Source organism: Prunus avium, chromosome 3 (assembly GCF_965620075.1).
Source record: "Prunus avium chromosome 3, drPruAviu1.hap1.1, whole genome shotgun sequence".
NCBI lineage: Eukaryota > Viridiplantae > Streptophyta > Magnoliopsida > Rosales > Rosaceae > Prunus > Prunus avium.
This window is the reverse complement of record NC_142286.1, coordinates 162,070-219,233: the sequence shown is the minus strand read 5'-3', so window position 1 is coordinate 219,233 and position 57,164 is coordinate 162,070. Positions and strand designations below refer to the sequence as shown.

Here is a 57,164-nt window from a genome sequence, read left to right as displayed (position 1 = left end):
TTTGAGCTGCAAGTGAGATTACCAACCTTATTGAGTCTTGTTTAGCCACGGGAGCAAACACTTCCTTGTAATCAATGCCATACTTTTGCTTGTATCCCTTTGCCACCAAACGAGCCTTGTGCTTGTCTATTTCTCCTTTTTCATTAACTTTGGTTCTGAAAACCCATTTGACACCAATAGTCTTGTGTCCCTTAGGCAAACTTGTCAGCTCCCATGTATTGTTCTTTTCAATAGACCTTATTTCACTTTCCATGGCATCTTTCCACTTCACCTCCTTTGAAGCTTCTTCAAATGTGATCGGATCACTGTCTACAAACAGTGCAAAATGAGCACTGTCATCATCTGAGCTTGTGTAGCTTGTATCGTAATCCATCATCCAAGCTGGCCTTTTTCTCGAATCTTCACCCCTTAGATTGTATCTATTTTCTTCAACCTGCTGTGGTGCTTCTTCAATTTGAGGTGAGACTTGAGCCGTGGTGTTTTCACCATTAAAGACCTCATCAACATCATCAACTTGTATCTGTTGCATGGTTGTTTTGTTGGTAGACCAACTCCATTTTGCATTCTCATCAAACACCACATCTCGACTAATAATGATCTTCTTAGTTTCAGGATTGTATAACCTGTAAGCTTTGGATACATCACTTACACCAAGAAACACACATTTTCCACTCTTGTCGTCCAGTTTCTTCCTTTTCTCATCTGGAATGTGTGCATATGCTATGCACCCAAACACCTTGAAATGCTCTACAGAAGGCTTTCTTCCATTCCAAGCTTCTTGGGGTGTCATATTTTTAACAGAAAATGTGGGACTTCTGTTAAGAACATGAACTGCCCAAAGAACTGCTTCAGGCCAGAACTGCTTTGGAACTTTTCCCTTTGCTAGAAGGGTTCGAACCATGTTGAGTATGGTTCTATTTTTCCTCTCTGAGACCCCATTTTGCTGTGGCGTGTAGGCTGCAGTAAGCTGCCTTTTAATTCCATTTTCATCACACAAAGCTTCAAATTCTTTTGAGCAGAACTCTCCTCCACGGTCAGTGCGCAAGCACTTGATTTTCTTCTCAGATTCATTTTCAACAAGAGCCTTGAACCTCTTGAATGCATCACACGCCTCTGACTTTTCATGCAAGAAGTAAACCCATGTTTTTCTACTGAAATCGTCAATAAATGAGATAAAATACCTTTTCCCTCCATTCGAACTTGGATTAATTGGTCCACATAGGTCCGAGTGAACCAATTCCAAAACCGAGTGAGCCCTTGTTGCTTTCCCACTTGGAAATGTTTCTCTTGGCTGCTTTGCTATGACACACTCCTCACAGACCTTAGTTTGGCTTGTGATTTTTGGCAAACCAGTCACCATCTTCTTCTCATAGAGTGTTCTTAGCCCATTGAAGTGCAAGTGACCAAACCTGTGATGCCACATCCAAGTTTCATCATTTTCTTTTGCAACCATACATGTGTTTACACTCTTAAGCTTCAACGGAAACAGCCTGTTTGGTGACATCTTTACCACTGCTATGGAGCCTCTCTTTGGATCATATATTTCACATTCTCCTTGAAATATGGTGATCCTATACCCTTTGTCTTGAAGCTGTCCAGCACTTAGAAGGTTTGTTTTCAAATCAGGAATGAAAAAGACATTTGAAATTGTCTCAATGAAATCATTTCTGGTCCTGATTTGAATCTCTCCTTTCCCATCACGTTCACTGTTGACTTGTCTCCAAAACTCACAGTTGTACGAAAGCTTTCATCCAAATTAACAAAGGATGGTTTACACCCACTCATGTGATTGCTGCAACCAGTATCCACATACCAAGTTTCCTGGTCATAATTTTCCATGACATGAAACGCCATCAGTAGTGTTTCTTCCTCCTTTTTCTCAATGAAATTTGACTTCTCTCCCTTCTCCTTAGGAAGCTTGGTGTAGCACTCATTTTTGTAGTGCCCATAGTTACCACATCTGTAACATTCAACCTGTGATTTGTCAAACTGCTCTTTGCCTTTGCCTTGACGATCATCATCTTTCTTGGAAACATAAGATGATTTGCTATCATCTCTATTTCCAAACCATCCACCATCTTGATTTCCTCGACCTCCTCTTCCACGACCACGCCCACCTCTTCCACGTCCTCTTCCTCCTCTTGAACTTGAAGATTCAGTGAAGGTGGAAGCCTTCAAAGCTTGCTCTTGGGAGCCTCCACGGTTGAGCTTCTGCTCATGAACTATCAGGGAGCTTTGTAGCTCATCAATTGACATATTCTCTATGTCATTTGACTCCTCAATGGAGCAAACCACATAGTCGAACTTGGGAGCCATTGATCTCAAGATTTTCTCCACGACTTCATTGTCTCCAATCTTGTGATCATGGATTCTCATCTTGTTAGCCATTGACATAGCTTTTCCAATATACTCATTCACAGATTCTCCATTCTTCATTTGAAGAGTTTCAAAGTCTCTTCTTATGGCTTGAAGCTGTGCTCGCTTCACTTTTTTTGATCCTTGGTACTTTTTCTTCATTGACTCCCATATTTGGTGGGAGGTATCCTTCTTGAGAACGGTTTCAAGAATGGATCTATCAATCGCCTGGAATAGGTAATTCTTTACCTTTAAATCTTTCAGTTTTAGGTCATCGACCTTCTTTTGTTGTGCCGCTGTCAAAATACCTTCAGGTATATCAATTTCCATTTCCACAAGGTCAAAGTACTCTTTGGACCTCAGGAAATTTTCCATCAACATGCTCCAATGGTCGTAATGACCATCAAACTTGGGAATGGCTGGCTGCACAAAGCTTTCAGTTGCCTTCTCACTTGACATTGTTTCTTGCTGAGATCCCTATCCAGCTCTGATACCAAATGTTGGTTTTAATAAACCCAGAACACTTTCAAGAAATAAAACCACTTGAAATATTGAACTGTTCTTCTTAATGAATTTCAAAGAAAGGTTACAGTTTTAAAGGGAAAGACTGAAAACAAATAACAATAACTCTCCCACGATCACCTACATGATTTTATGGAGAGTTCTCATCCCTAAGCAACGGAAACAAACCTAATCGTGGTGAACAACCTCATCCACGACTCCTAACAAACTAGGACTTGTGCTTGACTAAGTCCCTACATAATTAGTCAGCATTATTTAATTTAAAACTTAATTAAAACTTAACTAAAAAACTCTTAACATAGATGTCTTAAGGATACCTAAATGTTTATGCAGCAGATCCAGGAAGCCACATGGCACATTTAGGCTATTCTACCTTCTTGCATGTAAAGGAATAGCATTGTTTTGCTATCCCTAACTCAACCAATCAGATTCCACCATGTAGAGAAATTATCACACGTGGTGAAACATAATTGATTGGCGATGGTAAAACCGTGTTATCCTCGTGACGTGCAGGTTTTGTCTACCTTAGGCTATGTAAGGAAAAAAAACAAGGGGTTTTGCTTTGGTCATGTGAAAAAAGATCAAAAAAAGATCTTTTAAGAAAATATCACTTATTTTAACCACACCAATCCTTTAAGATTCAACGACTCGCCTGCCAAATCGACTTGTCGTGTCATACTTCGTGATCTATCATTTTCCTGTCCAACGTGCTGATGGGGTAAAATGTGACATGACAAATCGATTTGTGGTAATTTAGGAGACACTAGACTCGCGTAGAGTAAAGTCACGGTGTAAAGACCCAAATCAAAACACTCGAGGGAGATAAACCCAACAAAACAAACATAAATGATTTCAACCGAAAAAAAAAACATAAATGCTGGAAAGAGGTGGTAAGTTGGAATTGTCCTCCTTCCGTTTATTAAAATCCCGCGAGGAGACCAAAACCGGCTAACTGGCAGGCAGACGAGCGACGACATCGTTGATATTCGTTGGTTAGGTTTTGTTTTGAACCCGGTTCTGGAGAAGGAAGGAAGCAAGCAGTGAAAAAGATGGAAGAGAGTGAGAGAGTGAGGGAGGTGATAAGGAAACAAGTGGGAGATGATTGGGATGATGAAGTGATGAGCAGAGCCCGATTCAAGGCGTTGAGTGGCCAGAGATCCGACTGGGAACCCACTTACCTCTTCTGGAGAGATTTAATTCTCAGCGTTGCTCGCCAACTCGGCCTTTTCATCATCAAACCCTCTCACCTCAACAACCAATGGTTCAATCGAGGAGGCCTCACCCCATTATCCCTCGACCGTGTCTTGGTAATTTTTTTTTCCTCTTTTCATCATCATCCTTCACTCTTTTTCTTTTTGGTCAATAATATAAATTTCTTCATTCATTCCCTCTCTTATTTCAGTTTGAAATGTATAATGAAGGTGAGATTGTGCTGCCCAGCGTGGATCTTGTGGACCCCACTGCAGGGCGTCTCTCCCAGATTTTCACAAGACTTACAAACTCCATGATTAGGAGGAGCAGGACCAACACTCCTCAACTTCTTATGTCCCAGGATCGTCTCATTCTTACCTCACTTTTGAAGGTGGCATGTATTTTCCAAATAAAATGTGGAGTCTAATATCTTAGTTTCTGTGTGCCCCATGCTTATTCTTATTGGTTAATTTTGTTTTGCTATTTTCGTATGTGTAGGACAAAGCTGTTGAAGTTGTGAAACTTTTATCCGAATGTCATTGGACATCTTCGTGCATTGTCACCATGAAGAGGTTCCAGGACATATGTGGAGGAGCCTATGAAGCTTCTGCACTCTTGTCTCACTTGTCAGCACAAGGGAAGGCACGCTATCTCTCACTTTCCAAGGGAGACTTCATAGAGGTAGTACTACTTCTCTTATGCTTCAGTCACAATCATACACAATCGATTTGTTTTGTTCAATTTTGCAAATGAGGGATGCCTTCAACTGCCTGCCACACTTATGGATTGATTTGCCAACCAGAAGGACAAGTAACAAATTCATGAAATAAACTGCTCTAATAGAAAAGCAGCCTAGAAAGTTGCAAATAAACTACGTGAATCATTCTTCTGTAGTCATTTTTTCATATGATCACATAAGTTGAGATGTTGAGTGTACTAGTTACAGTATCCACGTGTCCCTGTTAATCTAAGATTTGTTTTGTTTGGTTATTTTTCGTTTTCAGGGTGTGAAAGTTTCCCTCTCAGCATCTTCCGTTCCTAGTATTTCAAGTCTAGATTGCGATGTTCTGCACCTGATTTGGACAACAGAAAAGCTTCAACAACAACTTAATGTGATTGACCAACGTTGTCAAACGTACCTATCTCTCACTCTCAATACTTCCTTATATGCATGCTGCACTTTCTTACTTTCTTGCTTGAGCATCAAAGACAATAGTTTCATAGATCCCAATCAACCTTGCTCACACCCAATTTTCAATCAATGGTAGTTCAGAGCACTAATAAGGAATTGGGCTTTGTGAATGGTTACTGCGATGAACTCTGCTGTTCCATGATGACTGTGATAGGGTGTGTTATCATGAAATTTAATTGTTGTCATTGCTTGACTTATTTGAGATATCTGGCTTGTGCCGGCTGGTTGAAGGTTTGGCCGGCACTGTTAAACATGGACAACCAGAAGGGATTGGTTAGTTGGTCACAGATATGTTGGGAGTAGAATCATTAGAAAGATACATTATAGTCTTCTATGCTCTCTTCATTTGGAGCTGTGTTCTTATGTGGATAAGGGATGCCTAGGTCTCCAAACAAGTGTGTATGTCCTCGGGAGTCGGGGTTGAGTATATTTCATGTGCAGGTCAAGAAAATCAGCTTTAGCTTGTTTGAATTCTGGAAACAAGAAAGTGGCGCTGAGGCATGTAAGGCAGTTAAAGTTGGCCAATGAGAGTAGAGAAAATTGTGCAACGCTCTTGAATAGAGTGGAGGAAATCCTCGATGTTATTGCAAGTGCTGAATCCACAAAGAAGGTAATTTTAGGAGTGAAGATAATCTTTTATATTAGCTTTTAAATAAATGAAGAAAAGAAAATTGAACTGTGGAAATCTTCAGTAAGCTGATCCAATTTGGCTTGTTGGCAGGTTTCTGAAGCCATCCAAATTGGAGCTCAAGCAATAAAGGAAAATAAGATGAGCGTGGAAGAAGTCCAACATTGCTTACAAGAAATTGAGGAGAGCATTGATACACAAAAGCAAATAGAAAATGCTTTAGGTAATTCCTATTCTTGAGTTAAATTGAATTAAGCTGTGTGAGTTGTTGTGGTGCAGGATTTATCATGCAGGCAATGCTTTTTGTTATCATATCCAATTTGATGTCTTTGGATTTTGCAGAATCAACTTCGTTGTACACAGTTGTTGAGGATGAAGAAAGTATTGAAGAGGAGTTCAAGAAATTAGAGCTGGACATTGAGGTTAACAGTGCAGGAGAAACAGAGGCTTCGAAATCCACTGAATCATTGATAGACTCCTTATCAAATCTCAAGCTTGTGGATGATGGTCTAGCAAGAACACCAGCAGTTCAGGGCACTGTCGAAACAATAAGAAACAACAAAACAGAAACTCCCGTGCTTGAAACTGCCTAACATTTCCCGGATCCCAGAATCATATTGTGATGATTTTGCTCAAGTGGTAAGTATAGTCAAATCACTAAACTAGTTCATTGTATAGTTTTCTATTTTCTGTATAAGTAAAAAAACGAGTTCCTTGTATAGTTTTCTGCATAAGTAAAACCCTTGTAACTGAACAAAAAACCTTGCATTGCAATAGCCATTTTCACAGACATCAAAATTAACCCTATGAATGACCAAGTAAATTTTGTAAATGGACGACTTCAGATCAGGGAAGAGTGGCATTTTCCCCTTAACTGGTGCTCAATATGGCACATAAAACTTCTCATCGGATTCTGTTGTCCTGTCCTGTTTGGGTTTGAGTGGATCCCCTCCTTATATGCCTTTGTATTTGTCTTTTTGTCTTCGGTTTAATAACTTCAGAGTAAATTGTTGACATGAAATTGAACAATTGGTCATACGCATGGTCCAATCCTGCGATACAACATAATCGTTTTGACTTAGTCATAGGGCCTTGGTAGGAAGACACTTCATGTGGTGTCGGCAGGTAAATTGGCTCATCTTTGATCCTCTCTTCTTCTTCTTCATTTTTTTTGGCCTCTCTTTCTTTTCGCTCTTTCTCTTTAAGAAGGCTCTCTATCTGGCTCCTCTAGGGTTTTGGAGGCTGCTACATGGTTTCTAAATCCAAATGTTGAACAAAAACCATGATATGCTTAGCTTTGATTGGATAAAGGTTTTCTAATATAGCTTGCATGTGACAACGCATGAAGAGTGTTTTTGTTTTTTCTCTCTTCTCAAGCTACCAGAAATTTCATTCGAATCATCGATAGTCTCTTTTGGCATTTGAGATTGAGTCTTTGGCCTCAAAACAAAAGTGACAAAATGCTTACTTCAGGAGCTTGTATCATATTATAAATGACGGAAACAGACACATGTCATCAAAATTGAATAAGCAAATTATTTTCTATACTAAAAAAGTGAACCCATTTGAGCAGAAAAACTTGTACGAAACGGGTATAACATTATTTTGCTATTCTTAACCAACAACAGACTACCACAAGGAAAAATTATCACGTGTGGCATATCGTAATTGTCTGGTGGTAGCAAAATAGTGCTATTCCCGTTTCATGGAAGTGTTTCTTTCATTTGAGGTTGCAATCAAGTTGACAAGAATTCTATAGGAAGGGCCTTATATATGGCCCTTAAGTGAAGCTCTATCTTTTAACCGTTGAATCAAATTGTTTGATCCAACAATTATAAGATAAAATTTCACCTAAAGCCATATATAATACCCTCACTATAGAATGACTCATCCAGTTGAATTGAATCTATGCCAATAAAATGGGGGCCCAGTAAATTATTATAGATAGCCATTGGCTCCATTGTTGAAGAAGGTGCGAGCCATCCAATCGCCACGAACTCTGTGAGGGCATCATCAACTCACGTCGTGTTTGGAGCCTTGTTATTATCATATCATATCATATCATGGGCAATGGGCCATCGGAGACCATGATCAGACACGTGTAAGAAATCCGATTGGGCATCAGAATGACCACACTGACACAACACAGCAGCTGTCGTTTGCCTGAGGTGGTTTCACAAACAGAAAGGTGACCGGTCAAATGAAGGGAAGAGATCAACGGTGGGTGAACGGCACTTAAACTAGAAGTCTACAAAGATGTTAATTAATAAAAACAAATTTGGTCGGATTTAATTGATTGATTAAATAGTTAATTAATAATTAATGTTAAGCTTAAGATAGAAAGCATTTCCAATTCCCCAGGGTTGGCAAAAGAAATGATAATGTAATGTTAATGAGGAGGAAAAGCAGTAGGTGTGAAGGTTGAATCGTCGTTGGGAAGTTGTGTGAGCAAATAGTTAGCTATAGTTAGGGATGAGGAAATTTGACCGTTTGAGGTTGGGGTCAGCCTCAGCACAGCACAAGTGTTGTGTTGGGGTTTTGGGATGAGTGCCATCTGGCTATGACTGGTGTCCATTCCCGCCCATATATCATCCCATGGGCCATGGGTGTTGGGTGCCATAAACATAATATGCTTTTCATTGGTTTGACTCCTTGCGGGGAAAGTGATTATTAGGAAAAAGGTTTTTTGGAATGAAAACGCGGACACCTGTCTCTCGTCCTTGTTAAACGCGGTTTGCATTACATCATAGGTTTGCAGTTGCACTGCAGTAGGAATCCATTATGCATATATCCCCACAATAAAATATGTTATCAAAAGAAGAACCCAAAAACCTTTCACTTTCTTAATAAATAAAAAAACAAAAGTTTCACTTTACACAAAGTTCAAAAGATATCCAAATTTTATACCCAAAGAAACAAAAAAAGAAAGAAAGGGCAAAAACAATGCAAATCATTCACACGTCCAAAAACAAAACAATATAATAGAATAATAGAATGGGGGTGGGTAATTGGATCAATTCTTGTACAAGAAGATGGAATTGATAATAGGAAGATGGGTTTTTAGAGTGAAATTGATAATATGAAAATAACGTGGTATTGAATACGTTGATTGCCTGCCTGTGGATGTGGTCCTATCCTATCCACCTAATCCTATGCTGCTTCTTGTTCCATCACAAATTCAAAAGGAAAGGTGTGGTTGATATATAACCAACCACGCCCTGAACCCTTTCTTTGTACTTTTGTACTAGAGAGTGAGTGAGTGAGTGAGTGAGTGGGTTAGACGATCATCTTCCCAAATACCAACAACAACCAACGTACCCTCCTTTCTTGCTAAAACCCATCAACCTAATTGTGCTGCTGCAATTCCGTGTGTGTTGGGATCGGTCAAGTGAACAAGGTGTCCTAAACCAATGAATATATTATATATTACGTACGGTTAGAAAAAAAAAGAAACCAATGCGAAGTTTCAAAGAGAAAAAAGACAAAGTCATATTCAATATCTTACACCCACCCGTGGGCGAAACTTGTATAAAACAGCAGAGGCAGATGACGCATAACAAATTACTATCAGGAATCAACTCAAATTACTGTAACTTCCCTGACTAGTGTCTAGTCATAACTTAGGCACAAAGACATGTCGACTTGGAACCCTATGAGGGAGGGCATTATAGGAATTAACTGAGCATGAGATAAGATATATATAAAAGAAGAGGGAGAAAATAAATAGGGTAGATGGATAGATGGATAGATGGATGAATTTGGATATATATCAGACCATAAATCTATCTGATTACCTTTACCTTATCATGAATTGAGCAAACGAATGATCCACAAAAGCCCAAACGACACACTCTCATCTTTGCACTCTGTTGCCTATAAATAACACCACCAGTCATTCTTCTTCACTCTGCTCTTCTTCTGATAACCAACAAAAACAACAAAACTTTGTTATTACTTAAATTATAACCCAATTGGCCGATTGCCCTGACTGCTGAGGGAGAGAGGGAGAGAGGGAGAGAGGGAGAGAGAGGGAGAAACAACGTCCTAATATGGCGTCAGATGAAAGTATGACCATCCGCTCTTGCATCTCCATGCAGGAAGACGAGTACGACGATGATACGACGGATGATGGATATGATCACCATCCCCATCTCCACAACTTGTCCAGGCTGTCTATGTGTACTAGTAGGAGTTCCACCTATGGTGCTCCTGATCAGGATGAAATTGATGATGATGTTGATGGTAACTACTTCTACCAAGGCCAACATCATGATCAAGATCATGATGCCCAAGAGCAGAGTGGCATGAGTATGTACATGTCACTCTTGTCCATGGAAAGCTTTGACGCGGATGTAGACGACGAGGAAACATTATCATCCAATGATAAACGAACCAAACAAGTACTACTGGAAGCTGGGCTGTCATCCGACTCCGACAAGGAACCCGGCTGCTGTTACTCGCTTCCAGCAACACCCCCAAGACCAAGGACTCAGGCTAGTGCTCCAGGTGGAATGTTCCATTATAAGCATCCCAATCCCATGTTGGTCAAAGAGTATGCCAGCGAGAACGAAGCTCAAACGCTGATGAGCGGCGATTCCAAGAAGAGGAGCAGGAGGAGAAGTAGGAGGAGAATCTCATCAGACAACAAGGAGAACATGAATATGATGATGAGGATGGGTAGTAATCAGCTTGACCATTGTCATAGCTTTAGTGGGGAGAGTGAGGGTGGCTCTGGTACAGGGCTGGTGGTGATAACAAGGCCCAAAGGAGGGAGGAGGTCCCTGTGCATGGACTTGGAGGAAGTCAAGGCTTGCAGAGATCTTGGATTTGAGTTGGAGCACCAGCACATGCTGCAGGAGATGCCCTCTCGTCTTTCTCTCTCCGCCCCAACCCCTACTCTCACTGTCGATACCAACACTACCTGCAGTAGCGGTGGCAATTCCCCCATCGCTAACTGGCGCATCTCCAGCCCTGGTATGCCTAAGCTGCCTGCCTTCCATCTTTTTTTACCTTCATCGTCTAATTTGAGTACTAAATATCTCTGCTTCAGGTGACGACCCACGGGATGTCAAGGCTCGCCTCAAGGTCTGGGCGCAGGCAGTGGCACTGGCATCCACATCAAGACAAGGCAGCGGAGCCGACTAATTCACAAAAGACCATCTATTCTATTCTCTCTGCATTTGGTTTTTTTTTTATGTACTTCTGACACGCGCATCGGATGTCGGGGAGAGTTCCAAGTGTGGGGATTGAACAGAGTATAGTAGCTTTTGCATTTTCGTTTCCACTACTAAGCACATTTTTCTTTCTTTTGTCTGGCTTTTGGGTAGATTTTGCCATTTACTTTTTCCCTAGGAGAGTTCGTATATCTGGTTGACGATCCATTATCTCTATTGAGTTAGACTATATTTCACCCGTACCTCCGCAGCTTCTCAACATTGTAAATATAACATAACCGATTATTTTTTTCATGATGATAGACTTACAATCACACTTCATTATGTTGATTATGTGTAAAGATTTTGAAGTTTCCATTTCGTATTTCAAGTTTGTGAGATGCTTCCCCATTGGATATTGGTTTGTTTGAGTATAATAGTATTGGGGTTGATATTGTATTAGTTATAAAACATATATCAAAACCTTTTTATTGACATTGTATTAGTTACAACACATATCTCAAAAGTTTTCTGTATTCTACTTAGTCCTATGTTGTCCCATATGGACTGCCCAAATTGATCGGAAGCTCTCTAACAAGATACTAAAGCGAGACAAAGGAAGAAAGAATGTCATACTTTACTTGGATGAAACCCTGTCGGGGCATGACACTAAACCAAGGCACTGTTTTTAGCCCCACTCTTTCTCTCAAAACTCATAAGTAATCTGTGTTTACCGTTAATGGCCGTAGTCAGGCCTAACATACATGCTGGAGGATTTATACCAGTGAACTAGTAAATTAAACCCTATCCACGATATGAAAAGCAAATAGAAGGCAAAAAATTCCAAAATCTCTGCACAAAGAGACAGAGATACCATCTGTTCTCACTTGACAGAATGAAACCGCATGATGCATCTGGAACATATTATGGGCACCATCAAGGCACTTAGCAGATTTAGCACAGTAAAAGACAGCCTTGTGGATTGAGAATATGTCATGGAACTGGAAGATAAATCTTCGCTGCAGAGTATAACAGTCATTTCAGTCTCTCACAATTGAAATGGAGAGAGGGAATTGGGAAAGGGTATAGAAAGCTGAGAAATTGAAAGGCATCTGCTAATTTGAATGCTGAATTTGCTCCTTGGTTACTAACAAGGTGAAAGCTCGTAAACCGAATTAACACACAAAGATACATTTATGGAAACCAACACTTTCCCAACCCAAGGATGGACATTCCAGATCTCCCAAGATACAGGAGTGACACCAGAGGCTTAGCTAGCACTTCCTTTTGAGCTCTTACACGACAAACCAAAGATTTTCAAGGCTAAAGCAGAACATAAAGGATATCCTTGTGATTATGTTTCCCCTACCTAAATTTCAATAGTAATTATTATGGGATTAGCATATGCCCGCCTTAGAAGGTAAATGGTCATTAATAGAATCCCCATGGTAAAGAACCTAGAAATTAAGTTGGGAAACCTCCCACTGGGGTATTCTGAGATTAAGAATGTCTACCAAGGAAATAGGCACCTGTTCAAAGCTCTTCATTTTCAATGGGCAGTGCCTCACCACAAGAAGCTCTTGGTCACTAGAAAGTCAGTGATTTGTGGTCCTATTGACTTTATGAAGAGAAAGAAAAAGAATCCACTACAAGTATCAGCTAACACAGTCATAAGCAGGCCACTAATTATGAACCATTAACTTTAAAAGCATGAAAAAGTTTCAAGTTATCTTGAGATAGACAACAGAATCTCTCAGGTGAGAGAAAAATGAGGATGACTCCAGCGATTACAAAAAGTTGCAAAAACAAGCACACATTTTATTTGAATGAATGAATTGTTACAATTTCCAGAAATGGTAATGGAGTAAAGGATAAATTCTCACTCACTTGAACATTAGATTGTGGCAGGTGTTATCACAGGGGTATGCACAGTCAATAGCTTTAACTGGCAGTCGATCAAAGTACCAGTCTCCAACAGACAATGCAATTGCCTGCAAAATAAAAATGTGACTTAACCGATGCCTTTCAAATCTAACGCCATTTCATTATAAATGACTTTACTGAAGCCAAACTATGTGTATCTTGAGATTTCGGTGCTAAATTTAATCATTTAATGAGATTTCTGTGCTACAATTCACTGCCTATCATATGGTATAAACAGAATGCTTCTGCCATTCTCACTTAACTAAATCAAATAGATAATTAAAGACACATATGCATGAGTTCAAGGCTCCCCCAGATGTCAATTCATAAAACAACCACCCTCCCAAGTTAAACTCTTACTATAACTTCCACAACCATTTGAAAAAGTAATAGATATTTAAATGGGGGCATACCCTGTTTCCAAGAACAGGAGAATCATCAGCAAACCATGTATCTTGTCTCTCAGATTGGCAGTGAGCAAAGCAGGAATTTATGAATAAACCATTTTTAGTGGACATTGAGAAATCTCTAACAGCATTGAGCATTTGATTCCTGAAGTCTGCTTCATATGAGGGAAAGGAGAACAGCATTAAGAAGGAATTCTGTAAGTGTGTGCTTGTGTCTGTATATGTTAAGATTACACTGGCACAATAATTAAATAAAATCAATAAAAGAGCGCTAAAAAACGAGAATTACCTTGGAAAAACTGGATCTGGGATGAATTACAAAGTGCATGGTTTGATTTGCATGCACTCCATAAGCCACGAGGATCGGCAGATGTAGGGGCTAAACTAGCTTGAACCTGAAGAAAACAAATAAAAAAGACTTGAGCAAAATTATATCAGGGCCATGAAATACCAGTACAAAAGCCAAAATCCTTGCCAAACAGATAAAAACTGAATACTGATTTCTGTCCTATCAGTCATATGGTAGGCTCATTGGCTGCCTAATTATGAAAAACTACAGCTTTTTAATATGCCTCTTAGAAGTAGAGCATTTAGGAATAAAGCATAAACAATGCACTGGCTTGACAATCGAGTAGTCGCACCATGAAGACAAGACTGTTTGAGGAGGTATAGGTAAATACTTTCAACCAACACCTACAGGCCCTCCAGTACAATACGGTACAAACTGTAAATTGTCTATATAATAAAAAGATAAAAAGAAGATGACCTGCCATGCATCATAGGCTGCATTGAGAAGAAACATGGGAGTCTTAACATTTGCAACCAAATTTTGAGGAAAGAAGCACTGAGAGAGAGAGAGAGTTAGATTTTTTTAATACACATTTAATTGCATAAAATCAATAAAATCTAGAGAATTACCGAAGTTGGGTCTAGGTGGTCGATACAAGTCTTTGGAAGATTTTTTTGCACTTCCTAAAATCATAACAAGTAGTCAATATCACACTTTAAACAGGCTAAGTGACTGGAGAATTATTTAAAGGAAACCTGTAATGTGACAATTTGAAGTGCATATCGTTGTTCTGTTACCAGTCAACATAGATTGCAAATGTCCCAAATCCGTGCCAATGAATATTAGAAAACTTCTTATCAAACGAGCTCAAACAGAAGTTGTGGAAAGGTAGCAGAACTTTTTTGTTAATTTTGTAGGCCAGAGAAATTGCTACTGTTGTTACAAGCTCACAAGCAATCTATGGAAGTGGTGAGACCAATTTAGAAATAAATTTACTATTGTAGTACAAGCTTTGTCCTCCAAAGGTCAGACTCTGATCTAACCCTAAGTTTCTACTTCAAAATTGAGTCTAGTCAACCATGAAATGGAAGCAGAGAATGATGAACATTACCTGCAAGCTAACCACACCAGCAAACAAATTCTTTAGAGTGTGGCCACCAGATACATCAATTCTACAAAATATAAAACAAAACCATCACTAGAAGCATGTTCTTCAACTGAAGAATGCAAATTGATATAAGTTATAGAAGATCAGCTCGTTACGCATCAAGGAACATTCCAGCATCACTTAGACATTTCACTCTGGTAGTTTCGGGAAACAAGTCTTGGAACTCATCACAGTGTAGTATGGATGCCAGACCCCCAGCAGAACATCCAGAAAGAAGAGCCTGAAACACAATTAAATGAATAGTAACTAAAAATTTCGAAGCTGACTCACATGAACAATAGCAAGTTCAGTGTAAAACCTGGTCAGCTTTCTGCATTCCTTTGGACATTAACTCTTCCATAGCGGCTAACCATATCCGTTGCCCTCGAAAATGAAGTTGGGCAGCCTGAAAGGGAGAAATTAGAATATTGAGTGAGGTTTAAAATCAAAAGTTCAAAAAATCCTTTAGTTCTGAGGATTTTGGGACTATGGGTATAGTTCACTCAATAATTAAAGCTTATTCATCAATAAAATGTTCCCTCTAATTGACCATCTTGAAAATATTAGGCCAGCGAAGCTAAATGGTTAGAAGATGCTTGTCAGTAACCAAACTAATCCGGAGCTGTTATGATATCCCTAAAGTTTTTATGATTGTAGGATTGGAAAAACTCAAATGAAACAACCAACCTCATTCTGACTGTCTCCACTAAAAGAAGCCCCATCACAGTAACGTAGCTTGACCCTGTTCCAGTTGAAGAAATCTGCAAGCATGAGAGGAGAGGCCCATCCAGAACATATAAAAAAATTATCAATTACAGCTTAAGCACGTGCAAATTGCGTGTCAATGAAACAAAGAGGAGCAGAAAATGTATTTGATTTGATATAAATGGAGGGAGTGCATAACGTATGGAATAAAGGAAAAGCGTACCAGGGTTTTCTTCAGCTTTATTGCTCAATATTCCTGTGAATGGTAATTGCTTTTCCATGAACTTGGATGAACCGCGGCGAGTAGTTTTGCGATAAACACAATTTCTGATTGAGTTACACCACCCACCTCCCTGCAGAAGAAACCAAACAAATAGGAAATAAACCAGTTGCAAAGCAAACTTTATAAGAAAACTGAAATTGGAAATGAAATGTCAATACTTGATACCTCCAACTGAATGAGCCAGCTGTTTGCACCCGATCCATAGCCAGGATGAAGATGGTAACCGGGCAATGTGCCATCCAAGCAGACTGGCATAAGGATAAGAAGAATATAATTTATTATTCTTCTGAGGAGGAGTTGATTTGATGCTGACATTGTAAGAAATCTTTGTATTTCTAAGAGTAAGATCAACCAAAGAGAGAGAGAGAGAGAGAGAGAGAGAGAGAGAGAGAGACCAGCTCCTTTAGAAGCAGCAGAGTTGATGAGAGTGAGGGGAACCATGAGATTGAGAGGAGGCTGCGTCTGTGTCTGTGCGGGTAAGGCTGAGGAGGCTGAGTCCGCCGCATCTTTGTCCGCTAAGTCTAACCAAGACTTAGACCACAACACTTGCTCTTTCTCCTTCTCCTTCAAGGCAGCCGCCAATGCCACCACCAACAAACCCAAACAACAACATACACTTACTTTCTGCTGCTGCTTCATTCTCACTCAGACTCAGAATGAATCTCAATCAACCAACACCCCTCCTCCTCTCCTCCTCCTTCTCTTCTCTCTCCTCTCCTCTACTCTCAACTCTCTATTCTCAAACTCATATTGTTATACACAGCAAAATTAATTCACTCGAAAGAAAGTCAAAAAAGGAAGGAGGAAAGGCTTGTCTCTTCTTTCTTCTCCTTCTCATTTCTCATAATTCTATTTTTTTCTTTTCAAAAAGCAGCCGTAAAACTGGTCAGAGTCCAAACAGTGACACTGTTTGAGTGAGAGGAAACAGGACACTCGCGTCCGTCTATCATATTTCTTGGCTTCGTTCGTCCACGTCTTTTTTTTTTCTTCTTCTTTTTTGGGGTCAAAATCTTTATTTTTATTTGTACTTTTTTAACTTTTCATATTGAGAGGGGTGATAGTATACTAAGCTCGCATACACTGCACGTATGCTAGGATTCGAACCCAATACCTTTCTTGAGGGAGCAATGACTCCAAACCGCTACACTAGTGAGTTCTTTGTTTTTGGGCCAAAATCTTAGTTTAGCCACTTACCAGTGATTACCTTCGACCCAAAAAAATAAAAACCAAAACCCTTCGACCCAAAAAAGAATAAAAATAGCAGTGAGTGACTACTCCCCCACATAAGTTAAATTTAGTTATCAATCCTAAGTTAATTTCAGTTATGGATTAAATGCATTTGTTCACCATCTTTTGCCTTGACTCTAGTTTTTTTTTTCTTCTCAATTTGGTCACTAATATACTTCTTGTTAGCAATTTTGATCAGTGGTAAGTAATTAGGGAAAAACAATTCGTTTGATTTCGATAAAAATGTTTTATGCACCCTTATGCGCTTTCTATAAAAATTCATTTGTTTCATTTGATTTGATTTTGTCTTTTCTATCATTTGATTTAGTTAACAATTCATTTGATTAAAAGACCACCTTATGCACCTTCTAAAACTAATTCCAATTTTAACTCTCGTGCTTATTTGATAAAGAAATTGAATCTCAAATAATTTTTAAAGTTTAAACTTCAAGTTTGGATCTCTTTGATTTCTTGTTTGAATATCAAATTGAAGGCTATAGACATGATTTTCAACAATCCTTGAATAATATTCGTGAGTTTAACCAAGCTTTTGGTTGTGATTTCAAGCCAATTAGATTAAAATTTCAAAATTACCCTTGAATTGCTAAGAAAACAAAACACTGAGCAAATTGAAGGAAAAAAAACCACAAACATAGTGACCGAAAGTGAAATTGAGGCACTGCTATTCACATCCAGCAATGCAATTAGACACAACAATGACGCCAAACAAAGTAAATAAATAAATAAAAATCTATCAATCGAATATTGAAAAGGAAGAGATTGGCTTGCCGAATGCATCCGATTCCCGCCGTACAACTCCTTTGCAAAATGCTACCAGTGAAGTTATACAATGTAAATATATTTCCCTCTCCTCCATAAGAATCAATGTCAAAGAATGTTCTATGGGTTGAATATACATACAAATAAATTCTATCTAACCAGGGCAAACTCAGCCCCACCAGAAATCCATCTCCAACTTTGAGCTTTTGAGCTACAAAATCATTTGTATGATGCTTGGTCTTCCCCGAATTATTACATGTTAAAATTTATTTTATATAATATAAAAAATCACAATAATCTATAAGCCCCTTAAACACCCAACCCACTTGACAACGTCTCGCCACCTTCTTCGCCAAACTGATAATGCTCATATACTTCGAGCAAGAGTTCCCTACACGGTACAACTGCCCCAAGCTTCATGCAAGCCAAAAAGGCACCTGAAAGCTTGCGATGAAGGCTGTAGGCCTCGTCAGGTGGTGGAGTGACTCTGTACCTCAGCATGGTTGCCCCAAGGTTTGAAATGCTTTGAGTGATATTGGATGAGCGGAAGTCATACCCACCAGGCTTTGAAAATGGCAATCCCACAACAAAACCGGCTTGGACATGAGCCTCTAACATTATTTCTGACTCCGTTCCCGAGAGGAATCCAAGTCTCTTAGACATTTCAATGACTGTACCTCTATCATCATTTGCACAGGCAAGAACCTGATCAAATATGCATTAGAAAGTCCTCAGCGATTCCAGCTCACTTTAAAAAGTTTTAAAGTTCAAACAAACAATTAATATTTAACCACAATTACAACCACAACGTCTTAATCTAACAGACGAAGAGTTGGCTGTTAGCCAAAAAGAAAAAACAAACTATTAAGAGTTGGCTTCGGGATTGAACCATGATAAATCAAGGTCTATAATTCTTGCATGACCAGGTCTTAAATGACATTAGTCCTGTCTGAATAGATGCCTCATTCCTATGTGCCAAGATCATGACAATAGAGACCATAACTGAACCTCAGGCAACATTTATATACTATCTAGGAAGCAGGAACCTTTGTAAGGTAATGATAAAAAAACAGACAAAATTCAATTAAATATAAAGAAAGGAGATTTCACCATTCTTAGATAGTCATCAACAAAACTCTTGGGGTAATCCCTAGCCGCTCCAAAGTCAATCAGATTGATTGTTTTCTTAGCCTCGTCATACAAGAAATTACTCCAATTAGGATCAGTCTGCATTGCATAAAGCAAAATTAGAGCAAGATGAGCTGAGAGCCTAAAACTAGGAAGAATGAATGACTTACTAACCCCCTCAGAATTTTAATTGCTAAAAGCATAATGCAGGAAAAACATAAAACAAAAACCACAAAATAAAGTTCAATTCATGAATAACACCAGCTCAGATGTCAAGCAGAACGACACCCCTGAATCTTTGATATGCTAAACGAACTGATGTAAGAAACTCTTTCATAAATATGAGCTGGACTAGACCATAAGTCTTGCTTAACTTTGGCCATTTAAACAACAGCTGAGATGTCCAGCAGAATGGTTACCCCTGAATCTTGATATTTTAAACGAACTGAAGAAATTAAGTCTTTCATACATATGAACTTGAATAGACCATAGGTCTGGCTGTAAATTGTAAAATGACTCGGAATTTTAGCTACATTATAATTACTTAACATCAGCAGCTGGTGATTAAAAACTTAGTATCTGTGATACACCAACAATAACGTTTCCTAGAGAGAAATATCCTCTTTGGCAACCCAAGAAGACACCCATTGGCCTAAGTCTGTCAATGAAATACAAAGAGAAATTGTCGGTGGTAATAAAAAAAACCACTTCGTCTATGTCATCGTTTAGAATCAATCCATTTTTAAAAATTAATCTTTAGAGTTAGGGAAAGCGTCAATGTTGAGAATCACTAATGTACTTTGGGACTCTATTTGAAGCCTAGAAATAAGGCTATTTCATGTATTTTTTAAAAATTCATATTTGTAATGAAAGAATATTTAGTAATTTTGAAAGGCTTGCAGCCTTGAAAGCTTAATGTTTTTAACGATTAACTATTAAGTATTTCCTCTGCAATGGCAGCAACCATAAATCATCGTCCTCCTCTATCTAAAGTTCTTCTCATTACTATAATTTCTGCCCTCCACCATAATCGTAGGGAACACTCACCTTGTATTGTGCTTCATCAATTTTATATCAGACAACCCAACTTGATCAAGTTAAGAACTGGACCAAGAATGGAATAATCGCCTTCAATGTCTTTAAAGAGGGATGAAGGTGATGATTCAATTTTTGGTCGAACTCGAAACTGGACCCCATCTGGTACCATACTGAAGTGAGACAAAAAAAGGTGGGTATGAAAAGACTTCTACAAGAAATGACTCATTGAATAGTAGAAGAACTCATTTGACTGATTCCTAAATGGCATTTATAAAAGATGGAAAAACTTGAGCTAACATCCTTTGTTTTGGGCTTCCAAAGTTTTCTAACCAAACTACTGCTGTGCATAATACTAATATTGCTATCCTGACAAATAAAATTAGCTGTTGGGGTTTCTTCTGCGGGTCCTACTTTAAGTTGACTAGTACAATGTCAAACCTCAACAGGTGGTACTAAGACATCAATTTAATTAGCGAGAGCAAGTTATTCTTAAGCTTGCATAAAGTGAATGCTCATAAAACAAATTAAGAAAAGCAAAGCAAACCTTACAATAAAATACTACATATGCATGCACTTGTGAAGACACAAGAAAGAACATACCTGCATGAAACGGAAAACAAACAACTCCTTCAAAGTGAGCTCTAGCAACTTTGTGCCAACATAGTTGCGAGTTTCCTGGTTTAATAATGCCACTTTGTCAATAGGTACTCCTGTAGCAAGAGAAACAATATCATGTTAAAGATATATCAACAAAAGTTTGCTCTGTTGATGATACAACTAAGGCTGTTGGCATGCATCACAATGAAAACTTGAAGGTAACTATGTTACTTGATAATAAAAGGAAAATGCTAGAAGACAGCTAAGTCATATAAAAAGCAAAAAAGAAAACATCATTAGTGCCGGTTAAAGGGTGATTTTATTTAAATCCAAAACATTGTCCTTTATACTCTTAAAAAAACAGCAATACCATTTCTTCAATATGCCGCCAGAAAAGTTTGGGTAAAATTGCTTAAACATCTGAAAGTGTAACTTAAAATCGACAGAAAAGTTGCAACTCATTTACAAACGTTATGAGCAGTCCATAATTACATTCACTTGAAATATAAGGCGACCGATGCATGCGGAGCCTGATAAAAATCTGACATCATTCAATTCATAGCTTGCCTTTTAAGTTCATCCTGTGCATTCATAAGCTTAGTTAGGTACCCACACTATATTGATGAAAATTTCAATTGCTGCAACCACTTGTACAAGAAAAAAGGCAGTTTCTATGCCAGTACTTGCATACCCACAACACGTTGTACAGTTCAATTTTACAACAAATTTTGAAATAAACATTGTTTCTTCAAGCGATAGTGTTTATAGAGTAACTTGTCAGCTTTGCATTAGGGTCTACGAGAAAGTCCCTAAGCAAACATGTTGGAATCAGTTCTTTAAATGCTAATTAGGGAACTTTACCCTGGATTTGCTGAGCAACAACATAAACTTTTCAGGGTAAAAATCACAAGGTCATAGTTTAAACAATGGAATATCATAAATGACATAGTTTACTTACCAGAAACAAGCTCTGTCGTTAAGACTCTTTTGCTTGAGATATCATCCACTACAAATGGAACATAAAACCCTTGTGCATTGGATAGCAAATCATGAAACCGTTTTTGATTTTCTGCCTCCAACACATAGTCGCATTCACGGGATAATTCTTCTTTTGCCACCTATAAAGGATCCCAGGAAGAACATAAAAATGCATTGTCAACGGTTTAAGACATTTCATCATCTTCTGAGTTTCAAATTATCTTCCACAATTCTATCTCCATCTGGGTACATTCAATATGGAATCAAGTTCCCAGTTCATGGGCCATAAGGTAATGATCAATGGGGATTAGATACAAACCCATGCTAGAGAAAGAGTAGAACAATGGCCAAATTTGTAAGTGAAGCAATAGAAAAAGTAGGTTCACCTACAATGTTCCTGGTAAACCATGTGAGTCATATTGAATCATTGATACAATATCAGAAGTCTGATTAGAAGAAAAATAATCCCCTTTGGAACCAAAATTTAAGCATGCTGGCCCAAGTCTATCAATAAGGCATTTTTTATCCAAAAAGAAATGTCCTAATAATTAAAAGAGTCAGTTCATCTGTTGCTTTTTTAAATGTCATTTAAAGCTTGTCCAATTGTAAATGCAACTAAAGAGTTATTAGAAGAAGCAATCTAAATGTCATTTAACAGTTGTCCAATTCTAAATGCAACTAAAGAATTAGTTGAAATTTTGAAGAAGCAATCTATATGTTAGTGTCAAGAATTTTTTACTTTTTAATGTCTGCTAATATCTCTTGTTTAGGAAATCAGACTTTGATGAATCAAGATTACATGTTATTGAAAGGCTTGATGCTATCATATCGCCTTCTATAAAATCTCCACCTTATTTTTTACTCTATAACTTGTTTGCAATTATACCAATCCTAAATATTCTCTTCTTCTTCTTTTACCTATGTTCTTCTGTTACTAAAATTTCTGTCATCTACAGCCCATCATAATCACAAGAAGCACTATCTCATGTTGTCGTACATCATGCATGGTTTCCACACTCAAGAATGTGGGTTTTGAAGGCCTCCATCAACACTCAACCTGATATAACCACCATATAAATAGATGAAGGGAAAAAATAAAATAAAAATACCTTCATCGCTCTTTCAAGATAAAGTCCCTTTGGGATTAGATTTGTATAATCTAGAAGAAGTTTCACGTTGTCAATGTCACTTTCAATGCTATCTGCAACACCAGGGTACTGAATTTTCATTGCAACATCCCTACCGTCCTTTGTGACAGCTCGGTGTACCTAAAAATGTTTTAAAGTGGTAAGACAAACAGTCTGAACAATGCAAAATGCATGACAACTTTTACTACACAAATATATGGGATAGATGCAGAAGTCCATGTTGGATTGTGATGGCATATAAGTACATTGATGCCAATCATGCAGGTGTGTTATCAGTTTATGTATTTGAACCAAAGGTAATTTGGCTGCAGAAGAGTATGTTGGGTGAGTGTGTGTAACAATAAACAATCAAATGCCTCACCTGGCCTATACTTGCAGAAGCCAAAGGTTCATAATCAAAACTAATAAGCTTGGATGACCAGTCAGGTCCTAATTCAGCATCCAGAACTTGATTGAGCTGTTTCCTGGGCATGACGTCCGCACCTTGACGGACAATATCCAGAGCAGCCAAGATCTAGAAGAAAAGAAAAGGAAAGACTAGACTGACAATTTGACAAAGACAGTAAAACACTAAAAACATATAATGCAATGTATATGAGTTATTTTAAAAAAGAAAGAGAGAGAGAAATAGAATACCGGAGCAGGGACGAGGGATTCGTCCTGTATACTCAACATCTGTCCCAATTTGAGTGCAGCTCCACGCATTCTACAGAGTCCAAGAGCCAAAAGTTCTGCATTTTTGGGGGACAAAAAAGGAGAAAGAAGAGGCTTGTCTGATGAGTTTTGCGTACCATAAACGAGTCTCTTGGTAGACTCTTGAATGGTTCCCCACGCAAGCCCAGCTCCAAGACCAGCAAACCTTTTTTATATTTTATTGTTTTGTCAGAGAGAGAAACAAACAACAGGTTAGGAAAAAAGAAAAACAATCAATCGCAATCATATACATAATACATCATCATGATCATATGGAGAATGGAGATACCCGAGTGCTCTAGAGAAGGGGGTGGAAGGAACTCGTCTCTCTCTGGGCTTCCGCCTCTGCAATGGCTGCTGAGGTTGTGGTTGTGGCTGTTGTTGGGCCAAATTCTCATTCTTGGCCGAATCAAGTACCTCCACTTGTTGTTGATCAACGTGCTGCACTTGTTGATGTTGATGATGTTCTTCTTGTTCATGCTGCTGCTGCGGAGGAGGAGGAGCAGGAGCAGGAGCAGAAGGAGGAGAAGAAGGTGCTTCTTCATGTACGAAGTATACGACGGAATCTTGGGCTTTGTTGTTGTCGTTTCCATTGGTAGTCGCAGTCGTATTAATGGCGTTGGTGAATTGGGAGAGGGTGCCTTTGGTGAGGCCGGAAAGGTCGGTGGCCGACACGATGGCATTCTTGATTAGGGCTTCCAAATCCCCATTCTTGGCGCTTTGGAAAGCCGGGGATCGTTTCACAAACTCCTTGGCGATTAGAGACACCCCTTTCACCACCCTCCCTACGTCCTTCCCCTTTGCCCACACCATTCTTCTCTTTTCTTTTTCTTTTTCTTCTTATTATTTCGATACACAAATATAATATTGTATAATCCTGGTTTGCTGCTCTCCTCCTCCTATACCAAACATAAACATAACCTCAAAGTATTAACCACCAAACATCCAACCGCCATGTCCGAAACACAATTAAAAAAGCATTAAAGCCGCCGTGAGACGGCCTGATGAGTCGTGTTCCGACAGACTCCACAGTCCACATCTTCATTTTTGTCACACAGAATTCGGCCCAAACTAGTTTCAATTTTGGACCAACTACACCCAAAGTCCTCTTCCTCAGGCCCAGCTTATTTATGATGAACTATTCTGTACAGATTAGCCAGCCCAAAATGTTAAAATACTGTGTTGTCCTGTTTTGGTATTAACTTAATACATGAGTCTATATCTATGAGTCGTTCTACAGTGAGGGTTGCCATATATGAACCATAGAAGTAAACCTTCATATTAGTCACATGATTCATCTGAATAGTAACTTCACTTAAGTTTAATGAAATGATCATGTAGCTAATATGAAGGTCCATATGAGGAGTCCATATATGACACCCTCAGTATAGAATTTCGCCTACATCTATCTATAATTTAGGAGCATACTGTTTACACAAGTACATAGATGAGCACTGACAGGACCTGACCCAAATTCCACTTTGGAATCTGAGCCGAACCCTGTGCGTATCCGACACCTGGCAAGTGTCGAGCACTCTTGATCAAAATGCTCTTCTAAGTTTCCGAAATTCTTTTCCTTCAAGTTTGACTTCTGCCGAAAATTCGGCAGAGTTTCCCTTGTAATTCGCTCGTTTCCCAAAAATTTTACATGTATAAAACATGATTTTATAATCCTAAACGTTCAGCATGGACAATAATAGAATGCATGCAACCAAACATCACATCATTTTGGCCACATGCCTCTTTAACCCAAATAAATCGTTATGCTATTTGAAATTGATATCAACTTTTAGAACATCAAGAGTACGTTAACAAAATTCAAAATAACTTAGCAGAACAACCTTTTAAACACTTGAACTTGGAGCTGCACCTAGTAACTCTAAGTTGCCTACGTACCCTTATTGAGGGATCAAGCCATACGTAGTTCTTTCACTTATTATATTTGCACATAAGTAGGCTACTCAAAGAATTTCCTCAAATCCATGAATCAATATATATTTTACTTGCATAAATCATATGTAAAAACAACCAAACTCATAAAGCACTTTTAATTCTTCCTTCAAACTCACATAAAGCTCATGTACGCAAGTGAATAACAAAACCATTCATTCCTCGCCTCATAAAATTAGAAAAATATGTATTAAAACTTTTACCCAAAAATACTAAGATAAAATTCTCAATTTTAGTTTAAACCTCTTAAAACCCAAATATTCTCCACCTAGGCGTATTCCCATTTATATTCCGTCAATTCCGATAATATTCCATCAATTCCGATAATATTTCGTCAATTCCATGATTTTCTATTTAATTCCTACAGTATACCGTCAATTCCTTATGTCACATAAAGTGAAACATCCTCGCAGGCCTCGGTAACACAAAGTCAACCTGAGTCACATTCCTCGCAGGCCTCAAGAACACAAAGTCATCCCAAGCCGCATTCCTCACAAGCCTCGGGAACATAAGGTCAACTCGAGCCGCATTCCTCACAGAACTTGGGGGATATGTAGTCAGCCCGAGAACACATATCCTCGCACCACACGGTTCAGGAGTCCCCGAAACTCGTGGGGCATTATCATAAATGACAAAACTATTTCAAAGCAACTGGGGGTACTCCCGTGGTGGGTTTGAAAACTATTGTCTGAAACTCATCATAAATTTTCCCTTATTTCACAATCCATTTTCCGACTTTTATATCAACTTTCCAAAAATTAGTTCTCAACCACACTTAAAATATACACCACATTATGATAACAACTAATGTTCATGATTCATCATCTTCAAACAAATGAGTATATATATAATAAACATTTAATTAATTTATCGTCCACACCAAAATCCAATTAGTAAGCCGTTCCTAACTTTACACAATCCAATATAGTATAATACTCATAATAATAAATAAATAAATAAATAAATAACGAGATAAACTTCAAATATTAGAATAACACTATAACATAAACTCATCGTCCAAACATAATCAAAATAGTTCACAAACAGTCGAGCCTCATTTACACGGTCGCTCTAGCACTTCTAGAAGGGTGAACTACCTCGGAAGACTTACAATCAACCGAGGGTCAAACTTTCTACATTGGGTCAACAGGGCCCACGACCTCCATTTTACGATCCGATAGTTCCTATGGGTTCCACAAGGTTTAGGAAACACACCCTGCAAGTTTGGTCTGGATCAGACGGTCGGATCGCTCGCGATCGCACGATCGGACTGTTATCGTTTACCTAAACTTTGAATTATTGAATCGGAGTATCTTGGAATCCGATTCTCGATCCGCGAATTCCTACACAATTCTAGAAGAGCCTAGATCAACATATTTGAGAATGAAGTCGATCCAACGGTCCGAACATATCGAACCCGGATAACGTCTAATATGCAATATCCGATCGACAACCAAACGATAACCAAACTCATATCCGAGCATACCGTCGTGCTCAGGAAGACATGAGGATAATTTTAGGACTCAAGGATAGGCCAAAAAGTGGCCCACGTGCCGACATCGCGTGGGTGTCCAAATAAAATTTCGGTGATCTGAAAATCTTCAAACTGCCGGTCAAGACTTATACCTACATGATCACCACATAGAGTGGAGCAACTTTTGTTCTTGGACCTACCCCAAAAAGTCAATGGAAGTGGCCGGAATCGGAGGCCGAAAATCGGCCAAACTATTATCGCTTATTTAATCACCAAAACGCAGAAATTTCTCATAAATACCACAACCAGCAGCTAGAACACATTGAAAGGATGCGAAAGCATACCAAATTCGAAGAAAATGGTGGCCGGAGGTGTCCGAACGAGCTCCGTGAAATTCTGTCAAAAATTGTCGAAACTAACCTGTTTCGTGGCTTTTTCCGACGACGGCAGCGATGAATTGAGGCTGGGATGGGGCGGGGCTGGAAGAGGGAAGTGAGGTGGTCCTTTTGGGACCGGTGCCGCCAAGAATGGCGGCGTGTTGTGGCGGTGGTGGAGGAGAGAAGTTGCTCCTGTGTGCAAGGGGGGGTGGGGTGGGTCTGTTTTTGCAAAGAGAAAAATGGGAGAGATTGTGAGGGTTTAGGGTTTAGGGTTTAGGGTTTTGCAACTGAGTTTATTTTGATCGTATCTTTTAAGTTACAATTCCAATTCGAGCCCACTACGTGTCTACAGACTCATTTCGGTACGATCTACATAAATACCACTTACTGCCCCAAAATCTTTCCGGAAAATAAAGGACCAAAGGTGATAATTTGGCAAACTTCAGGAACTATTTGTGATAAAAACCCTTAAAAAATATTAAAGAAAAATTGGACTAAACCAATTGGACTCCACTATTGATTTATATGCATATTTACATTCTTATCTGCAAGGAGGTTTCTCTTACTTTAAAGATCAACAGTTGGTACAGTAAGAAATTGCTTTCTAAAATTCATGAGAATGTGAGAGTATTGTGCTATCCTGATCATTTTCCCACAAGCATTTATTTGTGGTATGCTCTTTTTGAATTGATTCATCTTAGTTATTTTATCTCATGTCAAGATTGAATTAAAAAAACTCTCCAAGTTTATTTTAGGGAGGACTGTATGGTGGGTCGAACAGTCAAAAATTGCCACCTCAGCAAAATAGAGATTTTACTCGGTCGGCCCAACCGCATTATTTATTTATTTATTTATGTATAGGCGCGGGTGAAATAACGTCACTGTGTCGAAATCAAAGTCACGACTCTGCTGCTTTTTTTTTGTACGCGCCTCATGCGCGAGCGATTTTTCTTGGCTTTTCAGATCTCGTCCATTCCGATCGACTCTTGCTGGAAACTGCCAGTGTGGTGGTTTCCAGGTAGTTTCTCTTTCACTTATGGTTAATTTTCCTCTGATTTTCTGCTATTCATGGCGGAAGGCTCACCTGGAGTTTTCTTGAATCACCATCGTTTGCCTAAGCGAAGTCGAGCATCAGAGAATGCTGAACCTAAGTGCGATGTGGCTGATTCTGATTCACCTATGATGCAGGACTAGACGCCGATTGTTGACTCTGAGCAGGTATCTCGTTTTACCTTGGTTCTGATAGTTTTCGTGATAAGCTTATGAATAAGGTGAATTTGACTAAGAATGTGGGTATAGATGTTAATTGTTTGGATGATGCTTATGAGGATCTCAATGATGAGGAGGATGTGGTTATTTCTCGGGGTGATCGAGGCCCTAGTATTCAATTCTCTGATAAGGCAATGGATAGGTTATGTCGACCTTGGAAGAATGCTCTGATTATTAAGCTCTTGGGCAGGTCTCATACTTATAATTATTTACATGATCGATTACACCAGAAATGGAGTTTGAGAGGGGAGTGGAAATTGATAGATTTGGTGAATGACTATTTTGTGGTAAAATTTGAGCTTGAGGAGGACTTAAATTTTGTTCTCACTGGTGGTCCTTGGATAATAGCTGGTCAATATTTAGTCATGCAAAAATGGAGGCCTGGCTTTTGTCCAGCTACTGCACATGTCACTCGAATGGCTGTTTGGCTTCGTGTCTCTGCTATTCAACTTGAGTGTTTCGATGTTTGGTCGCTGAAACGAGTTGGGAATTTATTGGGGAAATTGTTAAAGATTGATTCTCTTACCACTGCTCAAAATAGGGGCAAGTTTGCTCGATTGTGTGTGGAATTGGATCTCACTAAGCCTTTAGATGCTTTTGTCCAAATAAACCAGAACTAGTATAACATAGAGTATGAGGAGCTGCCTGATATATGCTATCTCTGTGGGAGGTATGGCCATAAACGATAGAAGTGTGAATTGAATGTTAAAGATGCTGAAACCGTTAATGGTGAGACTCCTACTGCTATGGGTGTTGATGTTGTGGGGGGTAGTTCGGTGGGAATTAACAGGGCTCACTATGAGTCTGACCAGAGCTTGAGAGGTCCATGGATGAATGTTCCCCCTAGGCGCAGGCCTCAGTCTAATTTTAAGGGAGTGGGAGGCAAGGATTCTGGGGTTAAAAATAAGGGCTCAAGGTTTGATGCTCTTAGGCAAATTGGTGAGAATTTTGGAAGGGATGAGGGGAATAGTAGTGAGTTTTTTGATCAGACTGGTAACAGACCAATGCAATCTTTCGTTACTGATTTGAATATGGGAAATAAGGTTTAGACAAAATCTAAGGGTAAAAAGTGTGTTGCTAGGCAGGCTTTGGAGGATATTTCGAACAAGAGCTTGCTTGTGAAGAACCGTGTGAATGATAATTGTCAGAATACTGGTGTGGCAATTAGAAATACCCCTGGAAATCGCCAGGCTGCTAGTGTGGCAAGTAAAAGTACCATTGGCACTTCTGATTCTATAGGAAGGGTGGGATTTCAAGGCAAGAAGAGTGTTGTTACTGGTTCTCTACCTGAGCAATTTGCGAGTTGGGACAGTGGACAACCAATTCAAAAGGAAAAAGGGTTGTATATCTTTGGGCATCAGCCACCCAATATAGGGGAGATCGCTACTAGTAGAGATGACAACTCTGGTTTTGACAGTGATGATGAAGTGCTAATCCCTTCTGACAGTGAGGGTTTGGCTCCCACAGAGAAGATGGACCTTTCAGAAGGACATATTAGTTCACATGGTGGACAATTGGCAAGTAATGCCTTCACTCCTAGTGAAGGTATGGCTTTTGAGTCTTAATAAAAGGGTTTTAGCCCTTAAGGTTACTTTATTCTTTAATTGGTGTTTTTATGGATATTTGTTGCTGGAATGTTAGAGGAGCAGCAAGCTCCAAATTTAAGTCTAATGTGCTTGATTTGATTCGCACTCATCGGTTGGATATGCTTTTTATCTGTGAGCCTCGTATAAGTGGAGCAAAAGCTATTTCTGTAGTTAAGTCTCTTGGCTTTCCTTGCTTTGAAGTTGTTGATGCTGTCGGTTTCTCTGGTGGTTTGTGGCTTTTATGGGATGATTCCAGAGTTCATGTAGAAGTTGTTGGTACTTCTGATCAAACATTTCTGCTTGTGTGGCACGCAATGGTCAAGACCCTTGGCTTTTTACTGGTGTTTATGCTAGTCCTAATGCTGTCAAGCGAGTGAAATTGTGGGACTATCTCTCCTTTGTTGCTGCAAGTCATAATATGCCTTGGTTGATAGCTGGGGATTTTAATGAGTTGCTTGCTGTTGATGAGAAGTTTGGTGGAGCTCTAGAGTGCAAATCTAAAGGTTTTAGAAACTGGGTTGATGGCATGAGATGATTGATTTGGGTTATTCTGGACCTAAATTTACATGGAATAATAAGAGAGTCTATGCAAGGTTAGATCGAGCTATTTGTAATATGCAATGGAGAAGGTTATTTCCTGAGGCTAATGTTCAGCATTTGCCTAGGACTACTTCTGATCACAATCCAATCAAGATTACGTTACACTCTCGTTTTATTGTTTCTCCGCACTTAAGGCCTTTTAGGTTTGAAGCAATGTGGATGCAACATGAGAAATTCAATGAGTTTATTTCTGATGTTTGGGGTCAAGCTGTTGGCTCGGCCTTGGATAAAACTTATCAGTTGGTTCAGCCTCTAAAAGATTGGAATGTTAATGTTTTTGGACATATTAAGAAGCGGATGGCCTATTTGTTGGTTCGTCTTAATGGTATTCAAAAAGCTTTGTGCAGGGGTTCAAATGTTTTTTTGAGTAACTTGGAAATTTCTTTGATTGAGGAGTATAATGGTGTGTTGGAGCAAGAGGCTATGTTCTGGAAACAAAAATCCAGATTACAGTGGCTTCAGGAAGGTGATTGAAACACCAAATTCTTTCATCTTACTACTATTATTAGGCGGCGCAGGAATAAAATAGAGAGATTAAAGAATAATGAGGGTGCCTGGGTTGAGGAAGCTCAAGGCATTAAAGGTTTGGCTATGGCTTATTTTGAGCAGTTGTTTTCTCAAGAGATTGTAGAGCAGAGAGACCTGACTTTACCTAAGTTGTTCCCTGGTATTGATTCTGCTGATTTGGAGTTCCTTGAGAAAAAAGTTGATATGGCTGAGATTAAACGAAGCTTGTTTGGGATTGGAGGTTTGAAAGCTCCTGGTGTAGATGGGTTTCCAGCTTGTTTCTATCAAGCTCAATGGAATAAATGTGCTGATGATATTTTTGCAATGGTGTCTCAAGCTTTTAAGAAGTGCAACATCCCTGACAAGCTGAATTACACTTTAATAACTTTGGTGCCTAAAGTGCAAAGTCCCCAGTCTATGGCCCAGTTTAGGCCTATAAGCTTATGCTCTACTCTGTACAAGGTTATTTCTAAAATCCTTGTGGCTCGTTTAAGGCCCATCCTTCCTGATCTTATCAGTCCCAACCAAGTTAGTTTTGTCCCTGGACGACATATTACAGATAATATCCTTATTGCTCAGGAGTTAATGCATAAATTTAAGTTGTCTAAAGGGAAAAAGGGTTTTGTTTGCTTGGAAAATAGACCTCTCTAAGGCCTATGACAGGTTGAATTGGCGTTTTGTTGTGTATGTCCTTCTTGAATTGAGGCTGCCTGCTCCTTTTGTTAAGTTGATAATGAATTGTGTTCAGTCTGTGAGATATCAAATTAATGTGAATGGGGAACTGACTACTCCTTTTAGTCCAACGAATGGTATTAGACAGGGAGATCCGCTATCTCCCGATCTCTTTGTTCTCTGTATTGAAAAACTCTCTCATGTTATCTGTGATGCTGTTAGTAAAAAGAAGTGGCGGCCTGTGAAATCTTCTCAGTCTGGCCCTGCGATCTCCCATCTTTTTTTTGCTGATGATCTTGTGTTGTTTGCGGAGGCTAGTGCTAATCAAGCTAAAATTATGAAGAGTTGTTTGGATTTGTTTTGCTCTGCGTCTGGACAAGTAGTCAATTTTGATAAGTCTGTTGTCTTCTGCTCTCCTAACACTTGTAATAAGGTTGCTAAGGAGATAAGTTTGATTTGTGGCTCTCCTCTTACTAATAACCTTGGCAAGTATCTGGGAATGCCTCTTCTGCATTCTAGAGTTGGAAAGCACACTTATAGTTCTTTAGTTGATAAGGTGCACAATCGCTTGGCATCTTGGAAGAGCAAGCTTCTTTCTTAGCTGGCAGAGCTACTTTAATTCAAGCAGTTACAACTTCTATCCCTGTTTATGCCATGCAAACTACTAAACTGCCTATTAGTGTTTGTAATGATTTGGATCGGCTTAATCGTAATTTCTTCTGGGGCAGCAGTGAGAAGAAATATAAGATCCATATTTGTCAATGGGATTTGTCTTGTAGGCCTAAAGGTAAATGAGGTTTGGGGTTTAAAATGACTGCTAGTATGAACCAGGCTCTTCTTGCTAAGATTGGGTGGAGATTGCATTCTAAAGATAATGGTTTATGGGCAAAAATTTATGAGGCTAAGTATCTTAAAGGGACTTCTATTTTAGATAATTCTCTTGGAGCAAGGCAGGTTTGCTCCACTACCTGGAGGAGTATTATACATGGTACTCAGTTACTTATGCAAGGAATGTGTTGGAGAATAGGTCGGGGAGATGTTGTAAAATTCTGGGAGGATAATTGGGTTACTGATGTCCCTTTAATGCAGCAGGCTGGAGTTCTCACCATTCATGATAGCAAATGTTCTGTTTCAAGTTTTTCTAAAAATGGTTGGTGGGATATTGATAAGTTGCGAGTCTTTCTTTGTGAAGACCTTGTTCAACAGGTCATTAGTGTCCCTATGGGGTTTTTGGGCTCTTTACCTGATACTCAGATTTGGAAGGTTAGTGCTAATGGCAACTTTTCTGTTAAATCTGCTTATAGTTTATTCTTTCAAGGTTGTTCTTTTCCTGACTCTTGTTGGAAATCCTTGTGGAGTTTAAATGTTCCTCCTAAGCTACAATACTTTATGTGGCTGGCTTCTCAAGGCAAAATTTTATCTAATGATCAGCGGGTTCGATGGCAGTTAGCTTCTGACCCTTCATGTGGCTTTTGTTCTTGGCCTACTGAAACTGTTCTTCACATTCTTTGTGATTGTGAGCGAGCTCGATCTACGTGGAATGCTATCCTCCCTGCCTATGCTCATAATTTTTTCCTTTTAGATGCTCAGCCTTGGATGAAGGTCAATGTGCTTTCTAAGGAGAAATGGAATGGTGATGTTCCTTGGAGTACTGTTTTTGTGTTTACTTGCTGGCATTTATGGTGTTGGAGAAATAAGTATATTTTCCAGAATGAGGATACAGTCCTCTCTAGTCCTAGACAAGTTATTTGTGGGGCAGCCCAAGAGTGGATTAAGTCAGCTTCTAATCGCACTAAAGGGGTAAATAAAGTTCAAATTCATGTTGCCTGGGAGCCTCCCTAGGCTTGGACAGTTCAAACTGAATGTGGATGGCTCAAGGAGAAGTGTTACTGGTTGCATTGGTGCTGGGGGAGTCATTCGTGACTCTTCTGGTGACTGGGTAAGTGGTTTTGCTGTTAATCTGGGAAAAGGTCAAGTTCTTGAGGCTGAGATATGGGGTCTTTTCTTTGGTTTGAAGTTAGCAATTGAGAAAGGCATCAATTGTCTCATCATTGAAATGGACTCAGCTACTGCAATCAATCTCTGTCAAAATTCTTCTATGCTTACTGTGCATCCTTTAGCTACTCTGGTTAGGAGCTGTTGTGACCTTATGCAGCAGGTTCCCAGTTGTGCTCTTCAGCATGTTTTTCGTGAGAAGAATGGTGTTGCTGACCAATTGGCTAATTGGAGTTATCAAGTGGATCTTGGGCTGTGCGTGTTTGAGCATACCCCTAGTTGGTTAAGTGCTTATCTTGTTGATGATTTGCTTGGAATTGTTCATTCTAGATTGGTCTGTTTAGACTTGTGTGTGTAGTCTGTTTCTTGGGGCTTTGCCCCCTTCTTAATAAAATAAAATAAAATAACGTCACTGTTTGAGAAGCCAAAAACCGTTTAAATCAAATTAAAGAAACCGTTGAAATCACAAATTCACATACCATAAACCCTAAGCTCAGTGCTTTTTAGCTTGAAAGAAGAAGAAGAAGAAGAAGAGGAAAATGGAGCAAGGAACCTTATTGGACGAAGCTCTAGGGTCTCTCCATCTCAGTGGTCGCATTGTTCTCCTCGAAGACTGCGTCGAGACCAGTGCCGCTTTCATCCTGCACCACATTCTCAAGCGCTCTCTTTCTCAGCCTCCTCACTCCTCCAACGTCATCGTTTTTGTTGCCTTCGCTCACCCCTTCTCTCACTACGATCGGATCCTCCGAAGACTGGTACTGGCTCTCTCTTCACAAAGAATTAGTCTTTTTTTTTTTTTTGGTCAGAAGAATTAGTCTTTTTAAAGTGAGTTCCATAATTTTATCTATAGCTGCTAATATCCGTGTTAATTTACATTTCATTTTTGTTATGAATTATTATTAGTTCTCGCGGTTTCATGTTTATCAGATGAAATGTTCAGATAAGCATAAATGAAGATATCTGATATTTGGATGTGTTTTTGAAACAGGGTTGCAACTTAGTTGTGCAAAGGGACAATAACAGATTCTTTTTCTTTGACGTGCTTGTGGATTGCCCAGGTGAGAAAATCAGGTATAAGACTTGCTACTATTGGCTATTAAAGTAGAAAAGCTAGATACTTGTTCAGTATGCAATTGAATTTGTAACAATGTAGGAATCAGTGCAGGATTGATATTAAGTTATAAACCATAGTTCCAGTTCGTTAAATCGATTTTTTTTTTTAATTTTCAAAGAAAAATGTAAGAATTGTTAGTATTGCTAGTTTTGTAATTGAATTTCTTACAAGAAATCCTCCGTTTTTTCATCTTCAGATGGTGAAGAAGGAAAAAACAGTGATGGTGGACTTGTTGCTTTGTATGGGAAAATCCAAAAGACTATAAGTGCCTTACCTCAAGAGAACAAGAACTGTATCACTGTCATGATTGATGATATCTCTCTGATGGAGGTGGCTGCTAAGGGATCTACAAATCTTGTTTTAGACTTTCTTCATTACTGCCACACTTTAGTATCAGAATTTGTAAGACATCAGTGGCAACTGTCAGTCATTTTCTCCAGTTTTCATACCACACTCCTTTTTCTTCAGTTATTCATCTCGTGTACCTTATCCTCAGTTATTCATCTTGTGTACCTTTTCTTGTTGCAGGGTTGTTCGTTAGTCATGCTCAATCATGACGATATATATTCAGACACGGTGAGGCCCTCCCTTATTTTACAGATGGAGTATCTAGCAGACATTCTGATAAGAGCAGAACCATTGGCCACTGGTTTGGCATCAGATGTGCATGGGCAGGTATTTGCTGGAACACATTTTGTCACTTCACCAGATTGAATTTTCCGTAAGATAGCTTCTCTAATATGGAAAAAGCAAGAGTCTATTTCCTTTCATTTGAACAGCCCTATAGGAGTTCACTGGTTTTCACCCATGTTTTTTTTCATTTGATGCATCTCTTCACCAAGATAGATTGCTAGAAACTAGAAAGTATGTCTGTCAAATCATTCAGGTATGGTCCCCTCTCGTCATTTGTGGTTACTTACTTTTTGAGTCTTGGTTGTTATGGAAATGGATAATATGCTACTTAAAACTTTTAACATATGCATATGCTCTGCTGATCCTCTGGTTGATATTTAGTTTTTTTTTTTTAAAGTGTTATTCTCATACATATGATAGTTGCTTTGTGTCATGGTCCTTTTTCCGGATTTTCTTGTTCTCTTCTCTTTTACCTGTCGTATCTTCTCCGCCGAGTCCACTAGATCACAATCCTGTGTAAGCAATTGAAAAATTGTGAGAACTCCATTAGTATTGCTTGCTGGCTTGCTGCTGGTGACCTGCCAATTACGCTTGTAGCAAGTGTACTTTTCCTGTCTAGTATTACTTCCCAAAAGTCTCATCTTAATGGTTTTGATATCCATGCAATTGAACGAGATTACGAAAGTTATGATCCTCATTGTTCTTGTTGGTTGCAGTTGACAGTCCTGAACAGTGGGAAGGAGAGATCAAGAAACAAGCTGTCTAATTTCCAATTCAAAGTAAAGGAAAACAGTGTCGAATATTTCTATCCTGGAAGCAGGACTTGAAGACCATTTATGCTTGAGGAATTTCAAATTGTGGGTGAACATAGCAATTGAGGCTCCCAAGTAATGAGGAGTTTACCTGCTCACTAGGGTTCTGTACTATCATGGAGACTCTTGACCCTTCGTAATGATACTCGGAGATCTAACTACAAGAAGACAAGTAGTTTGATACAATTGCTTTGTTACTTTGAAGGCTGTAACTCTAATTTTATAATGGAAATGCTTAGAATTTTCTTTTCGCATTTTGTTATTCTGCATCCTACTTGAATGGATATTTATTTGCAAGCCGAATTCAGTGGCAGTGGCTACACAGAGAAGGGGGGTTTCTCACACACGCATCGAACTTGAGATCATTGGTCTGCAAGTCAATGCCCTTTTTCACTGAGTTAGACTTCGTTGTCTTTTGGGCCTAATTTTATTTTGTTATGTTTTAAGTCAATCCAGTTTTGGATACGGGAGAATGACAAGCACCAGAACTCACTCAGAGAGTCACAGCTCACAAGCAGTTTGCAAACTCGAAAATAAAAAATTGACGTGAGAAACACAATCACATTCAAATGGACTGCCTATTAGGATCACGTTGTTTGCTTGTAAGGCTTGCCTGACTGACGTACTAGACCAAGACTAGGGTAAGCTAAGTTAGGCCACCCAATCATATGGGCAGCCAGCCATCAAACCACATTTATTTCTTCTTCACTGGTAAGTGTTAATTAGGTCTTAACCCCCCTACCCTTTTCTTTCTTGTATACTTTGTTTCTCCCTTCAGAGTTGACATGGTTACAAATGGATTTTGCTTTTGCAGGCCAAGCTCTCTCTCTCTCTCTCTCTCCATACAGAATATATATCACCCTATCTCTATCTCTCTGTACTATATTGTTACCAGCATTCAGATCTTCTGTGTTTGTTTTACATACATACAGATTGGGAGATGTCATGGCATGCAAGTACAAATTCAATTGATGTATGATTTGGCTTTATCTTCTCTTTCGGTGGAGACATAAGGGCGGCCATGAATTTCGACGTCATTCCAGGCTAACTCTGCGGGAAGCCAACAGGAAGGGAACTGATTAACGTTATCATCCAAAAGCACAGGTTGGCTCCTTCTGACCGTTGGCCTTGCAATGTATACCATCTTGTGTATGAGGTTTTTATATACGAGTCTCAGCATGAGGTCAAATCCATCCAAAAAGAAACGAACATCAAAACAGGAAGGATCCGAAAATCAACAAAGGCAATAAGGCCATGACAAATACTTTATTCAAACCATCTAATGGTGCAAATGCCAGTTTTGAATAACAAAATACCAGATTTAAGTTTCACTAGAGAAGGCTATCCTATCAGGTAACAGGTTAGAAGAATCAAGAAAGAGGCAGTATTGTATAGCTAGAAGACAAATGGAAGTGGGGCAGAGTTCAAACTCTGTACCATCAGCCAAATGCAAAGAGGTTGTTATTTCCTATGAAAAGGGAAAGGGGCATGAAAGCACTGCTCAAAACGGCCAAGACAGGAAACAAAGTGAAGATCAAGGAAGCAGCAACCATCAAGAGCCCGTCATGGAAAATTATAGGTATTGTTTTGTACCAGCCCATTGGCATGGGGTGTAAACATTCCAGCAAACAGAAGTCAGCATCAAAACCATAACTCTGCCCTCCATACTGCACATAAAGGTACTTTTTGGAGTTGAGGATGGGGGCGGAATTTCTAAGATTTCAGGTATGTCTAAAGAAACTAACTATATGTTTTTAAAAAATTTAAATTAAAATTAAATAGTATAGCCGAGCGGCTACACTATTTATAATACTAAAAAAGGACATGGCCAGCGCATAGGCGCCACGTGTCAGAACAGTTTTTTTAAACCAGAGTATAGCCGGGCGGCTATACTATTTCATTAAAAAATTCAAAAAAGAATCTGGCTATACTATTTATCGCACAGGGACTACAAGCCACGTGTCAAACAAGTACAGCCGCCTGGCTATACTGTTTTTGTTTTAGAAATTTAAAAAAGGAGTAATGCCGCGCGGCTATACTATTTTAAGACAATTGGGGAAAGCTGAGTATAGCGGCTATACCATTTTCTTTAAAAAAAAAATACATATATATTATTTTTATTCGATAGTATGTGAGAATTATGCGTATAATACGTGAATTTTGTGCGTGTCATTGAAATTTTTGTAAAAAATAGGTGTATTAAACATGAAAAATACGTGCGTACGTGTATAATACATTATTTAACGTGAAGGTGCTAGAATCTTAATACGAGTAATAACTCAAGAAAAGTAAAAAATTGAAAAAGGGACAATAGATACTTGAGTAATGACCTAATAGTGATGGATATGGCTCTTGGGCTATGGAGAAATTTAATTAGGACACCCAAACAATTACACAAAAGACTTAGTAAATAGAAATTAATTATTTTGTGGACTTTTTCTATAATTTTTTATATTAAATCTATATATATAAAGCAAAAGGCAGAGAATGGTGAAACATTCAAAATACCAAAAAATGCCCTTGGTTAATGCAAACATTAAGAATTGAAATTATTAATTAAATGAGGATAATATGGTAAACTTACACTTTTTCATATTTAAAAAAATTAAAATGAAAAGAAAAATCAGATAATGACCTATTTTTATGGAACACAACTACCCATTATCTTTTTTAATATAAATTTTTTTGAATTTACCATATTATCCTCATTTAATTAATAATTTCAATTCTTAATGTTTGCATTAACCAATGACATTTTCTGGTATTTTGAATATTTCACCATTCTCCACCTTTTGCTTTATATATACAAATTAAAGAAGTTGGCCAAAAAACAAAAGTAAAGAAATTAATTATATGTTTTTTAATTTTTTTTTTTAAAACCTCTCTCGACGAAAGTTCGTCGGCGCAGGTTTATGCCGGCGAAATTCCCAAGATAAAATTTTCTTTTTAAGGGTTATACCCGTGCGGTTATACTATTTATATTTTAAAAAAAGGTTGAGCCCAGCGCGTAGGTGCCACGTGTCAAAACAGTAAAGCTGCACGGCTGTACTATGTTTAAAAAAAAAGGAAAGAGGAGTGTAGCGGTATATTTATAGAGACCCGCCCAGCGCCTATGTGCCATGTGTCAAAAGAGTAAAGCCGGACAGCTATAATATTTTTTTAAAATTAAAAAAAAAAGGAGTATAGCCGGCTGGCTATACTATTACTTATTGGATTGGCACACGATATCACAGAACACCCTAAAATCAATCCTAAACCATATTTATCTTTTTACATGAATTCATGCCCCCTTTTTCAGATTTTGGGTTTGCATCAAAATCTTTAATTTCATAAGCTTTTGTGAGAGTAGATTTGCTAGCTCTTTCAATTCAAAGCTTGATTCTTGTAAATCCTTGTGATTTTCTTTATTTATTTCTTATTGGTTTGAGCTTGTTGCCCTCCAAATCTGTTCTATCATCTCATGAAAGTTTTATGGGTTCCTTTTTTTTTCTTTTCAGGGTAAAATGAAAGTGTTCCGCACTTATTTTACAGAACGAGTGATTTTCTTTATTTATCTCCCCTTGCATCCATGATTCTTGTTTTTCCTATTGACCTTTATTTACCCTAGAAAACTCAATTTTTTCATATTGGCCTTTATTTGCACTAGAAAACCCATATTGGGAATTGCAGTGATGAGTGGAACCTGTGATGCGATTACAGAAAGGATGAAGAGCATGCAATTAGCACATAAACAAGACTTTTAATGTATGTGAACGACAACGTAAGCCAATATGTTTCTAGTCAGAGTCCTCGTGCATAAGAGAATCCCTTCCAGCGTGGGGTTCTAGCTATGGATGAGAGGTCATTATCTTGGATTATGGATAAGAGGTCATTATCTTGGATTCAAGCCCGAATGGAGAGACCAAAAAGTGGGACCCCCAAAACCTTCTCTACGTTTGATTAGGATTGAATATGATGGGTATGGTGTACTTATTAAAATTACATTTGTTTCACAATTCAACATATCCTTTGTGGTCATTTTATATTAGGATAAATTAATAATTCAATAAATAGTTTGATCGTATGGTCTACTCAGTTAATTTTAGGGTTCATTTAGCAACACTCTTATGTAAACTGTTAGATAGGATTGGGGACGTATTTGACATTTTATTGTTAGTATCTTAGCTTAAGAAAAATGTTTTCAAACTATTGATCTCATGGGTATTTTCATGCACATGTTTGGGGCCGAAACTTAGTAAAACCACAACAAATAAAAAATAAATAAAACAAAAAATTTCATGACCTTACAGTTATGTAAGATATTTTGAAGATGTAAACTGGGTATAGGTGGTGGATCGTCAATATACGGTGTATACCTCACATGGTGTATAAGTGGATCAGTCTATCTTGTGTTGATAAAAACAGAATGAAATGTTTGGTAAAAAGGATTCGAATGGCCATCAAGCTGCACACTCGTACTCTGCAAATCCAGATTGCCTGCATAATATATCACTCATAATTTCTATTAGAGAGATTGGGATTGGTAGGGGAAGATGACGAGCCAAGCATGTGGTAAACATGTGCACAGAGACATTTCCTTCCAAATTTGAGGATGGATGATGGATGGATGATGATATATTGGATGTGAAAGACAGGTGAATCTGTACATTTCATAAATAAAAAAAGGCAAACTTGTGGTGCAATGAAACTTTAATGCCCACAAAAATAATCACTATAATCTAACCATTTGTCCAAACAACATAACTAACAATACAATATAAATACCCATTTTTCATAACTCTGAAACCCCAATAGGATGCTATATAATTATAGATAAATGGGGGCTGCTCCTGTTTTTTATTGCACATAGAAGTTTTTCCCTTTCAACTTTAAATTATAAGCATCTGCTTCCAGGACATGCAAAGAATGATTTGGTTTATCTAATGGAAAACTAACTTGTCTAAAGTGTATATGGTAATGAATTACGAATCATGCGGCTGCAGACTGTTTGTCTTCATGGTCTTCCAGATTCAAAGCCTGAAGCAGCTTTGGCTAGGATTCAGGAATCCCTCCAGGAAGATCAAACTCTAACAATTTTCCTCGACTGCGGCAGAACCCCTCCACGGGTTGACTCTGCAAGGACAACATGATATGTGACGCACAAATTACAAATTGAACCAAAATTAAAGACTGTTGTTACAAAAAGACCAATGACATAAATAAGTCTTGATTAGCCGATGCTGTTCCAATGGATCAATAATGACAATGCAATCTTCTCATGCATGGAGAAGATTGTTTTAGTAAGCATAGCTGGACACTTAATGCAAGAATTAATACAGTAACAAAGAGCATGCCAAGTAGAACAGTCTCTGAGGCATCAATCCTAAGCAGGATGGGGAGTATATTATGGGCGGCAGTGCTTCAGTCATATTATTATTAATATATTTCAAACTTAAAAATAAATCTTCTAGACTAGTTGGTTGACTTCTTCAAAAGGAGTGAAAAGAGCATCCCAAGATATATACGAACTATTCTAAATGAGATTCCAAACAACGTGCTAGATGAGAAGAAGCATCTCATTCTTAAATATACCATACCCACATGCACCTGAAATCCCAATGTTAAGAGGGGAGAAAAGTGCAATACCTCTCTTGTATCTCGCAAGCGTTGGAGATCCAACCTTTCATGAGGACACCGGTTTGATAAAGAAGCAAGCTGCATCCAATCATACATTAATACCGGCAATCACAGCCCACAATATGCTCAATTTTAATAAAGAGAAATATAATTAAGTTACCCAGAAGCTGAAGGTTTGAGTCTTGCTGAAATGGCCCTATATCTTTCTAGGGTAATGTACCGTGGAAAGGAAAAACACAAAAGAAGAGCTTCTCTTGGAGGACAAATTTAAAGGAAAAGAAAACAAAACAAGATAAACAATACAGGAAAGAGGCATGGACTAACAACATTTAAGGGTGCTCAGCATCCCCGATTATCATCTCTAACTAATCAACTGATATGCTAGCTGTAGAATGTAATAATATAAATAAGGCTGAATGCCCAATTAGCACTAGCACTCGTCATTAATTCTAGGCAAGTGCTACTACTAAGAAGTCAGAATTGTAACTACTAAGAAGAATACCTGCACGACCATTTGCAGAAGATGCATGCAAGTAATTGAGCTTGAAATCCACCCACTATTAGCACATATATCCATCATGGCCTGGATGATTAGCATACTTTGATCCAATACTGACTTCAAGTCTGTGACGTAGTCACTGATTGGTAATCCTAACTGCAAGAAATGTGCCTGAATGCAGAATTCATGCATGGTAAGAGAATAAAACGATGAGAGAACTAAAAGGGAAAACGACATGAAGTTTTTATTCGAAAAACATATAGTTGAAGACAACTTTGACCTGAAATAGCAAATTGGCTTCGACATGTGGATCATCTAAGCGGTCCTTATCCACTTTATATCAAACTCAAGTTCAGTATTGTCCAAGCCATAGTAAGTTGGATTAAACATCTGCAGAAAACTATGCTCATGTAAAATTTTGTACAGGCTCAATAAATCAAATACTAAGGACACAAAATAATAAAAACCAAAGGCTTTTAACTTGTGTCTTCACCTCATTTAAGTACAAGAGGATCATTGCCACAGCAGCAATGCAAATGATAGGCGTTCTGAACTTTAACAGCAAAAAAAAGATAGGTGTAGAGTATTGAAAAAATAAAAAGGAAAATGGTTTATTGATTAGATATAGGACTGCAAGACTTCATCCATTGACTTTATTAGATTTTCTGATATTCAGAACCCCAAACAACCTGATTCCTAGTATTTGAGGCAAATATTCAGAAAGTAATACGATTCGTGTTAATTGATTGTTAGGCGGGCGGATTGTAATGGACATCTACTCCCATCTTTATTGTAGAATCTGAGCAACTGTTGATTATAAAGTCATGTGTGACCAAAACCATCATTTGCAATATATCTGTGATTGATATTGGAAAAGCAACATATCTCTTTGTTTTCCCATCATAATATTCTGTTCCCTGCAAGAGAATCAACACTTACTTAAATTTGTCATGAAGAACAGCTGCTGCAATATACTCCTGCCAGAAACCTTTGTAAATATAGGAACCAAATGAAAAAGATACCGCACAAATTTTACCTTACCTTAATAATGACCAGATGATGACCTGGAAGGTTTACGCCCCAAGCCAATGTGTTGGTACAAACCAATACCTATAATTTAATACATATGCCTAATCAGTATATAGAGTAAGAAAATGATCTTTTTATATTCTCTTTTCCTAATATGTTTTTCAGGAAAGACTCATGCTTACTTAGGTAAAACAGAAATTCCTGAATCTTGTTCCTCAACCAGAGATCTATCTTTGTCATTCAGACCGGCATGGTGTAATCCAATGCCCAACTGCAAGGTGTGCCTCAGGTTAAAGAACCATCTGCTGGGTTTCTTCTGGCATACTAAGAAATTGCCTTGGATGTTCATCTGACGTTGCCAACTTCAATAACAGAAAAGCACAACAAAAAAAACGAATCAACGCAGCAGCCGAAACCGAAGGAAAAAAATCGAAGCTTGAGTTGAGAGAGAGGCTCAAGACCGAGTATTTGAATTTTGAAGATTGGACTGCGAGTGCAAGCTTTGTCTGTCTTCATTTGGAAAAAACAAGGACGCCCAGCCGCCTAGACCCGCCTAGGGGCCGCCTAGACCCGCCCAGGGGCCGCCTAGACCTGCCCAGGCCGCCTAGGCGCCACCCAGAACCGCCCAGGCCGCCTAGGCGCAGCCTAACTCTCTCATAGCATCAGAGTTGTTATCTTGGTGGAGATTTCAATAGCTGAATAACATTTGATGATTTTCATAGAGAGAGTCCAATCCAATCCAATCAAAGCAACAGCCGAAACAAAAGAAAAAAAAAATCGAAGCTTCAGTTGAGAGAGAGAGAGGCTCAAGACCGAGTCTTTGAAGCTTGGAAGCGCTTAATAGAGAGGCAAAATGGCTGACCGCGAGTGCAAGCTTCGTGTTTGTATCGAATATATTTAAAGGGTATAGCCGATCGGCTATACCTTTAAAATATTCGAATATATTCACAGAGTATAGCCGCCCGGCTATACCGTTAAAATAATATATTTTACCAGTATAGGATATAGTTATTTCTTCAATTTTTTTATATTTATACCTGTGATATTGGGGAATGAGAATTTAGCTTCTTTCCGATACGTCACATTCTAATGATTTCTTGCTATTTGCCCATTTGGCAAGAATAAAAAAAATGGATTTTATTTATAAGAAATAATACGGGTTAAACCCATATATACAACAAAAAATAGGGATCCTCCAACATCATAGGGATAAAAGAATCTTGAATTTCAGAGTATAAAATTGCTTCTGTAAGAATTTACTTTCCAAAATGTTTCCGTCGTAATTATGAACTAAACCCAATGACAACATTTTTCTCATTGCACTTGACAACCCTGCTCTTTTGCTATGAGTTATATCAATTCGCGTTGTATTCCCTGCAGATAAAAAATTGGATACAAAACAATCTAATGAGACAACGAAGAGAAGAGTTTTGAAATAAATTGAAGGTATTAGGTCATATGGCATTGATATGTATACTAACTATTCTAAATGAGATTTCAAACAACGTGTTAGATGAGAAGTAGCATCTCATTCATACATATACCATACCCACGTGCACCTAAAATTCCCAATGTCAAGAGGGGAGAAAAGTGCAATACCTCTCTTGTATCTCGCAAGTGTAGGAGATCCAACATTTCATGAGGACGCTGGTTTGATAAAGAAGCTAGCTGCATCCAATCATACATTAATACCGACAATCACAACCCACAATATACTCAATTTTAATAAAGAGAATATAAAGTTACCAGAAGCTGAAACGCTCAGGATAGATAGTTTTTGTCTCATATAATTAAATGTTTGTTTAATCTTGGGTTGTATAAATATAATTTGAGAAATGTTTTATGTATACACATACATTGATACACACGTACATAAAAAATAAAATGAAAGTATTTCACATGGTACTAGTTAATGACAAATTAATGGAAAAATAGTTTATGATATGTATATTTGTTCATTATTTAAAAAGTGTTAGTTTTGCTCTAGACAAGCACCCATATACTCATGTCATGATTCATAGGTATCAAGCACACATAAGAATTTTTGTTATATAGTATGTTTATATATAATAACCACACATATGCACTTTTGTTATATTCAAACAAGCATATTAGCCAAAAATACGTAAGCTTAAAGTAATATATATACTGCTATATATATATATATATATATATATATATATATATATATATATATATATATTTGTATATGTATATATAATAAACCTTTAGTATATATGTAGGCATGTGTATACTTTTTATTTATTTATTAAAAGCGATAGTAATTTTATTGATAACACAGAAAAAAGTACAGAGTAGCCGCAATGTCAAATATGAGTACAACATCTCCAGTGACCAAACACAAAAATAAATTGGTTTGATATGGAGAGAATTACGCATGACAGAAAAACCTAAAAACTCCAATTTGGCAGACAAGAAGCACCTGTACTCAAACCTACAATACAGATCCACCGTGCAACGGCAGTAACGACAAATCCACATCGAAAAGTCAAACGCTAAATACAAACATCAACAAACTCCTATTGAGTTTATGAGAATTATTAGACTAAAATAAACATAGAAACAAGGACATTGCACCATTTCCTCTCCAGCAAACCAAAGAGACTTGTAGCGCCAACATGGCTAAACCTCTTATTTTGCACAGGCAAAACCCGATCCCATACAAACCAGCAACAATCACTTTTCCAACTCCAAACACTGAATTGGAGCAAATTCCATATGAGTGGACCAAAAGCTGCAACAAAATCATGGCGTCTACGGTGGATTGCAGTACTTACTTCAAAAACACAACGAAAACCAAAGACAAAAGCTGGGTCGACAACACCACATCGCAACCACATCCCAGTGACAACAAGACACATCCAAGAACAACAAAAGTCACCAAGGACCTACAACAGAAAACACACAAACAAACAAAGAAAAGACAAGATCCAGATAGATCTGGGCAAGATGACCCAAAATCCAAACAAATCTGGGGAGAGAAGAGGAGAGGGGAAGAAAACTAGGAAAGGAGAAAGGGAGATAAGGAGAGAAAGATGGAAGATGGGGAAGTCACCCACCCCCAGAGGGGAGGTGGCGGCTGCAGTGTAAGCTCACATGCATTTTTGTTATATAACATTTTTGGATATAATAACCCCACATGCATTTTTGTAATCTAGTTTGGATCAAATTTACCCTTTGAAAAATGATTAATTTAATCAACCTTTTTAGTGGTATTTGATTCATTTTGAGCTAAAAGCATAGGAAAAATCAATCCATAGAACACTAACATAATTCAATATTCCAAAATAACAAACTGAAATGACCCCATGAACCATGATCAATGAGAAGTGGTGTGGTATGATCAATTTAATAAATCATTTAGTGGTACAATTTGATTCAATTTGAGTTAAAATCATAGGAGAAATCAAATCATACCAAACTAACATAATTCAACATTCCAAAGTAATACTAGTCAAAGGAACCTACCTACAATTATGACTAATGAACAAAAAGAGATACACAACAATCATAGAATACAAAATGAAATGGTATTCTATGTACATTTGCTATATACGTAGTACTTTTGGATATAAACATACATCATATATATATATATACCTTTTTGTTATATTAAAACAAACATATATATATATATATATATATATATATATATATATATATATATATTGTCAATAGTCTTATAAATTAATATACTCCAATGTTTTTTTTTTTTGGGTCAATAGTCTTATAAATTAATATACACCAATGTTTAGCATATATGAATGTTTAGTATATAGTCTAAAGTAATATATGCTCTTATGTTTAGTATACATATACATATGAATATTTGTATGTAGGTACTTAAATATAAAAAAAAAATAAAAGACACATATATACAATCTATAAATAAAAAACAATGCAATGAAAAGTACAAATAATAATAAAGTCGGAATTTTTCGGACATCATAAAAAAAATCGAATCAGAATGGGTTCGGAGAACTTCGGAAGTTTTCGGATCGGAATTTTCGAAATTTTCGGAATTTACAAAGTCATTCCGATTCCGATCCGAATTTTATCAGAAATTTCGGATTTTGGCAGTTTCGGATATCGGAGGTATTGGAGTTGGATTTTTTCGGAAAACTTCAGACCGAAATTGGCGGGAATCGGATTTTCCAATCCAATTTACACCCCTAATTAATACCAATAATCACAACCCACAATATACTCAATTTTAATAAAGAGAAATATAAAGTTACCAGAAGCTGAAACGCTCAGGATCTTATAGTGAAGGCATCAGCGCTTCCAAGCTGAGAAGTCTCTCAAATCGTCTTTGATCTGTAAAGAGATACTATCATGCATCAAAAAGGAACATAGGTATACTGAACACAAGAATAGGGGAAGAAACCATTCTAATGTACACTGGCATGACATATAGACTGAAAATTTTAATGGCTTGAATAAAGACAAATGGTCACAAGTAAATAAGATATGTTGATCTAGAGATAAAATCCTTCCCAAATGTTCCAAGCAGAAGCTTCCTAAAGATGAAATTTGAATATGACAGACATTTCAGTGGAACAAAAAGTTTAACCTAATAAAACTAATCTTTCATTTCCAACTATTACAACTAACCACCAAATTGAAGCATGCAATCTTAGTCAGGCAGTAATATATTCACCCAAAATAATGGAAAATCTGATTCAGGATATTCTTAATGGTCATTCAAATACCTATTATAGAGGACTAAGAGATTTAAGATATGGAGATAACCTATTGAAAAGAAAAACAAAAAAGAAAGTAAATTCCTTCATTCAATTCATGTAATTCCTGAGCACTTTATCTTAACGTGCTGCTCTTTTACCCCGCCCTGTTCATAACCGAGCATACTCAGCTGCATTATTTGTCAATTCCTACAACTGGACAAATATAGAAGTTAAACCATGTAGGCGCAGCCAATATGAGGGGGAAAAATATGGAAGAACTTTGTCCTGCATCTTCCTCCAGTGATGCATGTAACACTTTACAGGGCCTTTTAGCAATGACATTACTAGACTTATTTCAGTGACAACTATAATACATTTGAAGATTTACAACCAAATTCCATTAGGTCACGTGTCACATGTGAAATGAGATGCCTTATCCACAACACTTTAAGCTCTGCTTATTGTATCTTAAGTTTTGCCAATTGAAGTTGAAAACTACGCAACTTTGCATCTAGAAAAATGTGTGACCAATTTATTAATAAAAAATTACAAAATTTTTTAAAAAAAACTCAAACGCATTGTTAAGCACCAAATCAAGTTTAACTCAAGCTTCTTACTATTCTCTACAACAAAAAATTTAAAAATAAAATATAAAAGAAAAGAGCACACTCCAATAGAGAGATTAAAGCAAACCAAATTGTTACGAACTTACGTTTGCTCTCTCTATAGACCTTTCTAGTGGATATATGTCATGTACCCATATAGTATCTGAAGAGCACATCAAAAGACAAAAATATTAAACAAGAGCAGTAACTAAAGATCAAATGAATGGTTAGACATCTCACAAGACAACTCACCCATCTTGGTCCCAAGATCGAATTATACGAAACCGTCGGCGACTTTCAATCTGCATGAAATAGTATTATTTTAAGTATGTGAATGGATCATTAAAAAACACATCATAACTTCAAACAAAATCCGTTCTGACATGGAAATATTTATCATATATAAGCCTATTAGTTAATTTGCAATCTCGGGTGTATAAAAAAAAGACCAAAAATAGAGGATAATTGTTCATTAAAGTAGACGTGGCCAGCGCATAGGTGCTAGTGCCATGTGTCATCTTTATCGCCCAGTGCCTATGTGCCACGTGTCAAAGGAGTACAGTACAGCTGCCCGGCTATACTATTTTTTGTTTTAATTTTTTTTTAAAAGGATTAAAGCAGCGTGGTTATACTATATTTAAAGACAATTGGGTAAGGCTGAGTATAGCCGTGCGGCTATACCATTTTCTTTTTAAAAAATGTATATATATTATTTTTATTCGATAGTATGTGAGAATTATGTATATAATACATGAATTTTGTGTGTGTTACTGAAATTTTTGTAAAAAATAGGTGTATGAAACATGAGAAATACATACGTACGTGTATAATACATTATTAAACGTGAAGGTGCTAGAATCTTAATACGGGTAATAACTCTAGAAAAGTGAAAAAAGAAAAAGGGACAATAGATACTCGAGTAATGGCCTAATAGTAATGGATAGAGCTCTTGGGCTATGGAGAAATTTAATGGGAGCTTTAGTAATATACCCAAAATAGAGGCTAAAATTATAAAAAAAAAAACTCCATATGAAATGCACTTTAGAAACATACCCAAAAACCATTTACTACATAAGAAATAAGTGTTGAAGTTCCTGTAAATTACATGATTGCCACTAATTAACTTAAAACAAGCCCATACAAAAAACAAAAAACAAAAAAACAAAAAACAAAACAAGCCCAGCAAGCCCGAAGTACATTGTTAATACTATGTCACAAAAGTGCGTTGTTAATACCATGTTATAGAAGTAAATTGTTAATGCCATTTCATACAAAAAATTTAAATAAATAAAAAAAACCCCCCAAAAAAGCCGAGCAAGACATCTGATATCCTTTGCAGAAACCACCTCCAATTGTCCATAGTTTCAACAGAAACAATCACAAAAGCAAAAGGAAATATCTCTACAAGAAAAAAAAAAGTACACTGTTAATATTATGTCATAGAACTATCTTCCTAGTAAAAAACACATTCTGCATATCATAAACTTCAAGTGCACATCTATATATAGAGCAAAATATAGAGCATGCTTGGTTACTGAAAATATGTAAATACTATGTCATAGAATTACACTATGTAATAGAAATCAACTCAATTGCAGGGTATGAACAATATAACAATTGTTCATACCACTTACTGGAAGTTAAACTGTTCATACCACTTACTGGAAGTTAACAAATGTTCATACCACTAATAGATGACAAATTGTATACTACAAATCAACTTACCAGCTTTGGTCATTCCAATACCACTATCAATAATAGTCAAGGTATTATTGTTTTTGTCGGGAATGAAGAGCTCTGGCTGACCATCGAGCTTGCTCTTGTCAGTCAAACTCTCAAATCTAATCTTGTTAAGAGGCTACAAACCGAGCATGACATAATGAGCCAAAGGAAATTCAATTCAAACAAAAACATTATCAAAAAAATTTATTCTCTACATAGCTTTTCCACATCAATTCAACAAGAAACAGGAATGTTAAAGACTTTTTATAAAGAAATTTGAAAAGCATGCGTGTGACATAAACATTAAAAATAAACCTTCTTATATTCAACTTACAAAACGTTTTAACACATCTCTTTTAATAGGCAAACAGGGATAGCAAACTTCTGATAGTATGAAAAACTCAAATGCCCAGTCGACATTCATTATCACTATCATTATCATTAAAAATGAAACAAATACTCAAAGCACTAATCAAAACCTTAATGTGAAATCAAAACCAAGAAATCCATAAGCAGATGAGCTACAGTGTTTTTAAGCCATAAGAGAACAACTAAATAAAAAACCCTTAATATTCTCAAACTTTTAACTAAAAAACTAACGACGACTAAAGAACAAAAAAATTAGTTTTCTTCCATATTGAAACGATCATAAACCACAGCAAAAAAGTTAACATGTTCAGATCTCTAACCTAAGCCATACAAACTTAATTGTTGAATTTAAAATGTTCACAAGCCAAACATAAATAACACAAGCTTGTTGATAGCCAGGAGCAGAACCTTCTCAAAGTTTTAGCCAAAGATAGGAGGGAAGAGCCGCATGCTTTCACAAGCAACCTGCCACGTATATTTCATCTTCATTGTGTCATCCAATGTCAGATTTTCACCTGGTCTTTTGCTTCTCATTATCTTAGCATTTCCGATGGGAAATGAAATGAAACTCATTGATAAGCTTGTTGAATGCTGAGTTTCTTGGATAACAGATTAAACTTATTTTTGCTGTCAATTAAAATAGATGAACTTGGACTGCATGAAAGATTATATACCTTTAAGTAGGAAAATCATTGCTGACATTGAATATGAAGGCTTCACCATTCCCAAAGGATGGAAGGTAAGTATGTGTTCTGCTTTGGCCACACTACAATTTTATGCAGTAATTCAAGGTTGCATTCAGCTGTGCTTTACTCCTTGTAGAAAGGATCCTGATGAGCTCCACATCATCGTAGGCAATTGCCTGAGATTTTCTCATGAAGTATCTTAGCCTCTTTCTTTGCCAAGGGCACACTGATCTTGTTTGTACCACTTTGCAAAACCCAAGGGAAGGTGTTGTATAGTAGTGTAGCTCGGAAGTCAGAGTGTCGTTTCCACAGAGAGCGGTGTAAAGAAAATAACGGAGATGAAAAAGAACAAGTGTGATTGAGAAGTAGATTTATGCAAGATTTGATTTAAAGAAAATTTAATTGATTAAAACACTAAGGCATTGGGGTTCCACTTTTAACATAAGCATGCAACTCTTATTAATTTGATCCACAAAATATTTTCCATTGTAGTTGTTCAAAATAATTAAAGCTCTTTTTAATTTCCTTTAGAAGTATTCTAAGCATAACTTGTACCATTGGCAACAAACTATTAAAAAATAATCTTCGTCAAAATTCTATTAATCTAAGTAATTCTCTTCTCTTTTAAAAGCATGAAAGTTTTTACTACACAATGGGAAAAACATGATTGAACCCATGAAATAGATTATCAAAAATTCATCAATTAATTAAAAAGAAAATTACAAATTCCATTTGAACAAAAACTACAATTTCACATTAAAGCTTAAGTTTGGATCAAACTAATAAAAATTACATACTCATATTAAGGAAGGAGAGAGAGCTCAATAGAGGATTGTAACCTTGGTGTGTCTTTTGAAGCTTCAAGACTTCTCTATTTATAGGGCTAAAAAGGAGAAACATCATGATGGATTCCAACACCACCATTTCTATTTTAATGCAATACCTAACTCCCACTTCATCTTGCCTATGTTAGTGTGGTTGAAATCAATTCCATTGTTGAATTGTTTTCTCTTTTTCTTCCTTTCCTTGTGGCTTTTATCATCTTTTTAGATAATATGCATTGAATTTGAGCTTCTTTGGAGTGGATGACACCTTACAAGCATGTGAATTCAATTTCTTCTTGTTTACTTCCATCCCATACTTCTTTTCCTTTCTTCTTTTGGCATGGGTGTGGCATTTCATGCATTCAATTCTTTTCTTCTTGTGCTAGTTGCACTTCTTCCTTCATCATCATTGCTTCATGGGTATGTTGAAGTTATTTAATTGGCCACTAGCATATTATCTTTGGGTGGAACACTTCTTGGCATGCAAATTGAGTTGGTTTTCACAACACACAAACCTACATAGGAAGTCATTGATCGAAGTTAATAAAATGACATTAAACCAATTTGACCAAGTAAAAATATAATTGCACAATATTATTTAATTACTGTTGCATCGATTCAGCTGCACCAAAATGGATTCAGCTGCATCATCAACTTGTGATACTAGCAAGTGCACGAGCCGTTCGGTAGTATAGCATATGTAAGTGCGAGGTCGATTCCACAGGGATTGGTGATTGAATCCAATTCAGTTTTCCTACACAAAATAGAAAAACAAGAAGGAATATAAATAAAACAAGAAAGAAAGAAAAGAAAATAACTCAAGCAGATAAGTTCCCAAGTTCAATTAGATTAACGGATTAATTCTAGCTAAAGTATGATTAAGCCATGGTGTCTGGTCCTAACCTTGTATTCCTAATTCCCTAATTTGATCATCTATTGTCTAACATAAACTAAGCATTAGGAATCCATTAAGCATAGAAGAACATTTTAAACAGCCAAGTATGTATCTAATCCTTGTTGTCGAATGTCCATACATACTCTTCCTATTCATAGTTCAATTCGAATTAAAGCATGGTGTCTACTCTTAATTCAAACCAAGGTAGCTAACATGCAAGCCTAAATGGTGATCAAACATTCAAACTAGCATATTAACTTATAAGCATAATGAATAAGAACAAAAACCATAATTGAAACTTGGAAACTAATCAAACTTGAAACTAAAGAAAAGAATTTACATAACAATGAAAACTAAAGTGGAACTAAGAAAAACTTAAGGAGAATTTCAGCACAAAGATTTCATTACAACAATTGAAAACTAGAAAGAGAAACTAAGAGAATTTGAGGGAGAGAAGGGAGGGGAGCTCTAGAGAAGTGTTTGAGAGCTCCCCCCCTTGGGGGTGTTTTTTTGAAGCTTGAAGACTTCTCTATTTATAGGGCTAAGAGGGAGGAACATCATGATGAATTCCAACACCACCATTCCTCATTTAATACAATCCATAACTCCCACTTCATCTTGTCTATGTTAGTGTGGTTGGAATCAATTCCATCTCATACTTCTTTTGCTGCACCTCAAACTTTCTTCACATGGGATTTCAAAGGTGTTCAATTGTGGCTGCCTTTTGCGGCCAACCCATGTGAGTTTTCTTTTGGTTGCTGGAAAAAACGATTCTTCTGAACCAGGCTTGGTTTAGGAAGGCCTGAGGTTTCAATATGTATCCAATGTGGCTAAAATTTGGATATGTCATAATAGACACTCATTGAAACAACGTTTATGAAGAATGTATTCCCATCTGAGCAGTATAAGTGTATGTTTTGGGCCTTTCAAGTTGACTGCCGAAAATATACTGGAATTGACAATGCATATCTTTTCTTTCCTTTCTTTTTGGGCTTGATCTTCCCCCCTAAAAAATCTGGAAAAATCTGGATCTTCAAACCCTTTGAATTATCTTTCCAAGCATATGCAGCCCAACTCAAGAAAAAATCGGAAAGACCTTAAAATGTCATTTTTGGCCCAGTAACGCAGATGCTGCCGAATTTGACCTTAAGCTGCCAAAACTTGCATAACTTCCTCTAGGAGACTCGGAATCATGAACCGTAAAATGCTCCAGAAACTAGACTTCTGCATCTTTCCAATGATATAGGGCTCATCATCTGGTTCATCCTAAGCAAGTACAGTACAATCCATGAAGTTGACAGATTTGCAGACACAAATGAGCTAACTTGTCTCCAAAATGTCTTTAATGAGTCTCAAGCTTATTACACTGAAACAACACACAAAATTTATTAAAAGCATAAGTTTAACTCAAAAACATAACCAAATCATAAGTTAGAAGGATACAAAATGACATGTAATTATGCACCAATCAATTACCCCTTATATTTGTTTTGAAATTAAATGTTAAGGGCAATAAATATGTGTTATTGTGTTATTATCATATCTCATCTCCCTCGTATCGGTAAGTTCTCAAAAGAGGAACCAAAAGCTATGACAGAATCAAAAATCAGAGCAAAGGAAGAAAAAATAAATTCTAGGCAGCAATGTAGTTGAAGGTTTGTACCTTGCACACGTCTCCAGATCTACGGTATGCAACATCTGGCTTTGGAAGAATCGCCATCGTCGGCGTCAGCGAACAGGAGATCCGGGTTGAAAATCGGGAACACTAGATGGATCTGGCCATCTTGGAATATATCGTCGGTGGAAATCGGGGATCCGTTAGGGTTAGGGAATGTGAAAGAAAAATCGTCCTCATCTTCATTCTTCTTGCAATCACCACCAAAGTCAGCGTTCTGAACACCTTTGTTCTCTTCCATTTCTAGCTTCTCCTTCTCTTTATCTAAAGTTGCAGTTTTAGGGTCACTGAATTCGAAATCGCTACTAGAACCAGCGACTTTGAGCTTGGAGTTGGAATATGCAGAGAGCTGCGCGTATTCAAATTTGTTCTTCGAATCGTACGAATTGAAGCTTGGAGACAAAGACAATGCCGAAACTGCTTGCATTTCGTTTTGTTCAATCATAGCCAATTTGGGGGTTTTGAGAGTTTAAGGCTTGAAACGAGAGAGAGAGAGAGAGAGAGAGAGAGAGAGAGAGAGAGAGAGAGAGAGAGAGAGAGAGGGGGGGGGGGGGTTGGGAACTTGGGAGTTTAGTGTTGAGAGTTGGTGGTGGGGAGAGAACATGTCAGAAAGAACATGTCAGAAAGGTCACATGCTCGCTTTGGGTTTTTCAATATGAATTTAACACCAAAGGGTAAAATCAAAAATTAGATATTAAGTAAACCCAAAAATAGATAGCTGGCAACAATAGGGTGTATTTGTAAAGTCTATTTCATGTAGGATAGGGTGTGTTTATAAAGTCAGTTTCATGTAGGGTTTCTCTATGATTCTATAGCTAAAAATGGGTTTCTTTATAGTTATCTCAAATTTAATTAGGACACCCAAAAGATTAGACAAACAACTTAGTAAATAGAAATTAATTATTTTGTGGACTTTTTCTATAATTTTTTATATATTAAATAACAATTAAAATATAATTACTAATTAAAGTGATTCAAAAAGCCTAAGATATTACTTAATTACATATATTAAATTAAAGAAATAGGGCAAAAAACAAAAGTAAAGAAACAAATTATATGTTTTTTTTTAAACGAATTAAAATTTCGTTTTAAAAAAAGGACGTGGCCAGCGCGTAGGTGCCAGTACCACGTGTGAAAACAGTTTTCAAAAAAGGAAAAACGAGTATAGCCGCGCGGCTATATTATTTCTTTAAAAAATTCAAAAAGAATCTAGTAGGCTATACTATTTATATATGTATATAAAGACACGTCCAGTGCCTATGTGCCACGTGTCAAACAGGTACTGCCGAACGACTATACTACTTTTTGTTTTAAAATTTTTAAAAAAGAGTAACGCCGCGCGGCGATATTATTCTTAAAGACAATTGGGGAAAGCTGAGTATAGCCGCGCGGCTAGACCATTTTAATATATATATATATATATATATATATATATATATATATATATATATATATGTATGTATATATTATTTTTATTCGATAGTATGTGAGAATTATGTGTATAATACGTGAATTTTGTGTGTCTTATTGAAATTTTTGTAAAAAATAGGTGTATCAAACATGAGACATACGTGCATACGTGTATAATACATTATTAAACGTGAAGGTGCTAGAATCTTAATACATGTAATAACTCTAGAAAAAGAAAAAAAGAAAAATGGACAATAGATACTCGAGTAATGGCCTAATAGTCATGGATAGGGCTCTTGGGCTATGGAGAAATTTAATTTGGACACCCAAATGATTACACAAAAGATTTAGTAAATAGAAATTAATTATTTTGTGGACTTTTCCTATAATTTTTTTATATTAAATAACAATTAAAATATAACTACTAATTAAAGTGATTCAAAAAGGCTAAGATATTACTTAATTACATATATTAAATTAAAGAAGTTGGCCAAAAAACAAAAGTAAAGAAATTAATTATATGTTTTTAAAAAAAAATTATAAAAAAAAACCTCCGCAGATGAAAGTTCGTCGGCACAGGTCTATGCTGGCAAAATTCCCCAGATAAAATTTTCTTTTTAAAGGCTATAACCGCCCGGCTATACTATTTATATATTAAATATTTTAAATTATAGAAGTAGGCCAAAAAAAAAAGGAAAGAAACTAATTTTTTTTTTTTTTAAATAACTCTCCCGACGAAAGTTCGTAGGCACAGG

General features: G+C 37.3%; 6 protein-coding genes across 12 annotated transcripts; 4 read left to right on the top strand and 2 right to left on the bottom strand.

The window, feature by feature from the left end:
• Positions 1 to 3,688: 3,688 nt before the first annotated feature.
• On the top strand, positions 3,689 to 6,695 carry LOC110755758 (SNF7 family protein). 2 transcript variants are annotated; one of them, XM_021957030.2, is made up of 7 exons: positions 3,689 to 4,184; positions 4,280 to 4,459; positions 4,567 to 4,749; positions 5,073 to 5,203; positions 5,702 to 5,870; positions 5,982 to 6,111; positions 6,231 to 6,695. In XM_021957030.2, the coding sequence occupies exons 1-7, from the start codon at positions 3,927 to 3,929 to the stop codon at positions 6,479 to 6,481; spliced, it is 1,302 nt and encodes a 433-aa protein (XP_021812722.2). In that variant the 5' UTR covers positions 3,689 to 3,926; the 3' UTR covers positions 6,482 to 6,695. The 2 variants fall into 2 exon arrangements, with proteins under 2 accessions (XP_021812722.2, XP_021812723.2); XM_021957031.2 differs by having other exon boundaries at positions 3,991 to 4,184; positions 4,299 to 4,459.
• Positions 6,696 to 7,797: 1,102 nt separating this feature from the next.
• Positions 7,798 to 16,671, bottom strand: LOC110755709 (pectin acetylesterase 3-like). 6 transcript variants are annotated; one of them, XM_088251239.1, is made up of 13 exons: positions 16,191 to 16,669; positions 15,961 to 16,043; positions 15,736 to 15,865; positions 15,495 to 15,568; positions 15,127 to 15,213; positions 14,924 to 15,048; positions 14,772 to 14,832; positions 14,290 to 14,343; positions 14,138 to 14,215; positions 13,661 to 13,766; positions 13,378 to 13,523; positions 12,929 to 13,032; positions 7,798 to 8,051 (listed from the first exon to the last, which is right to left on the bottom strand). In XM_088251239.1, the coding sequence occupies exons 1-13, from the start codon at positions 16,432 to 16,434 to the stop codon at positions 7,940 to 7,942; spliced, it is 1,404 nt and encodes a 467-aa protein (XP_088107365.1). In that variant the 5' UTR covers positions 16,435 to 16,669; the 3' UTR covers positions 7,798 to 7,939. The 6 variants fall into 6 exon arrangements, with proteins under 6 accessions (XP_088107365.1, XP_088107367.1, XP_021812631.1 ...); XM_088251241.1 differs by lacking the exon at positions 7,798 to 8,051 and adding an exon at positions 9,441 to 9,806 and having other exon boundaries at positions 16,191 to 16,667; XM_021956939.2 differs by lacking the exon at positions 7,798 to 8,051 and adding an exon at positions 11,089 to 12,060.
• On the top strand, positions 9,805 to 11,426 carry LOC110755710 (uncharacterized). Its single transcript, XM_021956941.2, has 2 exons — positions 9,805 to 10,862; positions 10,939 to 11,426. The coding sequence occupies exons 1-2, from the start codon at positions 9,938 to 9,940 to the stop codon at positions 11,031 to 11,033; spliced, it is 1,020 nt and encodes a 339-aa protein (XP_021812633.1). The 5' UTR covers positions 9,805 to 9,937; the 3' UTR covers positions 11,034 to 11,426.
• A 1,068-nt stretch (positions 16,672 to 17,739) lies between the features above and the next one.
• On the bottom strand, positions 17,740 to 24,342 carry ABC1 (ABC transporter 1). The gene is made up of 8 exons (XM_021956997.2): positions 23,674 to 24,342; positions 23,328 to 23,550; positions 23,053 to 23,205; positions 22,653 to 22,811; positions 21,524 to 21,683; positions 20,569 to 20,678; positions 18,913 to 19,029; positions 17,740 to 18,507 (listed from the first exon to the last, which is right to left on the bottom strand). Exons 1-8 carry the CDS (start codon positions 24,195 to 24,197, stop codon positions 18,112 to 18,114), a joined length of 1,842 nt encoding a protein of 613 aa, XP_021812689.1. The 5' UTR covers positions 24,198 to 24,342; the 3' UTR covers positions 17,740 to 18,111.
• A 3,911-nt stretch (positions 24,343 to 28,253) lies between these two features.
• On the top strand, positions 28,254 to 29,074 carry LOC148295392 (uncharacterized). The gene is made up of 2 exons (XM_088250117.1): positions 28,254 to 28,336; positions 28,432 to 29,074. The coding sequence occupies exons 1-2, from the start codon at positions 28,254 to 28,256 to the stop codon at positions 29,072 to 29,074; spliced, it is 726 nt and encodes a 241-aa protein (XP_088106243.1).
• A 5,279-nt stretch (positions 29,075 to 34,353) lies between these two features.
• On the top strand, positions 34,354 to 36,624 carry LOC110755764 (elongator complex protein 6-like). Its single transcript, XM_088250998.1, has 5 exons — positions 34,354 to 34,569; positions 34,803 to 34,872; positions 35,125 to 35,330; positions 35,457 to 35,603; positions 36,278 to 36,624. Exons 1-5 carry the CDS (start codon positions 34,354 to 34,356, stop codon positions 36,386 to 36,388), a joined length of 750 nt encoding a protein of 249 aa, XP_088107124.1. The 3' UTR covers positions 36,389 to 36,624.
• The last annotated feature ends 20,540 nt before the right edge of the window (positions 36,625 to 57,164 follow it).

Coding starts and splice junctions, on each gene's coding strand:
- LOC110755758 (XM_021957030.2), top strand. CDS start 3,927: ATGGAAGAGAGTGAGAGAGTGAGGGAGGTGATAAGGAAACAAGTGGGA. Junction 4,750..5,072: donor CCAAGGGAGACTTCATAGAG/GTAGTACTACTT, acceptor TTTCGTTTTCAG/GGTGTGAAAGTTTCCCTCTC. Junction 5,871..5,981: donor GTGCTGAATCCACAAAGAAG/GTAATTTTAGGA, acceptor GCTTGTTGGCAG/GTTTCTGAAGCCATCCAAAT.
- LOC110755710 (XM_021956941.2), top strand. CDS start 9,938: ATGGCGTCAGATGAAAGTATGACCATCCGCTCTTGCATCTCCATGCAG. Junction 10,863..10,938: donor CTGGCGCATCTCCAGCCCTG/GTATGCCTAAGC, acceptor TCTCTGCTTCAG/GTGACGACCCACGGGATGTC.
- LOC110755709 (XM_021956939.2), bottom strand. CDS start 16,434: ATGAAGCAGCAGCAGAAAGTAAGTGTATGTTGTTGTTTGGGTTTGTTG. Junction 16,044..16,190: donor TGCTGCTTCTAAAGGAGCTG/GTCTCTCTCTCT, acceptor TCCTTATGCCAG/TCTGCTTGGATGGCACATTG. Junction 15,049..15,126: donor GAATGCAGAAAGCTGACCAG/GTTTTACACTGA, acceptor ATTGTGTTTCAG/GCTCTTCTTTCTGGATGTTC.
- ABC1 (XM_021956997.2), bottom strand. CDS start 24,197: ATGGTGTGGGCAAAGGGGAAGGACGTAGGGAGGGTGGTGAAAGGGGTG. Junction 23,551..23,673: donor CCCTTCTCTAGAGCACTCGG/GTATCTCCATTC, acceptor AATATAAAAAAG/GTTTGCTGGTCTTGGAGCTG. Junction 21,684..22,652: donor ATCTTGAAAGAGCGATGAAG/GTATTTTTATTT, acceptor GATCCTTTATAG/GTGGCAAAAGAAGAATTATC.
- LOC148295392 (XM_088250117.1), top strand. CDS start 28,254: ATGGCGGAAGGCTCACCTGGAGTTTTCTTGAATCACCATCGTTTGCCT. Junction 28,337..28,431: donor TCAGAGAATGCTGAACCTAA/GTGCGATGTGGC, acceptor TGGTTCTGATAG/TTTTCGTGATAAGCTTATGA.
- LOC110755764 (XM_088250998.1), top strand. CDS start 34,354: ATGGAGCAAGGAACCTTATTGGACGAAGCTCTAGGGTCTCTCCATCTC. Junction 34,570..34,802: donor ATCGGATCCTCCGAAGACTG/GTACTGGCTCTC, acceptor TTTTTGAAACAG/GGTTGCAACTTAGTTGTGCA. Junction 34,873..35,124: donor CGTGCTTGTGGATTGCCCAG/GTGAGAAAATCA, acceptor TTTCATCTTCAG/ATGGTGAAGAAGGAAAAAAC.